General features: G+C 45.4%; 6 protein-coding genes, 1 long non-coding RNA gene and 6 other non-coding genes across 16 annotated transcripts; 9 read left to right on the top strand and 4 right to left on the bottom strand.

Moving 5' to 3' along the window:
* Positions 1–14,687: 14,687 nt before the first annotated feature.
* LOC139834949 (uncharacterized) lies at positions 14,688–23,961 on the bottom strand. Its single transcript, XM_071824876.1, has 3 exons — positions 23,907–23,961; positions 15,212–15,475; positions 14,688–15,133 (listed from the first exon to the last, which is right to left on the bottom strand). The coding sequence occupies exons 1-3, from the start codon at positions 23,959–23,961 to the stop codon at positions 14,688–14,690; spliced, it is 765 nt and encodes a 254-aa protein (XP_071680977.1).
* A 2,122-nt stretch (positions 23,962–26,083) lies between these two features.
* On the top strand, positions 26,084–29,444 carry LOC127324401 (uncharacterized). 2 transcript variants are annotated; one of them, XM_051352237.2, is made up of 10 exons: positions 26,084–26,501; positions 26,590–26,824; positions 27,194–27,276; positions 27,408–27,508; positions 27,614–27,709; positions 27,811–27,864; positions 28,021–28,169; positions 28,256–28,373; positions 29,065–29,152; positions 29,360–29,444. In XM_051352237.2, the coding sequence occupies exons 1-10, from the start codon at positions 26,393–26,395 to the stop codon at positions 29,440–29,442; spliced, it is 1,116 nt and encodes a 371-aa protein (XP_051208197.1). In that variant the 5' UTR covers positions 26,084–26,392; the 3' UTR covers positions 29,443–29,444. The 2 variants fall into 2 exon arrangements, with proteins under 2 accessions (XP_051208197.1, XP_051208196.1); XM_051352236.2 differs by having other exon boundaries at positions 26,088–26,501; positions 29,234–29,444.
* LOC127324454 (uncharacterized) lies at positions 28,744–30,087 on the bottom strand. Its single transcript, XR_007866364.2, has 2 exons — positions 30,057–30,087; positions 28,744–29,982 (listed from the first exon to the last, which is right to left on the bottom strand). It is a non-coding gene; the product is annotated as an uncharacterized lncRNA (long non-coding RNA).
* Positions 30,088–32,891: 2,804 nt separating this feature from the next.
* On the top strand, positions 32,892–38,946 carry LOC127337158 (large ribosomal subunit protein eL28z). The gene is made up of 7 exons (XM_051364082.2): positions 32,892–33,058; positions 34,911–34,993; positions 35,449–35,477; positions 36,230–36,331; positions 36,823–36,980; positions 37,076–37,242; positions 38,615–38,946. Exons 1-7 carry the CDS (start codon positions 32,980–32,982, stop codon positions 38,741–38,743), a joined length of 747 nt encoding a protein of 248 aa, XP_051220042.1. The 5' UTR covers positions 32,892–32,979; the 3' UTR covers positions 38,744–38,946.
* On the top strand, positions 37,551–37,638 carry LOC127328044 (small nucleolar RNA R24). The gene has a single exon (XR_007868951.1). It is a non-coding gene; the product is annotated as a small nucleolar RNA R24 (small nucleolar RNA).
* LOC127328043 (small nucleolar RNA R24) lies at positions 37,694–37,781 on the top strand. Its single transcript, XR_007868949.1, has one exon. It is a non-coding gene; the product is annotated as a small nucleolar RNA R24 (small nucleolar RNA).
* LOC127328041 (small nucleolar RNA R24) lies at positions 37,837–37,925 on the top strand. The gene has a single exon (XR_007868947.1). It is a non-coding gene; the product is annotated as a small nucleolar RNA R24 (small nucleolar RNA).
* On the top strand, positions 37,983–38,071 carry LOC127328042 (small nucleolar RNA R24). The gene has a single exon (XR_007868948.1). It is a non-coding gene; the product is annotated as a small nucleolar RNA R24 (small nucleolar RNA).
* Positions 38,147–38,236, top strand: LOC127328040 (small nucleolar RNA R24). The gene has a single exon (XR_007868946.1). It is a non-coding gene; the product is annotated as a small nucleolar RNA R24 (small nucleolar RNA).
* LOC127328045 (small nucleolar RNA R24) lies at positions 38,300–38,389 on the top strand. Its single transcript, XR_007868952.1, has one exon. It is a non-coding gene; the product is annotated as a small nucleolar RNA R24 (small nucleolar RNA).
* A 3,113-nt stretch (positions 38,947–42,059) lies between the features above and the next one.
* On the bottom strand, positions 42,060–43,578 carry LOC127324428 (jacalin-related lectin 19). 3 transcript variants are annotated; one of them, XM_071824963.1, is made up of 3 exons: positions 43,212–43,578; positions 42,731–42,974; positions 42,060–42,651 (listed from the first exon to the last, which is right to left on the bottom strand). In XM_071824963.1, the coding sequence occupies exons 1-3, from the start codon at positions 43,212–43,214 to the stop codon at positions 42,200–42,202; spliced, it is 699 nt and encodes a 232-aa protein (XP_071681064.1). In that variant the 5' UTR covers positions 43,215–43,578; the 3' UTR covers positions 42,060–42,199. The 3 variants fall into 3 exon arrangements, with proteins under 3 accessions (XP_071681064.1, XP_071681063.1, XP_051208198.1); XM_071824962.1 differs by having other exon boundaries at positions 42,731–42,977; positions 43,212–43,577; XM_051352238.2 differs by having other exon boundaries at positions 42,735–42,977; positions 43,212–43,567.
* A 6,362-nt stretch (positions 43,579–49,940) lies between these two features.
* Positions 49,941–55,283, bottom strand: LOC127324465 (uncharacterized). Its single transcript, XM_051352241.1, has 5 exons — positions 55,049–55,283; positions 53,621–53,914; positions 51,598–51,898; positions 50,572–50,649; positions 49,941–50,467 (listed from the first exon to the last, which is right to left on the bottom strand). Exons 2-5 carry the CDS (start codon positions 53,893–53,895, stop codon positions 50,417–50,419), a joined length of 705 nt encoding a protein of 234 aa, XP_051208201.1. The 5' UTR covers positions 53,896–53,914; positions 55,049–55,283; the 3' UTR covers positions 49,941–50,416.
* A 7,327-nt stretch (positions 55,284–62,610) lies between these two features.
* On the top strand, positions 62,611–66,146 carry LOC127324481 (vesicle transport v-SNARE 13). Its single transcript, XM_051352242.2, has 5 exons — positions 62,611–62,914; positions 63,030–63,091; positions 63,245–63,433; positions 64,870–65,040; positions 65,830–66,146. The coding sequence occupies exons 1-5, from the start codon at positions 62,821–62,823 to the stop codon at positions 65,980–65,982; spliced, it is 669 nt and encodes a 222-aa protein (XP_051208202.1). The 5' UTR covers positions 62,611–62,820; the 3' UTR covers positions 65,983–66,146.
* Positions 66,147–68,913: the final 2,767 nt, after the last annotated feature.

The raw sequence follows: 68,913 nt of genomic DNA, 5'->3' as shown, positions 1-68,913 counted from the left end.
TGCCACTAGGGATAAAACATTAGTGCTATGTTCAAGGATGTAGTTACTGATTACATTACGCGCAATACTTAATGCAATTGTCTGTTGTTAGCAACTTAATACTGGAGGGGGTTCGGATGATAACCTGAAGGTGGACTTTTTAGGCATAGATGCATGCTGGATGGCGGTCTATGTACTTTGTCGTAATGCCCAATTAAATCTCACTATACTCATCATAATATGTATGTGCATGGTCATGCCCTCTTTATTTGTCAATTGCCCAACTGTAATTTGTTCACCCAACATGTTGTTTATCTTATGGGAGAGACACCTCTAGTGAACTGTGGACCCCGGTCCAATTCTCTATACTGAAATACAATCTACTGCAATACTGTTCTCTTGTTTTTACGCAAACAATCATCTTCCACACAATACGGTTAATCCTTTGTTACAGCAAGCCGGTGAGATTGACAACCTCACTGTTTCGTTGGGGCAAAGTACTTTGGTTGTGTTGTGCAGGTTCCACGTTGGCGCCGGAATCCCTGGTGTTGCGCCGCACTACATCCCGCCGCCATCAACCTTCAACGTGCTTCTTGGCTCCTCCTGGTTCGATAAACCTTGGTTTCTTTCTGAGGGAAAACTTGCTGCTGTGCGCATCATACCTTCCTCTTGGGGTTCCCAACGAACGTGTGAGTTACACGCCATCAAGCTCTTTTTCTGGCGCCGTTGCCGGGGAGATCAAGACACACTGCGAGGGGAGTCTCCACTTCTCAATCTCTTTACTTTGTTTTTGTATTGCTTAGTTTTATTTACTACTTTGTTTGCTACACTAAATCAAAATACAAAAAAATTAGTTGCTAGTTTTACTTTATTTGCTATCTTGTTTGCTATATCAAAAACACAAAAAAATTAGTTACTTGCATTTACTTTATCTAGTTTGCTTTATTTACTGTTGCTAAAATGGTTACCCCTGAAAATACTAAGTTGTGTGACTTCACAACCACAAATAATAATGATTTCTTATGCACACCTATTGCTCCACCTGCTACTACAGCAGAATTCTTTGAAATTAAACCTGCTTTACTAAATCTTGTTATGCGAGAGCAATTTTCTGGTGTTAGTTCTGATGATGCTACTGCCCATCTTAATAATTTTGTTGAACTATGTGAAATGCAAAAATATAAAGATGTAGATGGTGACATTATTAAACTAAAATTGTTCCCTTTCTCATTAAGAGGAAGAGCTAAAGATTGGTTGCTATCTCTGCCTAAGAATAGTATTGATTCATGGACTAAATGCAAGGATGCTTTTATTGGTAGATATTATCCCCCTGCTAAAATTATATCTTTGAGGAGTAGCATAATGAATTTTAAATAATTAGATACTGAACATGTTGCTCAAGCTTGGGAAAGAATGAAATCTCTGGTTAAAAATTGCCCAACCCATGGACTGACTACTTGGATGATCATCCAAACCTTTTATGCAGGACTGAATTTTTCTTCGCGGAACCTATTGGATGCAGCTGCTGGAGGTACCTTTATGTCCATCACTCTTGGTGAAGCAACAAAGCTTCTTGATAATATGATGATCAATTACTCTGAATGGCACACGGAAAGAGCTCCACAAGGTAAGAAGGTAAATTCTGTCGAAGAAACCTCTTCCTTGAGTGATAAGATTGATGTTATTATGTCTATGCTTGTGAATGATAGGACAAATGTTGATCCTAATAATGTTCCGTTAGCTTCATTGGTTGCACAAGAAGAACATGTTGATGTGAACTTCATTAAAAATAATAATTTCAACAACAATGCTTACCGGAACAATTCTAGTAACAACTATAGGCCATATCCTTATAATAATGGTAACGGTTATGCTAATTCTTATGGGAATTCTTACAACAATAATAGGAGTTCACCCCCTGGACTTGAAGCCATGCTTAAAGAATTTATTAGTACACAAACTGCCTTTAATAAATCTGTTGAAGAAAAGCTTGGGAAAATTGATATACTTGCTTCTAAAGTCGATAGTCTTGCTGCTGATGTTGATCTTTTGAAATCGAAAGTTATGCCTAATGAAAATCATCATAATAAAATTGTTACTACAGCAAATGCCATCGAAGTTAGAATTAATGAGAATATAAGATTGATGGCTGAACTGCGTGCTAGGTGGGATAGAGAAGAAAATGAAAAACTAGCTAAAGAGAAGAATGTAGCTAAAGTTTGGACTATTACCACCACTAGTAAAGCTAATGCTACACATGTTGCTGCACCTCCTACTATTAATAATAAAAGAATTGGTGTTAGCAATGTTTCCACTTCTAATGCAAAGCGCGAGAAACTGCCTAAATCGCTAAAATCATTAAACTGCCTGTGATAAAACTGCTGAAATTTTTTCCAACATTGGGGATGATGATCCCATTACTTTAGATTATAATGGTTTGAATTTTGATGATTGCCACATCTCTGAAGTTATAAAGTTCTTGCAAAAACTTGCTAAAAGTCCTAATGCTAGTGCTATAAATTTGGCTTTCACAAAACATATTACAAATGCTCTCATAAAAGCTAGAGAAGAGAAACTAGAACGTGAAGCCTCTATTCCTAAAAAGCTAGAGGATGGTTGGGAGCCCATCATTAAGATGAAGGTTAAAGATTTTGATTGTAATGCTTTATGTGATCTTGGTGCAAGTATTTCTGTTATGCCTAAGAAAATTTATAATATGCTTGACTTGCCACCGCTGAAAAATTGTTATTTGGATGTTAATCTTGCTGATCATTCTACAAAGAAACCTTTGGGGAAAGTTGATAATGTTCGCATTACCGTTAACAATAACCTTGTCCCCGTTGATTTTGTTGTCTTGGATATTGAATGCAATGCATCTTGTCCCATCATATTGGGAAGACCTTTTCTTCGAACTGTTGGTGCTATCATTGATATGAAGGAAGGTAATATAAAATATCAATTTCCTCTCAAGAAAGGTATGGAACACTTCCCTAGAAAGAGAATGAAGTTACCTTTTGATTCTATTATTAGAACAAATTATGATGTTGACACTTCGTCTCTTGATAATACTTGATACACACTTTCTGCGCCTAGCTGAAAGGCGTTAAAGAAAAGCGCTTATGGGAGACAACCCATGGTTTTTATCTACAGTACTTTGTTTTTATTTTGTGTCTTGGAAGTTGTTTACTACTGTAGCAACCTCTCCTTATCTTAGTTTAGTTTTTTGTTGTGCCAAGTAAAGTCGTTGATAGTAAAGTTCATACTAGATTTGGATTACTGCGCAGAAACAGATTTCTTTGCTGTCACGAATCTGGGCTGTTTTCTCTGTAGGTAACTCAGAAAATTATGCCAATTTACGTGAGTGATCCTCAGATATGTACGCAACTTTCATTCAATTTGAGCATTTTCATTTGAGCAAGTCTGGTGCCTCGATAAAATTCGTCAATACGAACGGTTCTGTTTTGACAGATTCTGCCTTTTATTTCGCATTGCCTCTTTTGCTATGTTGGATGAATTTCTTTGATCCATTAATGTCCAGTAGCTTTATGCAATGTCCAGAAGTGTTAAGAAAATGATTGTGTCACCTCTGAACATGTTAATTTTTATTGTCGCTAACCCTCTAATGAGTTGTTCTAAGTTTGGTGTGGAGGAAGTTTTCAAGGATCAAGAGAGGAGTATGATGCAACATGATCAAGGAGAGTGAAAGCTCTAAGCTTGGGGATGCCCCGGTGGTTCACCCCTGCATATTCTAAGAAGACTCAAGCGTCTAAGCTTGGGGATGCCCAAGGCATCCCCTTCTTCATCGACAACATTATCAGGTTCCTCCCCTGAAACTATATTTTTATTCCATCACATCTTATGTGCTTTGCTTGGAGCGTCGGTTTGTTTTTGTTTTTTTTGTTTTGTTTGAATAAAATGGATCCTAGCATTCACTTTATGGGAGAGAGACACGCTCCGCTGTAGCATATGGACAAGTATGTCCTTAGTTTCTACTCATAGTATTCATGGCGAAGTTTCTTCTTCGTTAAATTGTTATATGGTTGGAATTGGAAAATGATACATGTAGTAATTTGCTATAATGTCTTGGGTAATGTGATACTTGGCAATTGTTGTGCTCATGTTTAAGCTCTTGCATCATATGCTTTGCACCCATTAATGAAGAAATACATAGAGCATGCTAAATTTGGTTTGCATATTTGGTTTCTCTAAGGTCTAGATAATTTCTAGTATTGAGTTTGAACAACAAGGAAGACGGTGTAGAGTCTTATAATGTTTACAATATGTCTTTTATGTGAGTTTTGCTGCACCGGTTCATCCTTGTGTTTGTTTCAAATAACCTTGCTAGCCTAAACCTTGTATCGAGAGGGAATACTTCTCATGCATCCAAAATACTTGAGCCAACCACTATGCCATTTGTGTCCACCATACCTACCTACTACATGGTATTTTCCGCCATTCCAAAGTAAATTGCTTGAGTGCTACCTTTAAAATTCCATCATTCACCTTTGCAATATATAGCTCATGGGACAAATAGCTTAAAAACTATTGTGGTATTGAATATGTACTTATGCACTTTATCTCTTATTAAGTTGCTTGTTGTGCGATAACCATGTTCACTGGGGACGCCATCAACTACTCTTTGTTGAATTTCATGTGAGTTGCTATGCATGTTCGTCTTGTCTGAAGTAAGAGCGATCTACCACCTTATGATTAAGCATGCATATTGTTAGAGAAGAACATTGGGCCGCTAACTAAAGCCATGATCCATGGTGGAAGTTTCAGTTTTGGACATACATCCTCAATCTCATATGAGAAAATTATTAATTATTGTTACATGCTTATGCATAAAAGAGGAGTCCATTATCTGTTGTCTATGTTGTCCCGGTATGGATGTCTAAGTTGAGAATAATCAATAGCGAGAAATCCAATGCGAGCTTTCTCCTTAGACCTTTGTACAGGCGGCATAGAGGTACCCCTTTGTGACACTTGGTTAAAACATGTGCATTGTGATGATCCGGTAGTCCAAGCTAATTAGGACAAGGTGCGGGCACTATTAGTATACTATGCATGAGGCTTGCAACTTGTAAGATATAATTTACATGATACATATGCTTTATTACTACCGTTGACAAAATTGTTTCATGTTTTCAAAATCAAAGCTCTAGCACAAATATAGCAATCGATGTTTTTCCTCTATGGAGGACCATTCTTTTACTTTCATTGTTGAGTCAGTTCACCTATTTCTCTCCACCTCAAGAAGCAAACACTTGTGTGAACTGTGCATTGATTCCTACATACTTGCATATTGCACTTATTATATTACTCTATGTTGACAATATCCATGAGATATACATGTTATAAGTTTAAAGCAACCGCTGAAACTTAATCTTCCTTTGTGTTGCTTCAATGCCTTTACTTTGAATTATTGCTTTATGAGTTAACTCTTATGCAAGACTTATTGATGCTTGTCTTGAAGTGCTATTCATGAAAAGTCTTTGCTTTATGATTCACTTGTTTACTCATGTCATATACATTGTTTTGATCGCTGCATTCACTACATATGCTTTACAAATAGTATGATCAAGGTTATGATGGCATGTCACTCCATAAATTATCTTTGTTATCGTTTTACCTGCTCGGGACGAGCAGAACTAAGCTTGGGGATGCTGATACGTCTCCAACGTATCGATAATTTCTTATGTTCCATGCCACATTATTGATGTTATCTACATGTTTTATGCACACTTTATGTCATATTCGTGCATTTTCTGGAACTAACCTATTAACAAGATGCCGAAGTGCCAGTTGCTGTTTTCTGCTGTTTTGGTTTCAGAAATCCTAGTAACGAAATATTATTGGAATTGGACGAAATCAACGCCCAGGGTCCTATTTTGCCACGAAGCTTCCAGAAGACCGAAGAGGAGACGAAGTGGGGCCACGAGGTGGCCACACCCTAGGGCGGCGCGGCCCACCCCTTGGCCGCGCGGCCCTGTGGTGTGGGCCCTCGTGCCGCCTCCCCGACCTGCCCTTCCGCCTACTTAAAGCCTCCGTTGCGAAACCCCCGCACCGAGAGCCACGATACGGAAAACCTTCCAGAGACGCCGCCGCCGCCGATCCCATCTCGGGGGATCCAGGAGATCGCCTCCGGCACCCTGCCGGAGAGGGGAATCATCTCCCGGAGGACTCTACGCCGCCATGGTCGCCTCCGGAGTGATGAGTGAGTAGTCTACCCCTGGACTATGGGTCCATAGCAGTAGCTAGATGGTTGTCTTCTCCCCATTGTGCTATCATTGTCGGATCTTGTGAGCTGCCTAACATGATCAAGATCATCTATCTGTAATTCTATATGTTGCGTTTGTTGGGATCCGATGAATAGAGAATACTTGTTATGTTGATTATCAAAGTTATGTCTATGTGTTGTTTATGATCTTGCATACTCTCCGTTACTAGTAGATGCTCTGGCCAAGTAGATGCTTGTAACTCCAAGAGGGAGTATTTATGCTCGATAGTGGGTTCATGCCTCCATTGATATCTGGGACATGATGTAAAGTTCTAAGGTTGTGGATGTGCTGTTGCCACTAGGGATAAAACATTAGTGCTATGTTCAAGGATGTAGTTACTGATTACATTACGCGCAATACTTAATGCAATTGTCTGTTGTTAGCAACTTAATACTGGAGGGGGTTCGGATGATAACCTGAAGGTGGACTTTTTAGGCATAGATGCATGCTGGATGGCGGTCTATGTACTTTGTCGTAATGCCCAATTAAATCTCACTATACTCATCATAATATGTATGTGCATGGTCATGCCCTCTTTATTTGTCAATTGCCCAACTGTAATTTGTTCACCCAACATGCTGTTTATTTTATGGGAGAGACACCTCTAGTGAACTGTGGACCCCGGTCCAATTCTCTATACTGAAATACAATCTACTGCAATACTGTTCTACTGTTTTCTGCAAACAATCATCTTCCACACAATACGGTTAATCCTTTGTTACAGCAAGCCGGTGAGATTGACAACCTCACTGTTTCGTTGGGGCAAAGTACTTTGGTTGTGTTGTGCAGGTTCCACGTTGGCGCCGGAATCCCTGGTGTTGCGCCGCACTACATCCCGCCGCCATCAACCTTCAACGTGCTTCTTGGCTCCTCCTGGTTCGATAAACCTTGGTTTCTTTCTCAGGGAAAACTTGCTGCTGTGCGCATCATACCTTCCTCTTGGGGTTCCCAACGAACGTGTGAGTTACACGCCATCAGCCACCACAGCCACGCCAGAGGAATTGCAAGCATATCAATATAGGCTCGCACGAGCTGCAAGAGAATTGGAAAAACAGACAGTTGAGTTAAACAGAAGAAAGGAGGCAGCTTCTGCATCCAGCAGGAGAAGGGCAGAGCTGAGTCGACAATCTAGAACTTCGGGTGATAGCCACAGGGAGGCTTGGAACAGAGCAAGATCAAGGTTACAACACATACCCGAAGCAGAAAGAGAGCACTTGGTCCAAAACCTCGACATGTCCTTTATGTCGATAGATACAAGAGGAAACATCATCCCTAAGACACCAGAGGCTGGGTATATGGCGACACATGCTTTTATCCTCGCATCTAAACCACCTCCAGGAGATCCAAGGGAAACACTATACAATATGGTGATAGCAGGAGTTGGAGCTATGGGGACAGCGTTTGTATCAACGCCTCCCGAAGGAGCGGCAAGGCAAAATAGTCCACGACCTGCAGCAGTAGCAGCGGCAGCCCCTGAAGGACCAAGTGGAGCAAGAGACACGGCAGCACAAGCAAGGGTCGACAGAGCGCGGCAAAGCAGAAGGGAACATCGGCAATCCCCAGAGCTTAACGACGAGGATATGTGTGGTTTGCCGTGCTTCACGAGGAGAGTCCGAAAAACTCGAGTCCCTTCAGGATTCAAGTTACCTGACAACTTCAAGAAATTCGACGGCCTTCAAGATCCAGAGGACTGGCTAGTTGATTATCTCGAGACGGTGAAGCTCACAGGAGGAACCAGGGCAACAGCTATGCAAAGCATCCAGGTGCATTTGAGTGGAGCCGCACGATCTTGGATAAAGAAACTTCCTCCAGGATCTATCGATAGCTGGGAAAGCTTCGAGGACGTGTTCGTCAAGAACTTCCGGTCCACATGCAAAAAACCTGCGTCGTTGGAGGAGTTGAGAGCATGTCGACAAAAGCCGGATGAGCCAATGAGAAAATATATCCAAAGGTGGAACATCATCAAAAACTCGGCAGAAAATATATCTGACGAGAGAGCGATAGATGCGTTTGTCGCAGGAATCAGGCGTGGAGATTTTGTCGAAGACTTGGGAAGGACCAACCCAAAGACAGTATCCGCGTTAATGGAAATAGCAAACAGATGGGCAGATGGAGAAGATGCTGTCCACAACAAACGGCACAGGTCGCCAGAGGAGGACCGTGGTCGAAATTATCAACCGAGGCGACGATTTCCTCGGCAGTACCCGAACTATGACGCTCCAGGACAAATTTCGGCAGGTTTTCGGGCAAACACAGGAGGAAACAACAGAGATGATTATCAGAGAAGCAATGAGCAGCGAAGCGATAATAGAGACGATTCTCGAAACAACAGGCAAAATAGCGGGCCTAGGTTCCCGAGGCCTTTCGTGTCTCCTGAAGAGATGATGAACGGGCCGTGTCAGATGCACTTTTTCCTCGACAGCAACGGAAAAAGACAGTCAGGACATCTGCAGAAAGATTGTCGCAATTTCCAGGCAATGTTAAGGTGGGCAGAGCACGCTAACGCTCGAGCAAAGACAGAGAAATCCTCGAGAACCCAGGAGCGAGATTCACTTGCCACCTCCTCCCGCGATTACAGAAGACAATCGACATCAGCTCAGAATAGCGGCAGCACCTCCACCACCACCTTACGTTGATCCTAACTCCAACGGAGCGGTGTCGATGATTCAGAAGGGAAGGCCATCCAATAGAGCTCATAAAGTAATCTCACGACAGGTGTTCATGGCGTAAAAATGCCTCCACCAACAATGAGTATCTTAATTGGTCAGGGCAAGATATTGGCTTCACTATAGCAGATCATCCGCAGCAAGTTCCTCGACCAGGGCAGTTAGCACTTATCTTACCAGCAGTTATTGCAGGATTTGATGTCTCTCGAGTGTTCATAGATGGCGGCAGCAGCTTAAACCTTATGTATGCAGATACATTGAGGAAGATGAACATATCCCTAGCAAACTTGAAGCCAACAGACACGAGGTTCCATGGTATCACACCGGAGAAACCAAGTTATCCATTGGGGAAGATTAATCTCGACGTTCAGTTTGGAACCCGAGAGAATTATAGAATCGAAAAGCTGGAATTTGAAGTTGTGGATTTTCCGTCGCAGTACCACGCTCTGTTGGGACGACCAGCATATGCTAGATTTATGGCGGTACCACATTATACATACCTGTTGTGGAGGATGCCTGGACCTAAGGGACCAATCACAGTCAAAGGAAGCTTCGCCTTAGCCGATAAGTGCGATAAGGATTTTCATCGGATATCAGAAACTTTCGGGATGCAAGCTGAGTATCTGGCGTCAAGGAGTATGACTGACTACGACGTGCTGCCAGACGTTGGAAGGCCAAATAAAGAATCAACTTCCAACACCGAGAAAAATTCTAAGGAGGTGCAGATTCACCCGACAGACCCGAAAAAGACGACGTCCATCGCAAACGACATGGACCTCGCATAGGAAAGCGCGCTCGTCGAGTTCCTCCGTGAGAACTGGAAAATCTTCGCATGGTGCCCAGCTGACATGCCAGGAGTACCAAGGGAACTTGCCGAGCACCACCTAAACTTGGATCCACTAGCGAGACCAATCAAACAACCCTTGCGGCGTTTTTCGGAACCAAACCGCAAGGCCATGCTGTCAGAAATCGATCGACTACGAGAAGCTGGTTTTATCAAAGAGATATCTACAGAAGCCACATGGGTAGCTAACCCAGTGATGGTGCCGAAGAAACACACGAAAGTCCTTCGCATGTGCGTCGACTTTACGTGTCTCAATAAACATTGTCCTAAGGATCACTTTCCCCTCCCAAGGATCGATCAAATCATCGACTCCACGGCAGGATGTGAACGTCTTTCCTTCTTGGATGCATACTCTGGTTATAACCAGATCAGACTAAAAGAAGATGATGAGGCCAAAACAGCGTTCATAACACCTTACGGCGTGTTTTGCTACAAAACAATGCCCTTTGGTTTGAAAAACGCGGGAGCAACATATCAGCGGATGATGTAGAAGTGCCTTGCAACACAGATTGTGAAAAATGTACAAGTCTACATCGACGATGTCGTAATAACATCAAAGAAGGGGTCAACACTGATCGAAGATTTGAAGGAAACCTTCGACAACCTTGACAAGTTTTGCCTCAAGTTGAACCCGACAAAGTGCTCCTTTGGCGTCCCTGCGGGAGAACTTCTTGGATTCTTAGTATCAGCAAGAGGGATCGAAGCTAATCCCGAAAAAATACAGGCCATCGTAACTATGAGGAAGCCAACAAAGTTAAAAGAAATACAACAGCTAACTGGGTGAGTCGCAGCTTTGAGCAGATTCGTCGCCAGGTTGGGAGAAAAAGCGTTACCATTTTACGCTCTGATAAAGCAAGGAGAAAAATTCCAATGGAACGAAGAGGCCGACAGAGCTTTCGAGGATTTGAAGCGCACAATCTCGACACCACCAATCTTGGTGGCGCCGAAGGAAAAGGAACCTCTCCTGCTGTATATTGCAGCCACGCCCCAAGTGGTTAGCACGGTGCTAGTTGTTGAAAGAGAAGAAGAAGGAAAACTCCATGGAGTGCAAAGGCTAGTATATTTCATTAGTGAAGTTTTATCGCCTTCCAAACAGTGGTACCCGCAGTACCAGAAACTAGCATATGGAGTAATCGCAACGGCAAGGAAGTTGCGCCACTATTTTTCGGCACACCCGATAATAGTAGTCAACGAAGCACCTCTTTCAAATATACTGAACAATCCAGAAGCTACAGGGCGTGTCTCCCTTTGGGGAATAGAACTTTCCCCTCGGGACATCACGTATGAAAAAAGAAAGGCAATCAAGTCGCAAGTTCTGCCAGATTTCATTGCAGAGTGGATGGAGCTACAAAACACGGGACCCCCAGATTTGTCGAGAACTTGGACCATGAACTTCGATGGGTCCAAGAGAGTAGAAGGAGTTGGCGCAGGAGTAGTACTTATATCACCTGAAGGCGACAAATTGAAATACGTCCTTCGAATGACGTTCCCTAACGCATCCAACAATGAAGCAGAATATGAAGCCCTCATACACGGGATGAAGATGGCGAAAGCTTGTGGTGCAACTCGACTAAAAATCTTTGGCGACTCACAATTGGTGGCTCAGCAAGTTATGAACCAATGTGACGCAGTCAATGATAGCATGATGGCATACAAGGAGGTGTACAATGAGCTCGAGAAGCTGTTCGATGGATGCGAGGTAAATCACATCAGTAGATTGAGCAATGATGAAGCCGACGTTCTCGCAAACATCGGGTCGCAGTGCCTCCCAATCCCGCCAGGAGTATTTTGGGAAGAAATAGCGGAGAGATCCACGAAGCCGAAAAAGATGCAGAAAAAAGCAAAGGAAGAGAAAACTTCGGCGCCCCTCAAAGAAACCACGGAGGACGAAGAGGACCAAGAGCTTGTGATGATGGTAGAAATTCCTTGGATGCAAGCATATATATCATATATCCTCAGGAAAGAAATACCCGACGATCCAGTTGAGGCAAGGCGAGTTATTCGACGATCCAAAGCTTTCACAGTGATCAAAGGGGAATTATACAAGCGAAGTATTTCAGGCGTCCTGCAAAGGTGTGTCACACCCGAAGAAGGAAGAATAATTCTGAAGGATGTACATGAAGGAATATGTGGCCACCACGCAAGTAGTCGAGCTATTGCAGCCAAGGTTTTTCGGGCGGGATTCTATTGGTTGACAGCAATCGAGGATGCCAAGGAAATAGTACGAACCTGCGACGCGTGCCAAAGGTTTGCCGCAAAACCTCACTCTCCAGCGGCAGAACTAACACCAATACCATTGTCATGGCCCTTTGCCCAATGGGGACTCGATATGGTGGGCAAGTTGCACAAAGCTTCGCCTGGAGGATATGAGTACATGCTGGTCGCTGTCGATAAATTCACCAAGTGGGTAGAAGCGAAGCCAATAAATTCACCAGATGCAGCGTCGGCAATAAAGTTTGTGAAAGGCCTCGTTTTTCGGTTTGGCGTGCCTCATAGCATTGTTACAGATAACGGTTCAAACTTCACATCCAAGGAATTCAAAGAATACTGCGCAGAAGTAGGCATTAAATTGCACTTTGCGTCAGTTGGGCACCCGCAAACTAACGGGCAAGTCGAGAAAGCCAATGGTATCATCTGCAACGGCCTCAAGAAGCGCCTGCTAGGGCCACTTGAAAAAGCTCGACATACTTGGCCAGAGGAATTGCCAAGTGTTTTGTGGAGCATCCGAACAACACCAAATACGGCGACACAAGAAACTCCGTTTTTTCTCGTCCACGGAGCCGAAGCGGTATTACCAATTGAAATAGAGCATGATTCTCCAAGAGTAACAGAGTATGATGAAGAAACATCACAAAAAGCCCGGGAGGATGATATGGACGCACTCGACGAAGCTCGCGATGAAGTACTTTCACGAGTCACCAAATACCAGCAAGACCTCAAAAACTACCACAGTCGACGGTTAATACCAAGATCCTTTCAAGTCGGGGATTTGGTCTTGCGGTTAAATCAAAAAAGTACTGAGAAGCTCGAATCACCATGGTTGGGGCCTTACGTTGTCACGGAAGTCATCGACGGAGGAGCATACAGGATCAAGGACAAGAAGACGGGGGCTCCCGAGAAAAACCCCTGGAACGTAGCACAGCTCAGGCGGTTCTACGCCTAGAGCCGAAATATAGTCCTTCTCTGTAAAAATACAATGTACTGAAACGCCCGCGAGTTTTCAGACGCACTCTTTTCCTTTTCGGGGCACCGAGTGGGGCCGGAAAGGTTTTTAATGAGGCGGGCTCGCGGTGCTGCAATATAATAAAGATAGTGGAGATATATTTCTTATTCTTCGACACGCTCGGGGGCTCAACGCCTTCAAGTCTCAAAATGCGTACAATATAGACTTACCAAAATATTTCGCCTTGGTACACGAAATACCTCGCCAAATATAAAAATCGGAAGCTAACAATTATAAATATAGTGTACACGTCAAAAATCTTATTGCTTTGGTCCAAGAACCTCGCAACAAAAACATAGAACTTCGACATTAAGATACTTGAGGGCTTGCAATCCGATGTCTTATTACAACAGAAGGGAAAATCTTCGAAACAGTATAGACTCCAGCCAAAGGCTCGAGGGCTCGGTGGTTTAAAATAGGAAACATACAGAGTTAACAGCTTTACAATATAGATTGTGTTTACAAATACACAAGAATGTATCAATGATGGAAATACAGCAAGAAGAGGAAAAAGTATTCAAGGAAAACCTAGCACATGGTCTATGGTTATTCGCTCAGTAGAAGGACGAGTACTATGCTCAGCATAGCTTCCCTTCACGAAAAATTCAGAATCCATCCGAAGAAGTTCATCCATCATATCTTCGGCAACAGGAGTAACCAAATCATCAATCTTGCCCATATTTCTCTTTTTCTTTGCCATTTTTGCCAGACAAGTAGGAACAATTTGATCTATGGGCAATTTTGGATGACAAATCTTTATCATCATCATGGCAAATCTAGCGCCAGCAGAAAGTTGAGCCCGCACAAAACCATGGATTCGAGGAGCATCTCGAAATTTTTCCATTAAAGCTGGAAGGGTCTCTGGCATCTTATTCCGAGGGAACATGGTCCCATAAACTAAGAATAAAGTTTTCGTACAGAAGTCAAGGAAGTCACGGACCTGAGCCGCGCGATCTTGAAATCTAACGATTTGGCGAGTACGCTCAGGAGTAACCCAAAAGTTAGACCCATGTTGCGCAATGGCCTCAAAGAAACAGCGGTTCGAGCTTCAACACGTTGATCTTCGGCAGCAGTATCCAGAAAAGAGCCTGGCACAGCAAACAAAATATCAAGGAACGAATAAAAAAGAACAACATCCAACACGGTCATGAGCAGGAAACATACCTGTCATATCCAAACTAGCGTCAGTCATTAGCTGAAGCATATAATTCTCACGAGAAGAAGTTTCAGCAGCCTCAGCAATAGCAGCATCCTTCGCAGCGATGGCCTCCTTTGCCTGTTGAAGAGCAATTTTCTCTCCTTCAGATGCTTTTCGAGATTGTTCCATCATTGCCAGAGTCTGTTTCTTCATGGATTGAAGTTGTTGTCGAAGTTCTTGCAAATCTTCCGACAAATGTTTGCTTGAAGAACCTTCGAGGGGATTATCATCGACTAGTATTTTCTTCGAGAAGGAAGAAGCAGGTGAAGCATCGGCAGAGCAAGGACTGGTCGAATAGTTATCAAATATTAACTGGAAAAGAAAGCGACAGGATCAATGATAGTGCCAGAAGGAATTTCATTGATTTCTAGAAAAATTTACATAGACATTACAAATGAAGTTCTCCAAAAGGACTACCAGGATAATTGTCGCCACAGCTAAATTGGCGACAAGGACAAAAGAGAGAGAGAAAGCAAAGAAAAAAAGAGGCATGCAACTAGACCTCCGGCCTCGATGAGCTAGGAGTTGAAGATGGCTTGATCCCGAGATAGGCCAGAATTCTCTTCGTATTGGGCTTGGCTGCCTTGATCAAAGACCGCCATTTTGTTTGCTCTATCTGCTCGGTGTCGCCAACCTTCATCCAGTCAACAGTTTGTTGGCTGTCAGCGACCAAGGCAACAGTGCTCTCGACAGCAATCTTCATGTTCTCCTGGCGCATTTTCAGCCCAAGGTCCTCTGATGGATTGAAGCTCTGGGCAAGTGCAAGGAAAGTCTTGGGCTCCTCTTTCTTCGGGAAGAAGTAGGGGAATAGCTTTGACAATCCTGCGTCAGCATTCACCACGCCTTCACGAATTTCGGATCCATGAAACTCCAGATAAGAAAGTGCGTCAAGGAGAGGATCATTGTCGGGATTCTCCAGATCAAACTCTTGGTTTGTTTGGCCTGCCACAGGAAATAAACGTTGGTCAAAAGCAAGAAAAAGCAGGTCCTATAAAAAATAGAAGGGATCGATATCATTACCTTTGAAGCGCCGATTTTGCGAATTCAGGCGCTTGAGGATTCCCTTTTCACGAGCAGCCTGTGCGGTTTTGTGCTCATTTAATGCAGCTTCAGCATCCTCAAGTCTCTTCTGCAGCTCCTCGACACTAGCAGCTTTTGCCTTGGCTTCATCAGCCTCTGCTTTGGCTTCGCTAGCAACAAGTTCGGCTTTCTTGCGGGCCGCTTCACTTTGCTCCAGTTTTTGAGCAAGAGTGTCGGCAAACTTGTTGGCCTCTGCAAGTTTCTCTGTCAAAATAGAAAAGAAAGGTCAAAATTGCGACAAAAAACAGGAGCAAGAAGTCAGAAACAACGACAGCAAAAAAAGTTATTACCTTCGATTCTTTGGCATACTCACGGTACCCAATGAATTGGGATCCGATGCGAATAAGATCTTTGATCATGGGCTGTCAAAGAAGAACAAAGAAAGAGAAACATCGGTATGAAAAAAGAATGAAGGCATAAAAAAAAGCAAATAGAGGAAATATAGATATTGGCAAGAAAATAAAATAAAAAAAACTTACATCATCCAAGAGCGGAGTAGAAGAGCTACCCAATTGAGGGGCAGGCTCAATGATCGTTTCAATCCTTGTCCTTTTTGGTGAAGGAGCAAGGGGGCTTGATGGCGGAGTAGTGGTGACGACGTTTTGTTGAGGAGGCGAGGTTTCTTCTCCTTCAACTGGCGTATCCGAGGCAAGTAAAGTATGTGACGTGCTCGTCCGAGGAGCCACGTCAAAAGTTGGTACTTCTTCCTCATCATCGCTGTGATTAAAAATCGACAGCATAAAAAGCAAGATAAGACAAAAATTTCGAGTACAGAAATAAGGAGAAATAAAAATGACTTATGAGCTGACGAGGGATTCAAGATAAGGATCATAAGTTGCCTTCTGACGTGAAGGATCAACTTCTTCGGCTTTGGAAGTGCCGGAATCTTCGACGTCATTCCTCTTCCTTTTGCCTTTTGGAGAAACAGCGGGAGGAGGAGATAGTGCCGACGCAGTGCCTTCGGAAGATCCCGCAGATTTTCGAGAATCCACGGGTTCATTCACAAAAGATGGAGCTTCTTGATTGTCATCAGTGACAATGGCCCTTTCTTCGACTTCTCCACCTTCAGGAAGAGGAGGAAGCGAGACAAGGTCTGGATGATTCTGTGCAAAATAAAACAGGGAGAGACGTCAGAAAAGAAGTTACAAAAAAGTTAGCAAAGCAACAACAAGACAATAGACAAAGATTACCTTGGGGAGTGGATTGGCGGCGATGAATGGTGTCACACGGCAAGAAGAAGGGACAGCATCTTTTTTGCTGAGAGACGAGATTTTTCGGATAAGTTTTTCTAAATCCTTGACCTCCAAATTCACCGACAGCCGATCTACATCCTCGTCGCCAGCATATTTCCATAGAGGATATTTGCGAGCCTGAAGCGGCTGCACTCTAGTCCTAAGAAAGTATGCAGTGATTTGGACACCCGATAACTCTTTGCCGCGAGTATTTTGCAACTCGTGGATACGAGCCATCAAGGTTTCTGTCGACGCCCTTTCTTCTTCGGTGGCCTCCGCGTCCCAGGAGCGGCGGCGAAAGATTTTCTCGGCGCCATCAAAAGGAGGGATGTTGTCCTCCGCACATCCATGGTTCTCCTCCTGAATGTACAACCACTTCTTGCGCCATCCTTGAACTGAGTCAGGAAGCTTGACGTCGAAGTAGTTGACAGTGGGCCGAACAGAAATCACAACGCCGCCTATATTATAGGCGACATTGGGCGAGCCATTACGGCGGCAGAAGAAAATGCGCTTCCATAGCGCCCAGTTAGGCTGGACGCCAAGGAAGGCCTCGCACAGAGTGATGAAAATGGAGATATGGAGGATTGAATTTGGCGTGAGGTGGTGGAGTTGCAGACCGTAGATAAAAAGAAGTCCACAGAGAAAAGGATGAATGGGGGCGGAAAGACCGCGGATGAGGTGGTCGACAAAACTTACCCGGTACCCCATTGGAGGGGTTGGGTAGCTTTCCTCCCTGGGGAAGCACAGTGCCTTGGGTTTCTTGCTGATCCCCAGCTTCTTGAGCATGTTGATGTCTTGAGTGGAAATCTTCGATCTTTCCCACTCCGCCGCCCCAAGATCCACGGCGGCCATGGAGGACTCCGGCGTGCTGTGCCTTGTCAATCGACGAGGTGGCATCAACAATGGCGCAGGGTTTGCAGCTTGGAGGCGAGGAGTTTAGGAGGCTGTGGATCGCATGAGGAATTTGCAGATGAGAGAAGGAGGACGGCGCGAGCGGAAGTGCTCAAGGAGGAAGAAGACGAACTTATATAGGGGTGCGGTGAAACGACGAACCGTTGGATAAGGAAAATGTGTGACAGATGATAGCCACGTGGCAACAAGGGTAAAAAGAGTAATTCAACGTTGGGGAAGTTACGGTGCGTGCGCCAGAAAAAGCGGAGGACGTGTGTCCCCCACTTGCATGACGTGTCAAGATAGTGGATTAATTGGGCCCGCATGGCAGCGAGAAAAGACTTGTCGCAAATTTTTGACTAGCAATCGTGGCTATCGTCAGCAACAACGTCATCTTGGCAGAAGAAAAAATTCGACTCAACAGCTTCATAAAAGGCGACACGGAAAAATAATGCTGAGCCTTTGATAAAATACAAGTTTTTGATCAAATGCCCGGGGGCTACTTTGGAAAAAAGGAAAAGATCCAGAAGGACAAGATGGAAATGGTGTGAGCCTATGACCAAATACAAATATTTGTTCATAGCCTCGGGGGCTACTCCCATCGGGAGCGCTGTTCGCGCACCCGAGAAATTATAAAACTTCGGGAGATAAAAGAAAATATAGCGGCATAAGGTGTGGAGCCTACACCCAAGTACAAGTCCTTGGCTGTAGCCTCGGGGGCTACTCCCATCGGGAACGCTGCTCGCGTGCCCGATGAAATTATAAAAAAGAATGAAAGAAAGAGAAAAAGAAAGATAGAAGAGCAAAAGAGTATATTTCGAGTTATAATTAACTCTACATATACTCCCATCGGGAGGGCAATATAAGTCATCTTTGACTCAATAAAATGTGCCATTCCAACAGCCGGAAAAGCACTCGACAATATATTCTCAGAACGCAAAAGTTGCGATCAATTTCTGAATGCCGCAAATTTGCGAAGGTAAGACCCCAGATCCGTTCTGCTGGGCGTGGCATCGCCGAAGACTGCGCTCTGCTACTTTTATCCGTATCAACAGATACGAAGAAAAATCCTAACGGACGCGTTAGGTACCCGATGAATTTTACTGGGACTCAACAGAATGGTAAGACCTTAAGCGGCACCTGTCGAAGTTTACACCGGTATCCCGAGGTCATGTCCAGGGACGTGATCTTGAAGTAGGTTTTTGCGGATTGCCACTAGAGCAGTTAACTAGTACCTGATCCGTCAGATGAACTAGCCCCAACTACCATTATCCCTGTACAATATAGATGTTTATGAGAAGAAATATAGAAAAGTCGAAGTTGTCGAATAAAAATAAACAGTGGAGATTTTCCTTGACCCTACGATTCAAGCAAAATCTCGGGGGCTACTGACATAGGCATCCCAAATGGGCCTGCCGGAGATAGTACCCGGGGTTTACTGAAGGCCCACTACCCGAAGAATAAAAAGATTCGGAAGCCCAAGATAGTATTAAGGAAAGTTAGAGTTGTAATAGAAAGTCTTATTTGTAATCTTGCGGGATGAGTTAGAAACCTTCCCGGACTTTGTAACTTGTACAACACGAATCCCTCGGCTCCGCCTCCTATATAAGGTGGAGTCGAGGGACGCACAGATCATCGAATCATTGTTTACAAACCCTAGTTTTCATAATGGTCGAGTACTTTTCGGCTGAAACCTTCGAGATCTACTTGCCCTCTACTTCCAACTAAACCCTAGCCTACAATCCATAGGCATTGACAAGTTAATACCTTGTCAGTCTGTGTGCTTTTATTTTTGTTTGTGTTTGAATAAATTTGGATCCTAGCAATCCTTGTTTGGGAGAGAGACACGCTCCGCTTTTTCATATGAACACTTGTTCTTCGTTTTACTTTTAATGTTCAATGATAAAAGTTGGAAGCTACAATACTTATCTTATTTGGTTGGAAACAGAAAATGCCTCATATGTCTTGGATAATTTGATACTTGGCAATTGTTTTGAGCTCTCAAGTAGATCATAAGTTTTTGCATGTAGTTTAAACCTATTAGTGGAGAACTACTGTAAAGCTTGTTGAAATTGGTTTGCATAATTGATCTCTCTTAAGGTCTAGATATTTTCTGGTAAAGTGTTTGAGCAACAAGGAAGACAGTGTAGAGTATTATAATGCTTGCGATATGTTCTTATGTAAGTTTTGCTGTACCGGTTCATACTTGTGATTGCTTCAAACAACCTTGCTAGCCTAAGCCTTGTATCGAGAGGGAATACTTCTCATGCATCCAAAATCCTTGAGCCAACCACTATGCCAATTGTGTCCACCATACCTACCTACTATGTGGTATTTCCTGCCATTCCAAAGTAAATTGCTTGAGTGCTACCTTTAAACAATTCAAAATTTATCACCTCTGATTTGTGTCAATGTTTTATAGCTCATGAGGAAGTATGTGGTGTTTATCTTTCAATCTTGTTGGGCAACTTTCACCAATGGACTAGTGGCTTCATCCGCTTATCCAATAATTTTGCAAAAAGAGCTGGCAATGGGATTCCCAGTCCCAAATTAATTAAACTAAATAGACACTCCTCCATGGTATGTGATTGTTGGACGGCACCCGAAGGATTCGGTTAGCCATGGCTTGTGTAAGCAAAGGTTGGGGGGAGTGTCATCATAATAAAACTAAAATAAAAAGGCACTCCTTCATGGTATGAGATTGTTGGCAGGCACCCGAGGATTCGGTTAGCCATGGTTTGTGAAAGAAAGGTTGGAAGGAGTGCCACACAAAAATAAAAATAAAATGGGAGCCGCTCTTTGAAGGTTTGTCTGGCAAGGGGGTTAGAGTGCCCACTACCATTCGTTGACAACAACAAACACCTCTCAAAAATTTACTTTTATGCTCTCTATATGTTTTTAAAATCAAAGCTCTAGCACAAATATAGCAATCGATGCTTTCCTCTTTGAAGGGCCATTCTTTTACTTTATGTTGAGTCAGTTTACCTACTTCCTTCCACCTTAGAAGCAAACACTTGTGTTAACTGTGCATTGATTCTTACATACTTGCATATTTGCATTCATCATATTACTCTATGTTGACAATATCCATGAGATATACATATTAAAAGTTGAAAGCAACCGCTGAAACTTATATCTTCCTTTGTGTTGCTTCGATGCCTTTACTTTGAATTTATTGCTTTATGAGTTAACTCTTGTGCAAGACTTTTGATGCTTGTCTTGAAAGTATTATTCATGAAAAGTTTTGCTATATGTTATCTATTTGTTAGCAACTATAGATCATTGCCTTGAGTCACTTCATTCATTTCATATGCTTTGTAATAGTATGATCAAGGTTATGTAAGTAGCATGTCACTACAGAAATTATTCTTTTTATCGTTTACCTGCTCGGGACGAGCAGGAACTAAGCTTGGGGATGCTGATACGTCCCCGACGTATCCATAATTTCTGTCGTTCCATGCTTGTTTTATGACAATACTTACATGTTTTGCTTGCACTTTATGATGATTTCATGCATTTTCCGGAACTAACCTATTAACAAGATGCCACAAAGTGCGCTTCCTCGTTTCTGCTGCTTTTGGTTCCGTAAAGGCTGTTCGGGCAATATTCTTAATTGGACGAAATCAACGCCAAACCTCCTATTTTTCCCCGGAAGGCTCCAGAACACCGAAGGAGAGTCGGAGGGGAGCTGTGGGGCCCACACCATAGGGCCGCACGGCCGCACCGGCCGCGCCGGCCTAGGGTGAGGCCACCCTGTCAGCCCTCCTGCGCCGCCTCTTCGCCTATAAAACCCCTTTCGACCTAAAAACGCAGTACCAATTGACGAAACTCTAGAAAGACTCCAGGGGCGCCGCCACCATCGCGAAACTCCAATTCGGGGGACAGAACTCTGTTCCGGCACCCTGCCGGAACGGGGAAGTGCCCCCGGAAGCCATCTCCATCGACGCCACCGCCTCCGCCATGCTCCGTGAGTAGTTCCCCATGGACTACGGGTTCTAGCAGTAGCTATGTCGGTATACTCTCCCCCATGTACTTCAATACAATGGTCTCATGAGCTGCCTTACATGATTGAGATTCATCTGATGTAATCGGTGTTGTGTTTGTTGGGATCCGATGGATGATACATTATGATTAGTCTATCTATAAAGTTTGTGAAGTTATTGTTGCTGCAATCTTGCTATGCTTAATGCTTGTCACTAGGGCCCGAGTGGCATGATCTTAGATTTGAGCTCTATACTTATTGCTTAGATTGTATCTACAAGTTGTATGCACATGTCACTGTCCGGAACCAAAGGCCACGAAGTGACAGAAATCGGGACAACCGGAGGGGATGGCGGTGATATGAGGATCACATGTTTTCACGGAGTGTTAATGCTTTGCTCCGGTACTCTATTAAAAGGAGTACCTTAATATCCAGTAGTTTCGCTTGAGGCCCGGCTGCCACCGGCTGGTAGGACAAAAGATGTTGTGCAAGTTTCTCATTGCGAGCACGTACGACTATATACGGAAAACATGCCTACATGATTAATGAATTGATGTTCTTTCTTAATGCTTTATCAATCCTGTCAATTGCCCAACTGTAATTTGTTCACCCAACACTTGTCACTTATTGGAGAGTTACCACTAGTGTAGATCGCTGGGAACCCCGGTCCATATCTCATCATCATATACTTGTTCTATATGTCATTGGAAGTAGTATCAACTATTTTCCGGTGCCATTGCTCTCATATTGCTATTACTGCTGCTGTGTTACTTTTACTACTGCTCTCATATTACTGCTACTTTCACATCACCCCTGTTGCTAGTGCTTTTCCAGTGTGCAAATTGAATTGACAACTCAGTTGTTAAGGCTTATAAGTATTCTTTACCTCCCCTTGTGTCGAATCAATAAATTTGGGTTTTACTTCCCTCGAAGACTATCGCGATCCCCTATACTTGTGGGTTATCAATAATCGTAGGGCACTGGCTGAAGGATGTGACATACGATGGAGCAAGTTTTCTCAAAGATACCATAAAGAGTAAAGTAGTATTTTGTTGACTAAAAGAGGCAGCGAATGGTGTTGTTTTTGGAATTACCGCTGAATTATGCATTGCTAAATAGTTACTAACAGGTTATTACTGTCCAGAACAACGGTGAGGCTGAAGATTCGTGTAAAAATTATCACGCTTTTGCATCGTTGGAAATTTACCATTGCAGAAATATGCGCCATGAAAGAGTTACTGTTGACGCAAGATTTTTGACCGAGATATTGCTTTTGTGAAAATAGTTAGTTACCGCCTCGGGGAAAATTACTAAGAAATAGTTGATGCAAAAAATTAGACTTACCGCTAAAAAAATTATGCTTAAGAATCACTGAGGCTATCGGCGGTGGCGTGATGCGGACAAAGGCCGAGATGTGTGGCTCGACACATTGATTGACTACGACGAGGACAGAGGTTGCGATGCGGGGTGTGAATTGAGAGAAGGCGGCTTGGGGGAGACGACGCAGGGTGGTAGGGTGCGGATGAAGAGAAGGTGGCTTGGGGGAGACGGGGTGCGGAGAAGTACGACACTCGACAGCGGTGCAACGATGACGAAGGAAGTGGGTGAAGCGTGGCGGAGAGAGCGAGGGGAACATGGGATGGGGGGAGAGACGCGACACTGAGGTAGGATGGGCTACGCCAATGGTTTCTCGCGTACCGGTGGCGTAGCCAAGTGGGCCATGCCAGCACCCTTTTGGGGGTGGGCCGAGGTGTTAGGGCCCATCGGCCCAAATGATTTAGGGTTTAGGTGCCTTTATAGGTGCGCCACTAGTATATTCTTGTCCATAGGCTATGATGATTATATTATATTGGTTTCGGGTTGGTGTTGGTACATTGTGGATCACGAGCTTGGTCGTGAGGTTGGAAGGTGTGCACTCGTTTTAAGTCACCGGCGCACGGCTATGATGATTATTATGTTAGGACTATTTGGGTATTTTTTTTTCTTTCATAGATTGTCTTATCTCATATTCTTTCGAACTAACTACACACTAGACGTATATGCAGGTGTGGACATGGATAATCTGAACAAAGTGAAGCTAATTATTAATGTAAAACAGTGGAGGTATTTGTTTAACAGTACCAAAAAAGCAACCTGTTTTGAATATTCTGTTGCGGACAAGCGATCTCTTTTAGTTAAGAAGAAGATAGTGCATGCTGCGGCTAAGTTGCTCATGAAAAGCAGTCGCACTCGTGGTGGTGACCGGTGAGCCAACCCTCTATAGGTACAACAAATAAATCGATAAATCAAGGGTAGCTGTAGTACTCTCAGTTGGATTCCTTGCTCGGCCGGTCGGTGATGCCCTGGGGCGAGGAGAAGCCGACGTGCGGCCATGCTCGCAGCGCAGCCACGGAGAAGAAACGGCGACGGTGGCATGGCTCGCACGCCAAACCCGGCGGCGAGCGCGTCTTAACAAGACGAGACAGGGATCGCTCGCACCGGCCGGACGGGTGATCGCGAGCGAAGCAGCAGCCCACCACCGAACACGCACCGGCCGGCGCGGCCGCGGCGGCACCGCCCGGCCGGCCCCATGTGATGCTCGGCATCGGAGCGGTGACAGGGATAGGGGACGGTGAGTGGACGGCCACGCACGCACCATCGCCTCCCGCTCGTTACGATCGCGCACGCGGTTCACGTGACTGTTGCCGTGCGCCGCGATGACAGCGATTACCGCGTCCGTCCATGACCGTCGGCTCGAGCTGGACTGGGTCCGTCTGCACGACTGAATCACCTCTCTCCGGTCTCCGCCGGTGATTGGTACTCCTACTAGCAAATCGTAGTGTCCCGTTTCGGCGGCTCAATGCGTACTACATTTAGCTCTTTCATCAGAGAAACTGTTTCCTCAATTTACTTTCGGACACGAGGGAAGCCGTTTCCTCGTTCAACTCAGCTTGAGCTTCGGCGCGGGCATGTACAATGGACGGACCAGATGCAAAGTGAACATCCCACTTATGTAGGACCACTTATACTTCATTTTGTGCTTCCAAATTTTACACTACAAAAATGCAAAAAAATGAACTTTGGGTGAGATCCCACCTGACACCTTAACAATGGTGACATCCTACAACTGCCACGTAGGATAAGCGCTAAGTTGGTGACACATCGAAAGTTGAAACAAAAAATTGCCTCCTCTTAGTTACGAGATGAGCTCTTAGCGCCACTCCATCGGCGCAAATTTAGGATGAGATTAAGACAAAAAAGAAATAACGGAGCATATATTATGTTGTGTCGTTACATCTAGATTATGTGGCATTAAGACTAAGATGGTCTTAATAAACATTGTAGACGGGTTGATAATCGGGTGCAACGCTTTACAAAAAAAAAGACCACTTGGGGTTTGGAAATTACTTGACGGATCGCTGTAACCTTGTCCAATTCAGAATTACCATATGATATTTTGTAATAACCTTGTTTATGACGCCCTACGGAAAAATTACTCACCCGATTTGAAAACCCTATATTTGTTGTTCAAACTAACAAAAGTAACTTATGGGCAAGCGACTACTCCTTCCATTAAAATGGTTTTGCCGCCATTGATCCTCAAAATTTTGAAATTCATTCCATCTTCCAGTTCTTTATTCGGTTACCACAAATCCTAACCCCCAACCATGGGGTAATTTTTAACGGTTTTGCTATGTCTTAGTTAACTGAGAATTTCTTAAGCCTAAGTCACTTATAAAAAAGTGCTTTGAGTTGCACTTTTTCTGTTAAAAAAATACAATTGCAATTTTCTAGCAGAAATGTGCAACATGACCGAGTTGCACTTTTTTCTTTAAACTGCAGTTGCACTTTCTAAGGTGACTGAGACTTAAGAAAATCTTAGTCAACTGAGACATAGACACACCCAATTTTTAACATGCTAGCCAAAACATTACTCTGAACTGTTATATGGTGAATGTGCGCCTTTCTTTCTTGTACACTGCAGTAACCGATGCTGTAGTGTCTCATCTCTTAATTCTCAACAAAAAGATGATGACACCCGCCTCATCTTCGGTGTTACAACCCTCCCTACTTCTTTTCTTCACCTAGCTCCTACGGGCAATGTTGGCCCTCAAGATCTCATCAAGGTGAGGCGTCGATACTCGGTTAAGACACCCCCTACCCATATAGAGCGTACACCATTCACCAAATGAAGTCACCTTCTTTCTTATCCTCAGTTGTCAATCTCCCCTAGCCGGGCATGCTTCCTCTCCTCCTCCACCCAAACCAAAGTTGGGCAAGCGTGTTCTCCCTAAGTCCATGTAGCAACCGACCACCCCGATACATTTCATTATCTTTTTTTGCGAAATACATTTCATTATCTTACTTTTCCTTTGGGCCACACAACATAACATGACAAGATGCACCGCCATTTAATCATCACCACACTACTATATCCACACAACCTAATCTACTCCACTTTACAAGAACAAATCCTGCACTCCTCTCCAATCCCTATCTACGAGCTACACGACCAGAAATTCAGCAAAAATAAATAAATTATGGACAATAAAAACTGATATCGCAGCACGATCACAAAACAAAAAGCGGCCAAAAATCATGGACCTCAATCTCGTCTCGTTCCCATCCGCCCGGCGCGCGAGCGCATCCGCTTTGACTCAGCAGACGTCGACCTGTCCGTCCGGCGGACGTGTCCCCGCCGGCTCGCGGCGGTCGTATCCATCCATCCACGTGTTCCCGGGCTTCCATCTTCCATCTTCCTCCTACCCTCCTTCCCGCCCGCCCCTACGACTCCGACTCCGGCTCGCTCGCTCTCTGCCTCGGCCGGCTATATATTACCTCCGAAGCTCCGCTCCACAACCCGATTTTTTGCCCCCCCGTGTTCAATTCGTGCGCAGCCCCGATTCGGCAGCTCCTCCAATCCAGCTCAGAATCGGTAACGAGAACCCAAATCCGGCGACGTAAAAGCCGATCGCGGCGGAGGCCAGGAGAGGCGAGGAGAGACCGAGACCGACCGGCCGGCCGGCGCGCGTAGCAATGCCTTACTGCGAGGTGGACCGGTACCAGAGCGGCGACGAGTGGGAGGGCGTCCGCCTCTTCTACCGCCGCTACGGCCGCGGCGCCACCAAGGTGCTCCTCGTCGTCGGTACGCACCAACTCCGCTCCTTCGTTCCCGCCCGGCGACGAGTTCTTCTCTCAGAAATGGTTCCCTTTTTCTTTCTTTGGTCTATCAGGATTGGCGGGGACGCACGACTCGTGGGGCCTGCAGATAAAGGGGCTGACCGGGTCCGTCGAGCCCACCGACGAGGACTCCTCCGCCGCCGCCGCCGCCCCGCGGACGGACGAGGAGGCCGGCACCGGCGCCGCCGCCGCGGACGACGACGGAGAGGGCCCGGGCATCGAGGTCTGCGCCTTCGACAACCGCGGCGTCGGCCGCAGCTCCATCCTCCCGCACAAGTCCTCCTACTCGTAAGCTCCTCCCTCCCCCTCCAACCAAACCCCTCCCGTCGCCGGCCGTGTAACACCGTAGATCCGAATTTCCCTCGGTTTCGATGATCGGAGGGGGCGAGTTAGGTAGACGACATTGGATGCACAGCTCAATCGCGGGGCCGTCGACGGAGATCTGGAAGGAAGATTGTAGCTTTCGGCGCGAGTGACGCACGTTTTACCCGATTCCCTCCTCCTCCCGCCGCGATTGCTTTCATGAGAAATACTAATTATTTGACGCCGCGGAAGAAAGAGGGGAAACGTCTTTGCCGACGCGTTGAATTGAAAAGTCAAACGGCCGGTGGTTCTGGCCGCGTACTGACCGAGTGAACGCCCTTCTCTGGCTTGCAGGACGGCGATCATGGCGAGGGACGCGCTGGCCGTGATGGACCATCTGGGGTGGAAGAAAGCCCATGTCTTTGGCCACTCCATGGGTGAGTTACTTCGATGCTATTAACAGATAACATTCTGGAAGAATAGTATGCGATTCGTTTTCATTGCCACAAGTGTGCGGCCTATACTATTCCATATACAAGCATTTGACCCTGTCGCTCTCTGCAATCAGGTGCCATGATTTCCTGCAAGCTGGCCGCGATTGCGCCTCACAGGATCTGCTCCCTGGGATTGCTCAATGTCACCGGGGGCGGGCTCGAGTGTTTACCAAAGGTACCACTGGGATGCTGAAACAGAATTTATTCGCAGTACTTTTGGAAAATGGTGAATCATGCTTCCAATCTTCTTCTGTAGTAGTAACTTTGTCCATTTCTTCAGGTCGACGGGCAGATGCTCTCTCTTGCATTCCGTTTCTTAAGGGCAAAAACCCCAGAGGAAAGAGCTCATGTTGATCTGGAAACCCACTATACAAAGGTGAGAAACTATGGATGCATTTTCTGCCGTTTCCCCAGTATATTACTAAAAACTACTTCTTTCGCTATACATTTGTGCTCACATGTGTTGCTCAAATGCAGGAATACCTTGATGAGAAACTCGAGTCCTGCACAAGGAGGGCGATCCTCTACAAAGTGAGTGATATTCCTATGCTTTTGAATCCCCTAGAATCTCTGCATGGTCGGATGTTCTGATTGGCCGGAATAAAACTTTGTTTGTGAACATTTGAAGTATTGTCTTGGCTCTTTCTGTTGCGGGGATTTCATTTGTAACGCACATTGTACTTTCAGGAATATGTGAAGAACATATCAGCTTCAGGGATGCAGTCTAGTTGTGGGTTTGAAGGTCAAGTTAATGCATGTTGGACTCACAAACTGACAACTAAAGAACTAGATACGATACGTGGTGCCGGTTTTCTTGTTTCAGTTATTCACGGAAGGTCAGTTGTTGATATCCAGAACCTTTCTCATGGTTTGTGTGCATAATGTGCATCCCTTTTCATGCCTTGCTCTACAAAAAATGCAGGTCTGACATTATTGCGCAATTGTGCCATGCGAAACGGCTCGCAGATCGGCTTCTTCCTGCTGCTAGAATGGTAGACCTTCAGGGTGCACATCTAGTAAGCCATGAAAGACCGGAGGAGGTAAGCATGAGCTTTGGAAATAGTGCTTTTAATTACTGTATTTTATTTAATGCTCACTTAAACTATAAGTACTTCTCTACATCAGTAATAATATACCCAAACGTACATAGTGAGGCATCCCCTCAGACACCAGCACATTTGAGAAAAAATATTTAGACCTTAATTACCTAGATGTGTATCATTTTCTATTTGTACGAAACATCAAAATGACATCAAAGGCGCAGCCAAACCGCACACAAAACAATGAAATGCAGGAAATCATCAAACACAAAAAAAAGACAAACAAGAATAAAAATTCAGCCGCAGGATTACAGTTGTACAGTCCTGCTGCTCAAACAACTAGTATATGAATCTAAATTGACTTTGTGAGTTGACAGCAATAGAACTTGTTAAAAACATGATGTTTGGACATAATTGTAGTACATACAAGTCCTAGAGTTGAACATGTTAGCTTACAGACATGGACTGTCTATAAGTACATAACATACTGACCAGTCTACTTCACCATGGAGATTCTTATCTTCTCAGGATTATTTCACCTCTAAGGTTGCCACTTTGCTGTTCCAGTGAAAACAAGAAACAAAAATGAGAAATTGAATGTTGATTTGGTTTCTCCTTGTTGTTCTACATATCATCCTTAAGTGTTACAGTAAAGAATAAGAAACTGATATAATATATTGATCTACTACAGGTCAACAACGCAATGATGGATCTGATAAAGGCCACCAAATCTGCGATGAAACCTCACGAGTGGTCGTCGCAACCAGAGAACACATCAGGTATGCGTAGACGGCTGCATGTCGCGAAATTTATTCGAAGGCTATGTTGGAAGGCACACTGCTTACTTTGACCTTTACCAGAAACCGGGGCACTTATTTCTGCGAGATCTGTAACCCTCACAATACGAAAAGATGAAGCTGGCAATGCTGCTGTAGCAGTGTATAACTTTCTTGCAAAGTTCCAACTGAGCTTTCTTTATCTGATAGGACTGATAGTGATGGGGTTTGAGCATATGAGGAACATTGTGAGAGTAATGAAGCCTGTGAGGGTTGCAGCCATTGAGTCATGAAGGTAAAATTAAAATCCTCAAGTACATTCTATATCTGCTACATTGATGGTGTTGTTTGTAATAATACTAACTTCAGTGTGTTTGGTTACTGCAGAAACAAAGACATGTACATTACTCCGAAAACCGTCGAGGAGATCATATTTCAACTGTCTCCTTCATATACTGTGGAGATGATTTTAGAGTAGCATCTCCAAAAAGGCTGAAGTTATTTTTCCCCTCGAGAAAGCCTCTGCCCTTAGCAGAAGACCAGTACCGAGATGAGGAGCTACATACAGTGTGCATTCACCTGGACATAAGTGTCACAGGGTGTAATTGAGATGTACTGCCTGTATTAGTAGCTCGGAGAGAGCAAATCGATGTACCTTGTATGAGTGTGATGTAAGCTGTAACCATGTATATCACGGCCACATGTTGCGCTGGCGACTGTCCCCAAAATTCTTGTGTACCATACTGTGATGATCCCTTGAAATAAATCGATTTGATATGTTGCTGTTGCATCAGCTTATACTTCTGTGTTGCGTCGGCTAAGCTTCTGGTTTCCTGTACAATTGCAGTTGCAAATGTGTAGTACCACTTAATATATTTGTATGCTAATTTAAACGAAAAAATAATACCTAGCTATGTAAAGCCATTGCAGATTTTTTTATTTTTTTAATCTGAAGCTCACCTTGGAGGGCGCCCACCAAATAGTTAGGGGTGTCGGCACTGCCGTATGGAGGTCGCCGGTAGAGCATCCTCTATTTAGGATGTTGCTCACACACTGGCGCCCTCATAGTGTAGCTCCATTAGAAATTTAAATTTAAACTGACATTTAAAAACCGAAATTCAAACAAAATTTATACAAAAATAACTCGAATTTAAACATAAATAAAACTTAAACTTAATCCTAGTCTATTGGCCACCGGTTGAGGCGCGCGACAGGCCTGCTTCATCGTCGTTCTTCGCCTTCGCCGCCTGCGTCCGTGCCCGCCTCTCGTTCCTTGCTTCGCGCATCTAGCGGTGGAGCATGGCGGGCAGCATGGCGGCCGGCATCGCAGGAGCTTGCCAGCGGCGCTATCCCTGCGCTTCCAGCCTTTGCCGAGAAGTCTCGTTCTCGGCGCACCTCGCTTGCTCGCCGGCGAACGCCTCGTAGTGGCGATGAGCGTTGAGCTTGTAGAGCTTTTGTGGCTCCGCCTCCTCCGTGGCCGCTCGCTGGCGCGAGATCTCGAGGGCGTGCTCGAGGTTAGCATCGCTGAAGAACTCCCGCTGCTCCTCCTTCAACCTCCGGAACCGTTGCGCGTTCAACGACGACAGGATCGCCGCCTGCTCCGGGTCGGCGGGGGCCTACGACTGCTCGCCCCACTGCGTCGCCTCCTCCGCCGCCCCAGCTTCCGCGTCTGCAACGTAGGCCTCGTGCCACGCCGCGAACTGTGGGTCCGCGGCGTCCTCGGAGCTGTAGTCCGCATCGAGCCGCGGCTCCGGCTGCGGTGGTGGTGGTGGCGCCGCGGGCAGCGGCCGTTGAGGACAATCATGCAGTACGTCGTCTTAACACGATGCAACATTTTTGAGGTGGAGAGGAGAGAATGGCGTGGCGGAGGTGGTGGAGATGAGAGGATAGCACCGCGGTGATGGACGGCGTATGTACTAAATAGTGGTGGCAACTACTCGCATTTACGGCGGCGCAGGGGACTGGACACCGCGTGGCCAATCGCTGCCCTCGTTGCCGCCTCGGTTTCCGCGCGGGAGACCATTAAACGCCGACGAACAACCTTCCCGCGTCGCGGCCTATGCGAACTGTCACATCCTCTCGCTGACAAGCCGCCAAAACCCACAAAAACCATCGTACCGCGAGGCGCCGGTGTGCCCGATTTGCCCTACGCGAAGGGGCCAACACGGGGATACGTGCGATTCTATTGAACTTAAAAACTAGCCAGGCCCGTTTAGAACGCACACGCCAGCCTCCAAAACGATATCAGGGCCGCCGGTGGAGATGCTCTTCCAGTGGCGGAAGTGGATTCCGTGGATAAAGCCCGTCACCGGTGCTCTTCCCGGCGAAGCAAATCCACTATCATTGAAGTGCAGAATTCAGAGTGCAGCAGGGGTCTGGCATCGATATTGCTCGTCCGCGCTTCTGCTCTCGATACTGTGGGGCTCTGAACCAGTGCACCGCCCTTTGCTTGCTCTGGCGAGCTTCGCCGTTGGCACTTCGGGTGTGTTTGGATTGCTACCAAATCATACCCCATCAATTTTTTGGTCATGATTAAAAGATTAGTTGTTGTTTGGATAGTTGCCAATTTTTTGGCTTGCCAATGCTCCACTACCAACTCTAGTTCAATTTTTTAGCCAATATTGGCCAACTTGTGGGCAAACAAAAGCTCAACCAAAATATTAGCTAGCCAAAATTTTGGTGGGGCAACCTTGGGCACAAACCAACCTCTGCCCCTTCCTCAGCTAACCTCGGCCAATGTAGGTGGTTGTATCCAGAAGTGAGACAGAAAGGAATCTGCTCTTCAGGTACTACCATTTTGCCAGGGCACGAAGTCTGCGTCATGGAAAGATCATTCATGTTTTAAGATCCGTCTTAACAACTGCCAAAAGGTCGTGAATCTGAACAATTACGCTCCAGACTCGGGAGTCGGGAAGTAGGGTAAGATGTTGAGGCATGCATGGCACACGAATGATCAAACAGGTAAAGTAATATGGTTCGATCGATCACCTGCCATGCCACATAGGTACAGCAGCCCGCCACCACGTATCCGCCGTGCCAAGCCACGCACGCATGGCGATTTTCGACGGAGTGGAGGAAGAACATGGATGAAGGAAAGAATTCAGTGCACAAATCGAAGCGAGAGAGTGGCTCATCAGGACGTGGGATGCACGTGTTAGGACATCACTCGCCACTCGTACTGTCTAGCTGCTTCACTCAGTCGCTCCTCTTTTCCAATCACAACCGTTTCTGCCAAGAACGCAATCTACCACGCGCGCTGGAGCTATACGCACTTGTTCGTCGAAACCAGACATAGAATCGGACGGGAAAGAACTGATGCAAGCTAGAGTAGTAGGAGGACAGACAGATGTGTTGGCTTACCTGATAATTGTAGCGGTGATCTCCGGCGGCCGGCTGGCCATTGACGAGCCGGTCTGGGACCGACGGCGGCTTTGGAAGAGATCGCCGACCGGATGAACGATGAACTCAGAGAGAGATGGAGGTAGGCGCACGCCAGGGGCGGAAGAGGGGAAGAGGATGGATGGGTGGCCGTGCGCAGGAAGAGAAGCTGGAAATGGGGCAAAGCGACGGTAGATTCGGTCTCCCCGCCAAAAATATTCCGAGTAGCCGGAGCATATTCGCCAGCGGCTATCCGAATATACAAACTACGTTTTCTTCCGGCCAAAGCGTAAACAGTGGTGTTGCTCCCATTGTAAATTTTTGGGCTTTGGGCCTCCCTTCAAACGGGCCTCCTCGCTCGCGTAGTCTCTTTGCTGCTAGTCCACTGTGTGCTCGCGTCGTGTCCAGCAACAACGACGGCGACGAAGGAAGAAGGAAGGGGAATCGCAGCCATGGGCGTGATGGACAAGCTCAAGATCTTCGTCGTCAAGGAGCCCGTCGTCGCCGCCTCCTGCCTCATCGCCGGATTCGGTAACAACCCCACCTCTCCGCCTCCCACCCCAAACCCTAGCACCCCGTGCCCCGCGCGCGCATCACTGAGCTCCGTTCCTCCTGGCGTGCCTTCGCTCGCCTGGGTACTCCGCTCAGCTCGGTTCCCCGGTTTACGGGAATCTGGGAATTCGCCCTCAGCCATGGTTACGGACGCTTGGACGTGATATTCCCCTGCTACAATTTGTTGGATCTGAGCTTCTCCCTATCCCTCAGATGCGTGCCTCGCTGCAATTTACAAACCTACCAGTAGCCCTGCTCCGTATCTCCGTCCACGTGTCACTGCAATTGCATTTATACGGCTGCTATCCACTCGTATGGACATCTGGACAACTAAACATCCCCTTTCCAATGTGTTATAACCATTTTTTTTAAAAGCTGCGTTATAAGCACTGTTGATTCAACATGAGTATGGTTCCTCCTGCCTTATAAGTGGTGGGAAGCTGACAACGGTTGCACTGGATCTCGCGCCGAAATGTAGCTGCGCCAAGTTTCAGTCCTTCCTACCATCCTATGGAATCGCGCTGTCAAAATGACCTGTATGAATTGGCTAACTCAGCATCGAATCAAGACTGAGATAGACTCTGTCTGCCTGCATTCATCTCCCAGGAAACTGAACGGGACTTTTTTATTGTTGTTAAATGCGCCTGTTTGCCTTTCCCATGTTGTTCATATTGCTTAAGGAAACCAGATAGTACCTACAACTGTTTGAGACGCATTTGGGCCAGTCTGCTACACAGGATTGGCTGAATGTCTTAGTATCAAAGTTACCTTCTAGACCATGTTACTGTCAGTTTGTTCTATGAATTGACTTGCCACAGCTCCTTTGCAGCTTATATAACTAATTATATATATGTTCATACTTCTCATTATCACTCTTGGTTGTCTGTAGTGCCGTTCATTTGTGAAGGTTAGATGGTAGTGGGAGTTATCTAAGTATTTTTTTAGCCATGTCCTGGCTTTGCATGTTTCTCAGTTGCTTTCACTAGAGCTTGTCCAGCAATCTGGGTGCTAAATTGTTTGATGAAGTATTCATTTCTTTAAAACGTATTTGATTCATTATCTGTATCTTCTCAACGTGTTTGATTAACTATCTGTGTCTTCCCAACGTAGTTGATTAATTGTTTGTAACTCATTGTCAGTATTTTTTGCTGGTACTGCTGTGCACTCATGAAAGCTTGGAAGTAGTCGGAGTTATCTCTGTATTTTTGCCATGTCATGACTTCCCTACCTATGCTTGTCAGTTGCTTTTAGGAGAGTTTGTCGAGCAATCTGGGTACTAAATTGAAACTGTACCAGGCGTTTTACGAGACCTTAGTTGCATTTACTGGTTTATATTGTATCACTTGCATGTTTCTTCCAAGGGTCTGATTTAGTTCTCCTTCATTGAAGCGTTAAGGATTTTTGAACTGCCATGACTACTCCGGGTGTGGAACAGTTTGTCATTTTGCATTGTGGCAACTGGATACTTTTTTTTTTTTTTTACAACTACTTCAAAGAAGAAAAGGAGAAAAACACTTAGTGTGTTATGCCCCATTTCAGTGTTTAGTAATTTCTTTTTACTGAAATACCGTAGGGTAGCGTTTAGTCAAATTGTAGGCTTTGTTGGTTTAGTACAGCCCTAAGATGGACATCCCATTTTTAGTGGTGACCAGTTGTAGTGATCATCATCCAACAGTCTGTACGTTTCTCTTGACAGTGCAAGTTTATTGTATGGATCATATGATCTTCTAATTTGAATGTTTGATGTATTTATTGACAGAAGGCCTAGGTCTCTCCAATCCCCATCAGTCTGCCAAATATCGTCATCTGACCTTACCTTGTGCAATTTCAGGTTTATTTCTTCCAGCAGTTGTTAGGCCAATCTTGGATTCTTGGGCAGTTGAGGAACAAGTCGCCCCAACCCCACTAAAGGATGTATGTGTTTCCCCCCAAAACATTATTTGTTATCTGTGCTGCGACTTTATTAATATTTTTTTTTATGAGTACCCCTCTCTAGTTTTCCAACCGCACTATTAATAATTTTCCAATCTTATCATGTTCTTGTGTGCCAGCTGAGATGTACACAAGTCAGTACCATCCTTGCAAATTAAACTTTGTATAATTGATTACTCCTTGTTATTGGCCACAAAATCCTAGTTGTACTAAGAGTTCTTTTGAAATAGAATTAAACTATTTTTTTGTGAAATTCCTGCATCCCAGCTTGGTCTTAAATAAGGGGATTATCTTTTGAAACTCATCATCATCATGCTTCTAAATAATCATGCCGAGGCTACAACCCACGGTTTCATCCATATTGCTCTTTTATGTACTGAGATTGTCCATATATATGGATATGGTGTTTAACCCATCTTCTTTCGGTACCTCTGCAGGTGATTGCAGGTGTCACCAACAAGACAAAGTAGTGACCTGCACGTCTTCAGTGGTTCATGTCGCTGGCACATTTTTCTTTTCACTTGTTTTTGGTGCCCAGACGAGGAGGCTCTCTCCGTCCGCACGGTAGCTGGCTGTAATGAAGTCTGAAATAATCATTGTACCTGAACTGGTTTTCACCGTAATGAAGTGAGATGACTTTGTTTAAAGAGTAATCGTTTGTTGACAGAAGTGGGTGGAAAAACATTTTTTGCCCTACAGAATTTGTTTCAGTATCACCTCTTGTTCTTGATTTGGCTGACCAGGCGATGACTCCCTGGTGCTGGACACTACCCTTGCCCTTGTTCCCTCGCAACGCACAGTTGAATTTGAGATCATTGATCTCCCTCTCCCACCCTGGCGAATCAATCATTAATGTGTTTCGATGTTGTTTCTTGCTGCATTATCATCATACGGTATCATCAACCTGCTGCTATAGCGAGTGGACATGGCGGAGCTGTTGTAGCGACATTCGCAATTGTCACCAGTAGACAGAGCTTATTTTTCCCATTGTCACCAGTAGACAGAGCTTATTTTTCCCCTTCTTTTGAGCGAAGCCTGTTACCGGAGAGGTACAAGGAAGACGAGCGTGGCAGACTGGGCCACTCGCAACGTGCGATGCGTATGAATGGCTGATCTAAAGTTCATATGGGCTGGCGGCCTACAGAATGAGGCCCGGCCCAACTCATTACCCAAAGCTAGCACCAAACCTAGGGTTTACGAGTGCCGACTTGTATAAAGCGCCGAGCTCCGGGTTGTTCCAACCTTCCGCAGCAGCCGCCATCACCACCACCCCAAAGAACCGGAGCAGTCCAAGGCGGCGCTGCGGCTTCCCCATCTCCGGTAAGCGCTGGATCCTTCCTCCTCTCAAGCGCTCTATGCGGATCTCCCAACTCGCATGATTAGGTCGCTTCAGCGTGTGCGCCCATCACGGATGTGATGGTTCCGCGTTCCTTTTCGCTGCTGTTCTCTTGATTTCGTTCCTGGTAATGATTAATGGCAGCTCCGTTCGAAAGCGTTTGTGTGGCTTGGTGAAGTTTGTTCGCGGTTTCGTTTCGTGTAAGCGATTTTTTCCTTAGCTAGGTCGCATGCTGAGCTAAAACTGCCCACTGCTGTCAGTAAGATCTATTCACTGCTGTAAAGTCAAAAGCTTCACCGAAGATTCTGATAGTGCTATATACTAGTGCTATTTTTGTTGTAATCAAGCATGCATTTGCTAAACCACCCATTTCCACTGCAAACTGTGAAATGTTGCCCTATCCATGTATGTTTCTCGTCTCCTTGCGCTACTCTACCCAGTTCCTAACCTTTTATTTCTGTCTTTGGTGATGTAGGCGAAAGGAAATGACTACCGTCCCGGGGTCTCTCGTCTGGGAGCTTGTCAAGAAGAACAACTGCTTCCTGATCAAGCAGTTCGGCAACAGCAACGCCAAGGTGCAGTTCAGCAAGGAGCCCAACAACCTCTACAATGTCCACTCCTACAAGTTCTCTGGTCCGTAGTTGCCTGTGCTGTTTAAACCCTTCTGCACCTACAAATCCTGTCGTCCTCACATCACTAACCAGCTGTGTGCTGATGTGGTTTGACAGGCTTGGCGAACAGCAAGACTGTGACGGTCCAGCCATCGGCTGGAGATGACAAGGCAGTTGTCCTGTCCACGACCAAGACCAAGAAGCAGAACGCCCCTGCCAAGCTCCAGCACAAGAATGTGATGCGCAAGGAGTTCCGCAAGATGGCCAAGGCTGTCAAGAACCAGGTATTGAAACATGAAAAATCCTTCAACTGGAATACCCTTGTTATGCTTGACTTCTAGGCTACAACTCATTTATTTGTTCATGTGCTCTTGCTCCTATATGGCGGATCTGCTTTTCTGCTATGATGCATAGGTCTAGAAAACATGTATTGGTACTGATCACCAATATTTTTTATTCTTGCTGTTGCATCAGTTTGTAGAGTTTTGTGTTTACTCAGTCTTTCTTAGATGTACTTTGAGTGAGTAAGAAGTATCAATCTCATTAGTCAATCTGTTTTGTTTCTTTCTGGGTCCACTGCTGACCTGGGGTAACTGCTGTGATGAGCCGTAACAATAAGAATACCAACCGATCAATTGGTTATTCAATGAAATAGTCTTAACGCTTGGCTTCTGAGCAGATCTTGCTAGTAGTTTGTTTTGTTTTTGTGTTTTAGTTTTATTAGTTGCCATAAGTATTGCTATGATGAGCCGTAACAATAAGAATGCCAACCGATCAATTGGTTATTCAATGAAATACTCTTAACGCTTGGCTTCTGAGCAAATCTTCCTAGGATACAATTTCGTTTTTCTATTTTGATTTTAATAATGGCCATAAGTATTGCTGTGATGAGCCGTAACAATAAGAAGGCCAACCGATCAATTGGTTCTTCAGTGAAATATTCCTTTACGCTTGGCTTCTGAGCTTTAGTATGATTGATTGTATTTCATTTTGCATGTATGAATTATGTTTGTGATCATAGGTTGTTGCTGTGATGAGCCGTAAACATAAGAAGGCCAACCGATCAATTGGTTCTTCAGTGAAATTTTCCTTTACGCTTGGCTTCTGAGCTGAACATAACTGATCTGATCTAAACCTAACTTTGATTCTGCCGTGTTTCATATTTTAGTCTCCTTGGTTTATCAACATTTTGCTGTGATGAGCCGTAACTCATAAGAAGCCCAACCGATCAATTGGTCCTTCAATGAAATATTATTTTACGCTTGGCTTCTGAGCTCAGTTTGTTCGAGAATTTGTTGTGTTTGTGTCTTTGTGCTTATTATGGTTGCTTACCAAGGTATTATTGCTGCGATGAGCTGTAACACATGTGTAGCCCAACCAATCGATTTGTCCTTCTGCATAATATTCTTTTACGCATGGTTTTTGAGCTGAACCTGCTATGTTTGCTATGTTTAACCACTGATATAAGATATTGTTATGGAAATGTTCCTTTTTATGCTTGGCTTCTGTACTCAACCTTCAGACAAATTGTCCTGCTAGTCAATAGCATTCTTGTGTGCAGTATGGAAACAATAGGCACTACCTTGTAACAACAATTTACTATGCTTATATCTGTTGATTGTTATGGTCTTAACTGTTCCTTCCTCTACCCTTCAGGTTTGCAACAACTATTACAGGCCAGATCTGACCAAGCCGGCTCTTGCAAGGCTGAGCTCTGTGTACCGCAGCCTCCAGGTGTCCAAGTCTGGCATCAAGAAGAAGAACAGGCAGCCAACTAAGCTGTAAAATGCATTAAGGTTGCTTCGACTGCTCAATCAGTTTTGAATCTTAAGTGGAGAAACCATGTTACAAACCCGCCCTAGTTTGTGCTCTGACAGTGTTAGAATGCTTTGTGTCGACCTATAATTATTGTTTATTTTGCACTGATGATGGCTCCTTGTGTCTTTAAACTTGTGCTCATGGTATTCTGCTATTCTATTTGGACCCAATGTGCATCTTCTCATACCTGAACTAGAGCTCTGTTTTAACTCGTGGTATTCCACCTCAAAATCTGTGTTGAATGGCCGTACTACTTGTGGTTATTTGTTCTGTCGGTGGTATAGCCCAGCTAGCGCCAGAAGCCTGTTATTATTTTGGATTGAAGCTTCGTGGTATGAGCACTTTTTTGTTAAGCTTTGCTTTAGCGGAGTAACATTCACCCTTGTCTGTTAATTTGTAATGTTCAAGTAAATTTAGCAAGTTCATTTAATCTTTATTTGAATGAAATATTGCACGCTATTCTGTTAGTGTCCACATAGAGATCAGAAGGATCCTTTCAAAGTTTCAATTACTGTCCCACAATAGATTTCTCGAAAATGTTGAATGAGATAGGAAAAAATCTTTGGACTCTTTGCAGGGGGTTGCTGGCTAACAATGGGTTGAAGGAGTGGCTAAGATCTCTAACAATACTAAACGCGAGAAACTGCTGCCGTAAAACAAAATATAGCTGAACAAAGAAATAGAACCCGTAAACCGCAGAACATTCTGTCTCCAACAGTTGTAGAATGCTTTATACCTAAAAATGACGCTGTAAACTTAATATAGCCCCGCAAATCAAACCCGTAAAACAAAATTTAGATGAACAAAGAAACAGAGCCTGTAAACCGCAGAACATTCTGCCTCCAACAGCTGTAGAATGCTCTATACCTAAAAATGACGCTGTAAACATATAATATAACGCTTCTTCGGAGATGCTGTTTTTTTTTTTTTTTTTTTTTGACTCAAACACTCAGTTCTATTCAGAGAATACACCGGTACAGCCAACCAAAAAAAAGAAAAAAACAACGAAGAATAGGGGGAAGACGGCCGCCGCCGCCGCCAGCACGCACTGAAGGCACGCCGCCGCCATCGTCGCTCCAGGAAGCTTCATAAAGGCAAGCAGCCGGAAGTCCTTCAAGAAAGGGGCCACGAAAGCCCTACGCGCCGAAGGAGAAGCCGTTGTCTTCAAAGCCGTCGCCGGCGAACCTCCACGAGAACTGAGCTCGGTAGCCTCCCTGGACGCCCGAAGACGCGCACCACCGAAGCAGCATCTCACAAGCCCCACCACAGCGCATGAGGAAACGCCGAGGCCGCGACACTGGGCCGGAGAACGGGATCCCCAAGATGCACAGACGGCGGCGCCGCCAAGCCGCCTGGCCGGGGAACAAAAAAGCCCGCCGGACCACCAGATCCGCGAGCACAAACAGCTGACAGCTCGCCGGCGCCGCCACGAGTGACGAAACCGAGGAGGAAGACGAGCTCCAGCACCTTTATTCCAAACGCATGCCGCCGGCTCCTCCCATCCAGCGCCACCGGGAAACCTAACCCTACTATCTACACGCCTAGAGCACAGATCAGGGGCCCCTCCACCCTCCCACCGCCGGAATGGCGGCCGGAGAGGGAAGAGACCGCCAATCCGGCCGTCGGCGGAGCGAGGGAATGGGGAAAGTTTCCTTTTCGCCTCTCCAGGCACTGTAGCACGGGGGAGGGGAAAGGAAAAACTACTCGGAGATGCTGTTAGTATGATGAAAATTGATCTAAGCGCATCTTCAACCGCCGAGCGATCCATCCCGCACCCGCGCGTCCGGATGGGTCGAGCCGGACAAAAAATCGGTCCGGCGCGCGGACCCATCTCTAAAACGGATGGCCGCGGCGTGCGGGACGACCCAAACCTGGCCCAAATCTGGGACGAGTTTGCGTGGTCGTGGACGCCAATGGCTGGCCGCTCGCGTCCGCCCCTTGTCCGCCCATGGCCTGCGTGTCATAGGCAGAAATAACTTTTCTTCATTAAAAAGGTAGCCATTACATTTTTTTAATCTACTACTCCTATCCTAGTACGTACGGGGCCGGCGGCCTCGCCGGCGACTCCTCGCCGATGCGCCGTCGGGGCCGTGGATTTCACTCGACGCGGGCGGCCTGTACGCGTGAGGATTCCACTCCAGCTTACAAGCTGGGTGGCGCGGCGGAGGCCTTCATCCTCCCCCTTTCCGCCCCCGCGCCTCGGACGCGCTCGCGCTCCGCCTCCTGCGGCGGCACCATCCGCCTCCCGCATAGCTCCAGCTCATGCAGGGCGGCGCGTTCCACAGCGGTCCACGCCTCCAGGCGGACGCGACCGGCGGCCTGGGCCTCGTGGTTCTCGTTCCGCCGATGCATGCGCTCTTGTCGGCCGCGCTCCGCCAACGCAGCAGCCTCCCGGTCGCGCCGCTCGGGCGAGGGCAGCTGGATGAGGTGGTGGGCTGCTCGCATAGAGAGGAGCTGGTTCTTCTGGCCGAGGAGGTCGACTAGTTGGCGGCGGCCGGCCCGGTAGGTGGCCTCGTGCTCCTTCGTCACGCGCGTGAGGTCGGCGAGCCACTCCTCGATGGCGGCGTTGATGTTCGCCAGCGCGAGGTCCTCCGCGGCGACGGGCTCCTCCTCCGCGGCGCCCCCCTCCTCCGCGGCCTCGTACCACCCGTCCGCGGTCTCGTGCCAGCCGTCCGCGGCCGCCTCCACCATATCCGCGTCCTCTTCCTTCTTCGTCGCCGCCTCGGCAACGACGCAGAGCGCCTCGTCGTCGGCGACCCACCGCGCGTCCGCGCGCTCCTCCTCCTCTGTCCGCGGGAACCTGGCCCGGGCGGTGAGGGAGAGCTTGGCCCACGTGGCCTGCAGAGTGCACGGCATGGTGACGGAGAGGGTGCCAGAGAAGGTGGAGGGGGAGAGGACGCCGGAGCGGGTGTGATGAGATCTGTGAGCCCGCCGCCGTCTTTTATAGCCGGCGGTCTTGGGCGGGAACATTGGGCGCGAGCGCGCGCCAATGGCATTTTCGCGCGCGCGGGAACCTTGGTGCGCGCGGGAACTTTCCCGCGCGTTCTACCGCCCGCCATTGATGTCTCGTCGAGGCCTGCCATGGCGCAGCGCCGCGCAAGGAAGACGAACCACGTGGCGTCTTTTTGGGTCGCCGCGTTGGGCGGAGCGTGCGACCCAACCGGACACGCGGACGCGGGCCACTGTCCAGGTGTCCGCTCGGCTACCCAAATGGCCCAAAACGGACGGCCAGCGTGTCCGTTTGGGTCGCTCGGTTGGAGATGCCCTAACTCAATCACACGAATCTTGTCGACGGCTAATACATTCACGGGCCTCTGGAGAATCACCGCGTCGAGCACATGTTACGCGTTTCGCTTTAGGTACACTAGCTTTGTATCAAGCTCAGTCGAAAGTCGAAACCCAGCCATGAATTTGCGATTCTGGCTAGCGACCACCGACCACCGACCACACTAGTAAGTCTTGCGATTTGTCTGAACCACACTGCCGTTCTGGTGCTGCACCCTCCCCTGCTCCTCCAGCTCGTCCTGCTGGTGCTGCGCCGCCGGCGCCGGCCCGAGCCGTTGCATGACCGAGCGGTAGGCCATGATACCCATCTTCTGCACCTTGTCGTACACCCTCTCCGGCCGCAGAGCCGCCACGTACATCCCGACGGCGTCCAGCTGCCACCCGCTCCTCCCGCAGAACCCCACCACCACGCCCCCCTCCACGGCGAACTCGAACGGCATGCCCTCCCCGGCGGCGGCGCCGAACGGCCCGTACGCCGCGCGCTCCGTCCTCAATGACAGCGACCGGATCACAGGCGAGCCGCCGGGCGCCACCGGGCCGTACCGGCCGCTCACGGCCGTCAGGTGCTCGTCCGGGAAGCTCAGCTTGATCTACGCATGACACGCACGCAGTCCAGTCAAGAAAAGCCGCACCATGCCGTTCACGGCGCGATCGCATTGGCGTACGTACCAACCTGGGTGGTGAGGCTGCCGGTGGTGCCGCCGTGCCGCTCGCCGGGGACGGCGATGCCGTTCCTGTCGTACTCCACGCTGATGGAGTCGATGCAGCGGCTGTCGTACGACAGGGTGATGCTGCGGATCCCCGTGTGCCCGCCGTCGTCCCACGGGTTCCCGCCGGCGCCGCCCCACGGCCCCACCTTCATGAGCTTCTTCGACGCCACCATCTTCCTCTGAGCCGGCGGCTGCTGCTGCTGCTGCTGAATCCAACGGTGCAGCAATGTGTTTTCATCAATCGAGTACATGATTTTGTTAAATAATTATATTACTTTTTTAAGACAAAGCAAAACCTTTTCGAAATCTTTAAGCAGTTTATATATGAACATAAAAGTACAGACAAACATGAAAAGGAGAACTGAGAATTCAGATGTGAGGAGAATCATATTTGCTTTGATTGAAAATGAAACTGAATACTAGTGAGATCACTTGTGTACCATGTTTGCCTTCAGATATCTGCAGGTCTACAACACCAGCTGGTATAAGAGATGAGAAGCTAATCTTTTAGAAAAACATGAACAAGTGTACTTAGAGTACTTATGGGTTAAAATAGCTGGTGAAACAAATGGCATGTCCCAACCAAAGAAAGTATCACTCAGCTAACTGGCAGCTGGCAAGATTGTACATGATGAGAAATGTAGTGGATGCCAGAACTGGATGCTCTATGGGGATCAGTATATATACCGCGGCATAATCTACAAAGCTAAGATGTGTAAAGAAACATGCTGTTCTTCACCTACAAGTTACATCTCTGAAATATTCTTGAACCATGATTTAAGGTTAGCATGTCCCAGAAGGATAAAACTACAAATATTTTTTGTAGTTCATTGAGAAATTTCTAAAAAAAAACTACTGTAACATTTATTCAAGGTCCATGTCTTGTAAAGGTGAGGATAAACAGAGATGGCATGGATTCCAGCTTTTATTCAAAGGCAGGCACAGAGATGGTATGGATTCCGTGGTAAGTAATTTCCACCAAACTGGAGAATATGGTGCCCATTGCCCATCGGTAGAGTCCATACACGTAAGCTAGAATAACAGAATAGGCACGCACAATGTTTATTTGGAATATGTTCGTTACCAAATTCATTTTTGTTCTCTGGATATATCTGGCAAATGAGTTTATCGCCACAAGCTCTGACAATGCACAACTGTTCCCATCAGGATTCAACTGTCCAGTAGCCAGTTCAATATCTTTTTCTTTTTTTGAAAGGGAGTTCTATATCATTTTGTTGATTGTAAAGGTAACCAGTTCTATATCGACAATTGTCCTTGGTATGCGCCAGATCCTTGTCTGAAGCTGAATGATTGAAGTGTGTGTGACAAGGCATCATCCAGTTCACAATCGATCAATTTCTGCTGTTAGTGCTAACTGGTAACAGCCCAAAATTGTCATTCTCTTGTGGCATTCTACAATCCAATAATTGCCACATTATTCTTTGGGTGGTTCAACTGTGCAATCCATTATATACTCCTCACCTGACTAAGTTCATTCCTGAAGCTGTAGAAGGCAACTAAAATTTCCCAAAAAAAAAAAAAAAAAAAAAAACACAGTAGTGCATGACACCATTGGCAGCAGATGCAAGCACTGGCCTAATCATCCACACACCTAAAGCCTTTGCTGTTCTGTGCTGTGATGGGGGCCTGGGGTGGCCAATCGAAAGTAGATTGAGATAGAGACCCCACAGGAACATTATAATCCTCTTTGACAGGTGTGTTTTATGGCTGGGCAATGATATGATGCCCCTTTCTTGCATTGGCTTGACAGCGCAATTATACTTTTCTTTAAGGTAGCAGAACTAAACTAATTTGTTTGCATTTTCTTCTGTCTACCACACACCAATTAGGAGCCTGCTATTTCTGGTTTTTCATGTGTATCATTCACAAAATAGCAGTTTGCTATCTTTAAGCTGTTGATTGAAGCAACCAATTATTAGCTATGAGCTGCCTGATGATGGAAATAGGCCAGTCTCTGAAACGTGAGGACCTCCTTTCAAGGTCTCACCTATATAAGAGGCGCCCGCGCCTCTCCCCTGAACCACACTCACACCATCTCTCCCGAATTCGTTCGTGCTTGTCTACCTCGCAAAAGCATTAGCAGTTCTTGACTTTCTCTCGCCTTCGTCATGGACTCCAAGATCTTGTACGCCGCCGCCGTCGCGGCCCTCGTCGCCGTCTCTTCGTTCGCTGGCGTCGCCTACGCCGCCGACGAGCCCGCCGCCGCGCCCGGCCCCGGCGCCGCCACCTCCGGCGCCGCCGCCCTGTCGTCGTCGCTCTTCGCCGCCTCCGTCCTCTGCCCGGCCGTGGCGCTCCTCTTCGCCAACCTGCGCCACTGAGCCAGCGGCGGACACCGAAGGCTGCTGCATGCTCGTAGATGGATGAAATGAAATGCTGTTATAGTATCTGTTAACGTGCATGCGTGCTTGTGCGCGGCGCGACATCTCATCATTGTATCTGCTTTGCTCATTTAATTTCTGATTTGCGCGCGCTGTACAACCAATGGAATTTTATTGATTCAGTTCAGACTTCATTCGCTGTCCTGTCATGCATGCTTTGCTACGACCATGGTGTTGCTTCCGTTCATTTCAAGCTAGACCGTATGTATTTGCATCTTATTCGTAGGTTGCTCATAAACAAGGGTTAGCAGCATACCTGATGAACAAACGGGGTGATTTAAAAGCGTCAAAGCAAAGCCAACAAAAAGCAGCTTGCTGCCATGCAGTATGCGTTGGCTGTAAAGCAGACGGACACATCCACACGCGCGCGCGTAAATAATGCTCCTCACCAGACCTGCCTTTCTCAGTGCGGTTCAACTGGATTTCCCTTTCAGGCTTTCATCCTGTTCTTTTTTCCCCTTGAAATTCCACTCACATGTTTAGTTGGGAAAAGGAATTATTTTGTAGCAATGCAAAGTTGCAAACACGACAACTAAAGATTGGAAAAGGTTCCTCTCAATTTTTATGTTTATTTGGATAAGTGCCACCTGGCAAGAGAATATCTAGTGCTACCATGCTCCCATGCTCCGAAGCAAAAGGACTACAAAAATGCGGGAAAATTTGCAATCCCTACCACGTAATTGTGCACCTACACGCCTTCATCGACGTTGTTTTTTTTACCAGAAGACCTAGAGCTAACTATCCAGACTTTGGGCTATCCGGACACATACTTCGAGAGATGGTTTATAAATGTTTGTTACCAGGTGCAACAAGATCTACTTGGTAAAGATAAAATATCCTTTCGTATTTGTATGGATTTCTGGAATTGATGATCCTAGCCCTAAAAATACACCAATCATTTTTCACACAAATACTGTAGGGAAGGCCCTACCGTGTCATTTTCATTTATAAAAAATGGGACATTTACAAATGGGTTTGTCAAAAATAGAATAAAGAAAATGTGCAAGGTATCAATCCACCCTAACATGCCCACCTTTAGGTATTTGCTCTATGCCTACCAAGAGCAATTATTTCCTTGAAGAAGCGAACCCCATCTTGGATACTTGCCTGCTGTCCATCAAAGATGACCTTGACCAACAACCCACAATAAGGATCTCCTTAAAACAAGAGAGATATAAGCTCTAAAGCCCTCTTAAAGGAACCATTTGTTTCCAACCTTTCAGGGCTCTCAAGAGAATCTCCTTAAGCAATCTAGTGATCCTGCGCCGCCGTTGCTTCCCTTGCCCTCCACTGGTCGTCGTGGTGGCTCGAGGGTGGGGGAACCTCTTATTGGATGACCAGTTTCCGTAGTGTGTTCGAGTTCTTCGTCTTCAATGTAGAGTGTCGATGGGTTGGAGTTTGGAGTCGACCATCGGCCATTAGGTCTGACGTGTTAAAGTTTTGCCTACAGTGGTGGCGTTCAGTGGAGGGGATGATGTCACAGCTTATTGGTGTCCTCAAGTTCCGTCTCCACCTGATGAAGCTTAACTAGATACATCTTCGTTGGAAAACTTGCGAGTTTCTTCTCCTCCATCTCTATCTGGTCGGAGCTGGGATTATCTCCTCCAGTCCTCCTTGGTACTAGCTTCTCCGGGATAGCAATCTGTCAAGATCATGGACGCTCAAATCTTCTGATCCACATCGACGACTTCCCGGTCTCTTCTTCTACAAGTGCATGGGTTTTTTCAAGATTTCTCCAATACGAGGTTGCTATGCTGAAGGCCTAGAGATGGCATTGAGCTTTGCTCATGGCGCACCGTCGAGGGATGCGGAAGGAAGATGGTGCTAAACTTTTTAAGTACTTGTGTTATATTTCTTATTGTAAGGGATGGTTTCAGATAATATATGGCTTTATGCATTTTCCGCAAAATAAATGAAGAGAGACAAGCTCTATTTCTTCTATCGTCTATTGAGCATCTCCTTCAAGGATTTACAGAAATCACATATTTTTTAGTAGATTCAACTAACTAACTTCTATAAAGCAATAAGTTGTTTGAATTAAATTCAACTCACGTGATGAGAAATAAGAAAAACATATTAAGTAGTAAATAATAACCAAAACTACTATTCACGATAGAAATATGAATTTGACACTGTTTAGAGTCTATATACGGTGACGGAAAAACCCACATCCATGTGTGTAAGTACAAAAAAAATTGATGTTCTTATTTTAGCCAATAACTTATTACAATTAAAAGTTTAAAACACAGAAACTCTACGTAAACGTAAAAGTAATTTGGAAACAATTAAATAAAAAATGTGAAGATAAGTTACCCTATTGGACAAGACTTTGCAAATTTGGAAAAGAAGAAAAACATTAGTCAAACTCAAATTAGAGAAAATTCAAAAAGTAACACCATATTTCCAGATTTTTTGTGAATCCTAAAATACCTCCTACTTGAATATTTATTTTTGTTTGTCCAATAATTTGTGTTCAAATATCAGTTTTCATCTTCTCGAGTTTGAAAAATAAATTTATTTTCACTATGTTTTCTTAAGGATCTAAAGATGCCAAGAATACAAAAAAAAAAGTATTTTGATGACTTCTTTTTAGAAAAATTTAGTACAAATATAGGCATACACACACGAAAACTCCAAATGGAGGCCGAGCTTCAAGGAGCACTTTATTTTCAAAATTCGAAAATCACAATTAAAATTTAAAAAAAATAAAAAAAATCCTAGATGTAGTCAACCACAAGCATGTAAAATCTCGATGTGAAATATTTCCTATTATGAGCTACACACAAAAATGAAAAAAAAAGTGTGGATCATATTATAGTGAATAGTAGACATTTCAAACTATAAAATTTATCTGATTTTTTTCATTTTTGTGTAGCCCAGCATACAAAAAAAAATACATTGTAATTATGCACCTTTATTGGATACATCATTGACAATTTCCACTGCCTTTTCATTTTTTTTAAGCTTGTAATTATGATTCTTATCTAAAAAGATAAAGTGCTCCCTCGAGTTCTGCCTCCATTTGTCCACGGTTAGTACCAAAGTCCGTAATGAGATGAACATAGTTACCACATTAAATAATCATATTTGTAAGAAAAACATTAGAAAATTAACTGAAATCATGCAAAATGCTGAAAATGAAGAAAAAAAATAGAAAATATGTGTAGATAACTCACTCCAAGTTTACAAGAACACTCACAAATTTCTTAAAAGGGATATGTTTTCATGAATGTTGCTAAATTTTCTCCTCCTTGTTATATTTATTTTGTATTGCCCTCTAATTGTGTTCAGATATCTTTTTTCCCTTGACTTTCAAATCAAGGTTTTGTCTTTATGATTTCCCCTTTTTCATATTCGTTTAACCATGTGCTAAATTACTGGTATGTCATCCATCTGTTAAGCTTCATGCACTAGCCACTTGAACCAAAAGTCCGAACTAATGGAAAGGGCTAGACAATCCACATATACACTTCACAACATCCCCACTCGCGTGTGACGGGAGAAGAGAAAGTCAACACGTGAAAGAAGAAGAGCACACCGAAACAGCGGTGGCTAAAGAGGGGGGGCAACAGCAATTTTTAGGCTTAATTGCGAAAACCATGTGAAAGCCAGGATTTGAACTTGAGACCTGAGGCTCTGATACCATGTTAAGCTTCATGCACTAGCCACTTGAACCAAAAGTCCGAACTAATGGAAAGGGCTAGACAATCCACATATACACTTCACAACACCATCAATACGCTCTGAACAAAACGCCCACACAACCTTATCCTCTCCCTTTGGTGCTACAGAGGAGAGAGGCGACTGAGAGGGCGACCGCGCGTTCCTCCCCGTTCTCTCCGGCGCCGCCGTGGGTTCCCCTCCCCTTCTCTGTCCGCAGCGGCGGCGGAGGAAGGGTGGGGGAACCCCGGGGTCCGTGCGTTCGGGTGTAAATAGGGTAGGGTTCGGTACCGGCGGCGGCGGCGTTTGCGGGGGGGCGGCGTCGGCGTGTCCGGTGTTTTGGTCTTCTCGGATCCGGCCCTCTCCCGTCGCCGTTCGTCGCGGCGGCGGCGGATCTGTGGAAGTTCTCCCGCGCGGCCGGCGTGGCGACGATGCTGGGCGTGCGTGGTGGAGTTCCCGTCCTCGAGCTCTTCGTTCGTCGCGGCGTCGTCTCCTCCAGCGACGGCGCGGAGCTTCTGAGGTAGGTGTGCGGAGGTTGGGAGGATCTCGCAGCTCGGCTGGTTCAGGGAAGAAGGTGGACGGTTGCGGCGGCGTGGCGGTTGCCACGGTTCTGGAGCTGATGGTTATTGGGAGCGAGTCTCCCGCCGATGAGCTTTCCATGTCAAGATCCAGCTTCCTGGAGCTGGTGGCGATTGCGGTTCTTCAAAGCCTCGGGGCTAGAGGCCTATTCAGTTCCTGGGTTGCTGTCTCTCCGTGTGCTGTTCTCTCTCCGGCGACGGTGGGCGGGCATATGCGGGGCGGCGACGGCGGATGCGGTGAAGATGGAGGCCTGGAGGTCTCTGGTTTCTTCTCTGTAGTTAGGTGGTGCCACCTGGTTGGCCTGTATCCTCTCCTTTTTACTTGTATTTGTTCTGCTTTCGCTTGTATTTCCTTACCGTATATATACAAGTAACGTATGCCTTCGGGCGTACGTAGTCAAAAAAAAAAAAAAAAACGCTCTGAACAAGCTCTGAAAGTTGAGGGTCGAATTTGCCAGGTTTTAGAAATTAGATACCAAAAAAAAATTTAACTAATAACAAAAAATATATATGTTTTCCAGTTGCACAAGTGTGATCACCCGCATCCACAAATTTGTATCCACTAGTGTCCCCTGATGCCCCAAATTGGAATTTCAGCAGAAGTTTACAGCAGCTGGTAGCCAGCAGGGGATAAACAAAATTATTGAAGTCCCTGTGAAATCCATGTTAAATTTAAGTATAACTGTCATTCGCCACCTGTACTTGACATCTGTTTGACACAGCGAGATGTTCTCAAAATGCTATAAACATCAGGGCCTTTGGAAACATGCACTGAAGAGAGAGCCAGATGACAGCCAACACTCTCTGTAAACGCAGGCAGGCATAAAAAGAACATGCAGCCGCCCTGCATTCTTCCGTGCAGTTTCCAACACTCCAGAGGCCATTCTCGATGCGCAGTCAGCTCACTGATCATTTCATCTGGGAAGGTTAGTTTCAATCTTCGTCTACTGGATCTGTGGCCGTGTATTTCCTTTCTAATGTTCAGCTGCTCTGGTTCAATTGATCATTTTATTCTGACTCGCTGTCCATGTCGTGCATCGCTTTCAGTCCCCTGGGGCGCTGCGAAATTGAGTGATGAATGTCAGACGACTGCGTTTTTGCTAGTGCACAATGCAGGATTTACAGGACTGGGAACAGATAATATGTTATGGTAGCCTGCTCACCTTCTTGGAAACCTTCTTCTCTCGTACTTCGTATCTTTCCAGAGTCAAGTCGCATAGCCATGTTCCAGGGCATACAAACTGCCAAGGATGAACAAAACTTAGGTGAGAACTGCAGAGTCGTAACCCAATTTCAACATAAATATGTGAATGAAACTGTAGACATCAGTAGTTATTTATATCCCAACTAATAGGCACCAGCTGTTTTCTTAAGCTTAAACCCAAGTAACTTTCCTTCTAAAAATAACTTCAAATATCTAAATAGAACTTCAACTCCAAGCATGGTTCAACCACACTGACCAAGTATTGCTCCACCATTTAGTAGAATTTAGAAATGGAGCTCAACAGAGATGGGAAGATGGCACAGCATCTTTGGGCATGGCCCCTACCAGGTTAGCTCACTGATAAAACAACTGCAACGCTGTCACGTGATAAGATAGAATGACAATTAGTTTGTCTGTTTCAAAGAAAGAAGGTAATTAATGTTCCACGGTAGGAGCAGTAAAACCACACACCAGACACTTTATTTGGTTTCAAACAGTGTTTTATTTGCTTCAGACAGAAGCATGCTATGGTAGTATCATGGACGCCCCTTGGCAACCAACTTGAGTATCAGCTGTAATAAATGAGGTATACGCGGAATCTTGCTATTTATTTGCACGTCTCCTTTGGTCAAGGGGCAAGGCAAGCATCGTGCAAAGAGATGCCCATATGGTCCATGTGATCACATTCCCGGTGTCTATTAAAACTGCATATCCAAATGTATTTACCCTGTGGTAAAATTATCGATTTCTGATTTCGCATTTAATTTTGGGGTCCATGGTTATTGTCTGTTAGTAGTGTTATGCAATATTTAACTTTGGAATCTCTGTGCAATAAAGTACTAATTTTTCTACTGTCTGTACCAAGATAAGAATCCTATGACTAGCAAAGAAAAAAAGAGAACAATCCTATGTGAAATGATGTGAACTGAGAGTAGAATAGCGAGAACAGTTTAGAAGTTCAGAAGCTAAGAAGAAAGGTTCATACATTGACAGTCCTCTGGATGGCTTTCACTCTCTTCTTGGGCCTTTGAGGCAGCTTGGATCCCTTGAACACCAAGAAGTCCTCTTCCTTCTCCTTGTTCGTCAGGGCAACTGCAAAATTGGGCCAAATTGACCCTTCGCTCCCTGATGACGAGCCCTTCTTGTCATCTACAGAGGTTGGCGGAACCCCGTTATTGTCATTGTGGCCCTTTCCAGAGCGCTCCCTTCCTGGGGAGGCAACTGCGCGGATTGTGCTGTTCTGCTGCTGCGACGGTGGCCTCATTGCCCCAGGCTCCTCAGAATTCCTGCAATTCAGTAGCACTAAAGGTTAAAATAATAAAGAAAATTGTAATTACAAACTTACAATGACAACAAAAAGAGGAAAAAAAATCTGTTGTGTCCAACACAGGTGTACTACTTAGATGTTCTTTTTGTAAATTTGGAACGTTTGTGACCACATCAATTTGAGTTCCAAATAATTCTTTTAATTGCACTATAAGCAGGCCTGGTGGACAGTAAAAAGAATGAACACATTGAACAAAATCATTTGGTTATTTCTCTTGATAGAAAAGTGGGTGGAACTTTTTTTTGAGGGCAAAAGTGGGTGGAACTTACAACAGGCACAATATGCAATTTATGAAATTTCAGTTATTCACGGAGTACATTAAGAGGCAATTTAATCATGTGTAAAATACCATGCGTATATTTATATGTCAGCAAGAAATGCAAAAAGGGGAAATCTAATGTAATTATCTACTGATATAAAGAAATCTGCATGGTGGTGTCTAATTTCACAATGAGAATTGGATACATAAACTTATATTGAACACTACAACATATCTAACAATCATGATTAAATGCTGAAATATGGGCATAGCAGGAACTGCAAAAAATTCATGATTCACACACATTTGGGGAAATGGATAGCAAACAAAGAATAACTTCGACTTCAATCCAGAAATTACAAGAAAAAATATGAAAAGAGAAGAACAATGAATGAATAAGCTATCACCATCACCATCCACTATACGTGTGGTGGTGACTGATTTGAGATAAATATGGTGTTTCCTTCTGAAGCTAAAAATAGTCAACAAGGAAAATAGCAGATACTGACAAGCTATTGCCGTCAATAACTTGACGAAAACCTCATCCCTCACAGCTTTCACGAGCAGTTTTAATAAATCAGTCACGGATCAGGTCCGGTTGTACAGACCTTGAATTGAGAAACTCCCAACCAAGTTCAGATAACTTGAAACTTGGAGCTGGATTCAGCAGATAAGTACTACCAATCTGCTGGTACTCCTAATTTTAGCCTAGCCAAAGTCTGATTCTCCTACAGTTTCAGCCTCTCAAGTCTCAAGGACCCAAGTTGAGCCACAGAAGAAAAGAGCACTTAGTCCCAGTGTAAATACACCAAATTAGTACTTGCCCAAGGGATATGAACGAAGGCCTAAAATAGCGAAAACCTCGAGAAATCCAGGTCTTCACATCCTCCTAGACAATCCAGCAGTACTGGACAAGGATCACTTCATTTTTGGAAGAACAGAAGGTTGGCCCAATGATGGAATTAGCCAACCAACATCAATCATGCTGCCCCATAACCAAAACCAAAAACCAATCATCGCATTCCCTACCGTGACTGCTTCCATTTTGAATCACCAAGTCATCTGTGAATAATCTATTACTCAGACAAGGAAAAACCCCACATTTTCTGAGGTATGTGTACCATAGATCATACTACATCCCTTTGTACAGAAACATTCTATCTATCTGATCGGATGGCACGTCGAATGCCAAACTTCAAAAGATCATACTACACCCACAAGAGAATTTGAAACTAAATCAGATCAAACACATCCAAAACTTTCTGACGCTCCATGTCACGTGCCGACACACAGATACCACGTGACGGCCAGCTGCCCTTTCAAGTTTCAACCCAACACGGTGATTCTGAATCTTATCACAAACCACAAGGCGCAGCAACAGAACAAACACACACAGAGAGAAGAGCGGCAGGAGGCACAGACCTGAGGCCGCGGTGGCCGTGGCCGGTGGGGTGGTGCTGCCCGGCCGCAGTAGCTGCAGCGACCGCGGCGACCGCCGCCGCGCGACGCTGTCCCGCAGCGGCCTTCTCGGCAGCCACGGTGGCCTCAACGTCGCGGCGCTGCACCTTGACGCAGCGCAGGCGCTTCCGGTTTCCCCACTGCAGCAGCAGGTCGCGCTCCGACGTCGTGCCACCGCCGCCGCTTCCGCCGCGCGCGGAGCCTCGCGTCTGGTAGTTCTTCCTCGATTCCCTCTCCATCGCCGGACTTGCCGCCGTGCTGCAGCAAAGAAACGGATAAATTTATCAAGAAAGGAACGAAGATTTCGTTGCCGGGGCAGCAGTTGAAAAACTCAGTCAAATTGAAATGAACAGGTGTTGGGGATTTTATCCAACTGGAAGACCAAAACATGGAAAGAAGATGTGATGAACACACTTGTGATTCAGCTAAATTCTCATCTGCAAGTGCCCGATCAAATCGGCAAAATAATGTTGCAACTTTTGCGTGGGAAAAAGGTGAACTGCTTGCTTGCAGATCGAACCAAACGTAAAATCAGGGTAAGGTAACAGATCAAATCCGAAAACAAGTGTGTCATCTCCCTGAAAATTAAGCTCGATTTAACCCACTTATCCAAACACAAATCAAATTACTGAAAGTAGAAAAAATCGAATGGGTGATTCTGGAGTGCAAAATTGTGGTCCTGCAAAATCCAGATAATAGAATGAATATGCAAAAGAAAGTCGAACGCACTAACTGAAAAAAGGGGGGGACTGAAGGAGATAATCGGAATCACCACCAGCACGCTACCTAAGAACAGCTCCCGAATTCAGCTCGCTCTTTCCGATCGAACTGCTGCGGGCGGGGAACACCCCCACGGAACAGATACAGATGCAGCCAAAATTTGCTAGCGAAAACGCTCGATCCTAATCAGTTTACCTCCAAATCGCGCGCAACCCAAGTCAAGGAGGCCAGATTGTGGCGCGACTCGATGCGGACCCTTGCCGTAATGCAGCTCCCGGAATTCGACCCAAATCACCCACTCCAGACTACCGATCACCCCATCCGGTATAAGATAAGAAACCAAGACCCGGCGAATTCGGTCTAAATCACCCACTCCAGAAGAACAGGGAACGCAGTGGAACCAGAAGAATCACAGCACAGGAAATCTAACCAAGTAGAATTTGGAAAATCACAGAAGAAAAGATGGAACTGGATCTTTTTCAGATCAAACAGCGAAACCGGAGAAACCAAGAATCAGGCCAAAGAAATCACAAGCTAGAACTCAAAGAAACCAACCGCACAAGAAATCCAGCAAGAAAAAGGTTCACCGGAGCGAAAACCTTCCAAGTCCCAGTTTCCCCACCAAAATTGGCCAAATGAGCAAGGAGAAGGGCAGATGAATCAGACCAGTACCTCAGACAGATTGCCGCTTTCTTGGCGCTCCAAATCCAATCCACAACCAAATCCTCTCCCTTCTCTTCTCCTCCTCTCCAGAGGTCGAACAAGAAGATCAGATTCGTCTCGGAGGCTGGTGCGAGCAGTTGTGCCGAATCGGGAGGAATTTGGAACAGCTTTCGTGTTCTTCTCTTCGTTTCTCCTCTTCTTCGTCCCCTCTACAAGGCAAGGCATAGACAGAGGAGGAGGAAGAAGAAGGCTCCCTCCATTTTATATGCCGTCTACCCCACCCACTTCTCGATCCCTCGGGCACACCAAAACCGGATCCGGGCCGCGCTCCGCCGCTGATGTGAAGATGGACCGCCAGGAATGGCCCAGCTCGTCGCCGTGGCCGCTCCCCCTCACCGGTGACTGGTGTCCAGAGTGTTTGCTCCGCTCCACACGCGGTTGATGCCGCGAGAGAACGCCAGGCCCCTCAAGGGGCGGCCCATCAACATTTTTTATTTATATATGATAAAAGTTTAGTCAATTAATTTAAATCAGAGCAAGTATATGATAAGAAAAAACCATTACAATACTAATCTGGGAAAAGGAAAAAAAAAAAAGTAAAACTTAAGCAAAAGGAATGAAAGGAGAACTAGAAACAATCAAAAGGGAAAGAGGAAAAACTACGTCATTAGAACAACACAAAAAAACTTAGTTGTCCAACTCAACATAGGGCTAGGGCAACGTGCATGTATCTCCTGCTACGGGCGACAAATAGAAATCCCTTGATGGACGCCATGGGCTTGCTAGCCGACATGGCTTATTAGGATGTGATATGGGTCAACTGATATAATTCTAATTCTAATTCTAATTCTTCTGAGGACAAATATATAAGTATGATTTGCAAAGAAAACAATATTGTCAGTTAAATGTTTGACTAAAAGTATGTGCAAAACACCACTAATCAAAGTATGTCCAAAATATTTGTGTGATCTAGATATAGTATTAGTGTGTGAATCACAACAATACTTTTACATTCCTGTGAACCTCCGGATCAACTTGATGCTTGCTCAGTTTCAAAAAAAAAAAACTTGATGCTTGCTATAGAATAGAGGATCCCGTGAATCATAAAAAGTGTTCATGCATTGAGCTAGATCATCTTGGTTTGAATTTAGTAAAATTAGGAGGATGCATGATTACTATATTTGATAGTTGTATGTGCTTCCAAAAGGGTTTGTATGTAGAGCTTGTTGTTGTGATTTAGTTGTGACCTAAACTCGCCAACATAGTCATTTCTCGTTTGGTAGGAAGAATCTGCATGGTAAGAAGATAAGTAACTCGCAATAAATACCATGGGTGATAAGTTAGATGTAGCTAGCGACATAGCCAGGAAAGTTACACAAGGGGGCAATTGCATGTCAAATATAGGTAAATTTGTAGGTCAAATCTACATACTAACTAGGTTTTTTTAAATCCACCATGAGAGGGGTTGTCATTGTGTGATCTACGCCATGGAGGGTACCTAGCTCACAGCGTGTCGAGAGAGAGGTGGGCAAAAGGCGGGAGCTACCGGAACTGTGAGACACAAGTTACCTAGCTTTGGATCTCACAACAGTGCCGAGAACCTACGTGCTACTATAATTCACTATAGGGCAACAAGTGCGGGATTATAGAGGGTACCTCACGCTGTGTAGAGATGTAGAGGTGGGCAAAAGGCGGGGAGATACTGGGACAATGAGACACATGTTACCCAACATCGGATCTCACAACGGTGGCGAGAACCTATGTGCTGCTATAATTCAGTATAGGGACACAACTGTGCGATTCCAATGAGGTTATTGACAGTTCGCCTAAAGGGCTCAACTTATAAAGACGTCAAAGATCTAGGGTTTACATGGTGGAATCCAGGTCGTGCACTACAAGTTCTATCCTAAAATGCACTGTTCAAAAAGTCGTCCGATTCAACGATTAATCGCCCGATTAATCCCTATTCAGTGGTCACCGATTAGCCGATAAATTTATTTATCGTCCGATTAACTCATTTATCACCCGATTAATCGTCCGATTTGCCTATTAATCGCTAATCGTCAGCCGACCGAGTTGAACCCGATAAGCGATTTTCTCAACATTGCTAAAATGAGATACATTTTGCCTTGCATGCAAGGATCCGGATAACCTATGTTGTTACGGATCCTTCGAGCTTCACCAAACCTGGACTCTCCACCTTGATCAATCAGTATTTGGACCGGTTGGACCATAGGCCTAACCACCATCAGTAGGCCACACGACCTCGCTGAAATAGAACTATGTTGTGGGTGTACCCATTTAGCATATCCCAATGCTAGCTCAGTCCCTGGATGTAACCCACGACTCTCAAGACGAAGGAAAAAAAACACATATTAATAAAAAAAATAACGTGGAAGGGACAAGAAATCTAAAATCCAATAAACATAGAATGGGCGAGCACTACAATATGAGAACACAATGAACCCAATCATAACATTTAGTTTTAATCGTATATACCATGGATAGAGTTTTCATATCAATATCAACATCTTGGATTATATATATAGTATATGAATCTAACCAAAAGAGCGAATAAGTAACATGAGAATCCACAAAAAAGGTAACAACAATTGAACACTTTTATTATTTTAAGGTTGTTAGTACAAATCAATTTCATCAGTTGACAAAAGATTCTATTTGCAATAGGCTAATTACTGCTATGCTGTGTTGAAGGTGGTTGCAGTGATGTGGACAACGGTTTTGTTAGCTTTTCATGATCTTCATTTAACTAATATTTTTTCCAATTCAATAAGATGTCCATTCACCTCTCCATAATTATTAGTTGCACGATAACCATAATTATGAATATGTTAAATATATGTGTCGAATCGTTAACGAATTAAATAATACTTTTATTATCTCTTTATTGTTCAAACTTATATTGCTACATGTATCACCTAGTTGGATAGGTACTTTTTGCCGAGTTTGGGAGGCATGTCAGTTATAAGTTATTATTTTATAATGCATGTACTATTCTACGAAAACATAAAAATTCATGCATGCTTGTATTATTTCCCTTTTATGAATACATTATAAATCACATGTATCTTAAATTATGTGTTTAATGTTCGTTTCTTTTTTTAAAATAAGAGCACATTTCACATCCTCTATCCACCAATAATTTTATCATCTAAATATTATGTAACTATTGTGCTTATTAATTATGGGAAAATAGCGGGGATGAGTAACACATTCTTATAATCTAAATATTTATGTAACTACTACGCTTATTATATATGGAAAAATAGCGGGATGAGGATCATTTTGTGACATGTAATACTCTCTACAATTAGCTTATCTCTTGAGTTTTTTTATCATCTATGGTACGATACTTGATTAAATATCTACTTGATTGTTATGTGGTAAAAAAACTAATGGCTTGGGAAAATATCTAGTGGATTCATTTTGACACTTCTAGAGTATTTTTCAAGTTCCGTCCCCATATGTCTCTACAATATTTACTCGATTGTTTTGTGGTAGAAAACTAGAGTCCTGTGAAAATATCTAGTGGCTTCATTTTTACACTTCTATAAAATTTTCATGTTCCATCGCCATATGTCTCAACAATTGTACTTGTCGGGATCCAAAAGCAGGATAGTGAATTCGAGTGCAAGTCTATTTGGTGCTATGTAAAGCCAGCGAATATTCCTTCCTATTTGATCGATAAAAGGAAGTGGGGTGACAAATAAAGGGAGAGAATGAGACAAGGACAAAGCGAGGTGCGAAGCAGGGTTGTTTAACATGCATCTTTCAGTAGCACCTTAGAGGCTTAGAAAATAGCTCCCAGGAGCTCTGTTGGAGCAAATATGATGAGACGGGTATTAACCTCATCAAGGTGTTGGTGGATGGACGGTGGGTGGTGCTGTTGAGGTGGCTCGAGGGCAACATTCTCATCGATGAGTCGGAGGAGGAAGGGATAATGGTGGAGCAAACGTATTACAAAGAAAAAGAAGATTAAAAGAGGAGGCTAGGAGGACTAAGGAGGATGAAGTTGAGGGAAGCATCCATCGGTAGTTGACCGTCACATGCCAAATGTGTCCTTAAATGCCATGTGGGGCATAACCAACTAGCCATAAAACATTAGAGCATCCCCACTCGTTTGGGCTCCCCACGCCCAAATCCGGACGAAACTACCTCCGGATTGGACGAAATTAAGGCGTGGGGAGTACCGTATTTCCAGTCGTCCACCCGGAGTTCGGCGGATAGAGTTTAAATTCAAACAAACCGCCGTCCCGCGCTACAAGTACGGCCAGTTGATCGGCAAAAGGAGCAAAAGGATCAGCCACAGATCGGCGATCGGAGGGAAATTACACGGAAACGAGCTCATCGCGATCCGGCCGGCACGGCTTCGTCCGACGGACCGATTTCCTCACACGTCGTGGCCGAAGCGGCTGCGGCGGCGGATGATGAACCAGCGGCGGTGGACGTCGAAGCGGCCGCGGTCGGCGAGGTAGATGGTGAGGCGAGACGAGGTAGGAGCCGGCGGAGACGACGAAGGACCGGCGGAGTGGCTCGGAGGATGTCGTTGCGGTGGCCCTGGTACCAATTCCTCGTCTCCTCGTCCATCGGTTCCATGTCGCCGCCGCCCATGAGGAACGCCAAGTACGTGTTCCCCTTCTTCGCCGCCGCCGTCGTCTTCGACGGGGGCGATCCGGACGCCTTGGTTGGCGAGCATCTCCCGCCACCTGCCGTCGAACTTGTCGTTCCTCCCGTCGGCGTGCGTCCTCAAGTCGGCCCAGCACTTGTCGATCGACGCCTTTTGCATCCTGTCGGCGGGATTGCCGTCTTTTGAGCTCTTTGAGCTTCTTCGGCCGAGTTCGGGCGCCCTTCCGCCGCGCTTGCCGCCGGAGCGTCGGGGTTGTACTTGCTCGGTCTTGCTCTTCGAGAGGGTCGTGCGGACTTCCTTCCACTTCTCGCAGTTCTCGAGGCGGGCGTAGACGTTGAGGAACTTAAACTGCAGGCCGGTGTCGTCCGTGTACATGTCCAAAGCTCGGCGCAGCTGGGGAAAAAAGAACACGGCGATACGGGTCAGCTAACGACGATGTACCTCGGTGATGCAGGGTCGACGGAGCATACCTTTTGCTCCAAGTCGTGGCCGGCGATCGGCCGTTTCTCGCACTCCTCCCGTATGCCGTGCCATTTCTTGCACGCCGTCTGCATGAGCCCCCAATGGATGGCCATTGCCTTGTCTCCCGGAACACGTTCATGTTCGTCTTCTTGAAGTAGGGATCGACGAGTTTGCGCTCCTCGTACGCTGCTTCACTCGAAGCCAATATGTGTCGAACGACCGATTGGCCCCGATTATGCCGTTCGTGGACACGGTCATCCAAGCTTCGGCGAGGCACTCCTCTTCCTTCGGCGTCCATTTGATACGCGGTTCGGCGGGCGGCGAGTCCTTCTTCCTCTTCTTCTTCCCCTTCGACGGGTTGGCGGCGGATTGAGTTGGCTCTTCTTCTTCCTCGCCTTCTTCTTCGACGGCTTGGCTTCCGTCGGCAACATCCTCCCGATGCTCGTTGCGCGCCGCCACGGCTGCCGTCGCCCTCGTCTCCTCTTGCGTGAAGAACCCCGGGCACGCGGCGGCGGCGGTCATGAAGAACCCCGGGCTCGCAGCGGCGGCGGTGGTGCGGAGGTGATCATCTCGTGGATCTCCTCTTCGTTCGGCGCCGCCATCGCACCGAACGTGAGCGGCCCTCGTCGCGAGGGCCGGCGAGGTGCCCTCGAACAGGCCGCCGCCGCCGACGTCAACCTCGGGCGGCGACGGTGTGGGCTTGGACGGTTGGACGTGGCGCCCTCTTGGAACACGGCGGTCGGCGACGGCGAGAGTACAGCGAAGGCGAGAAGGAAGACGGGGAACTTGTTGTACCTTGCGTCGGCCATTGGCCGGGGAACATGCCGCCGCTATAGGCCATGCTGATCAGCCTCGCTTGTTCCTCCTGGGCCGCCTCCGCCGACCTCTTGGCGGCGGCTCTTTTCACCCTCTCCGCCCTGGCGCTTGTTTCCACGTCGCGCCGTTGCTCGTCCGCCGCCCACTCGGCGTTCGACATGCCCGGCGGCTTCGTCTTCTTCGCCCGCATCTTCCTCGCCGGCGCCTTCGGCGGCATTGTGGTGGACGAGAAGACGAGGAGGAGAGTGGTGGTGGACGAGAAGACGCCGCCAGGAACTGGAGCTGGAAGACGAGGAGATTGGGGGATTTCGGCGGGAGCGAATGGGGATATGCAAGCAAATTGGAGGGAATGGGGATATGCAAGCAAATTGGAGGGAAAATCGACAGGATTTGGTTTTCCAGTCGCCGACTACGCGGGTCCACACGCCGTTTCGCGCCAAAATCTTTCGTCCGGAGTCCCCGAGCGCGCCCCGGGGGGCCGGGGGTGGCGTGGGCTCGCCGGATGGATTAAGGGCCAAATCCGGACGAAAACGAGGAACCGGGGGCGCGACTGGGCCGAATTTCGCCGTCCGGATGGAAAAAACGTCGCTCGGGGGCCTCGTCGGGGGGACGAGTGGAGATGCTCTTACTCCTTACGTCGAGGTCATTTCCGTGTTATTTTCTCTTACTAATTTTTTTAGTGATGTCTTGCTTGTCCATCTCATACCACTTCCGGTCCTCATATTCTTTCATTCATTTTCTTAATATTTTCCATAGCGTACAAAAACCCATACTATTAGAAGATGGTATTTTGTAGACAAATAAAAATAAGAAATAGCGTTGTCATGACATTGGTAGGAAGTCATATAACATTTTTCTCGCACTGCCACCATAGCCTTACAATTAGACGTAATGGTGGTAATTGATTGTGCATATAGTTTCGCAGAAAATACTTCATGTACAAAGAGAGAGATGCGTCGTAAAAAAAAATACATACACTATGTACAAAGGAAAAGGTGCAAAACATTGTACAATTTTGTAGAAAATAAGTGACGCGTCTCACAAAATACTAGATGTACAAAGGGAAGAGGCACACAAGACACATATTTGGTGGACATGGATGTAGGCGTAAAAAAATCATTTGAAAGTTTCGGAAAAAAATGAAATAAAATTTTACCTCTAAATATTATCTCGATACTTACTCATGCCATTTCTTTAGTGAAAATATGACTATATGTGGCCTACGAAAAAGAGAAAACCAAAATTTGTATTTCTTTGTACAGTACAAATCGAATCATTAGTCTCATTTGCACGTTTTATTTTTTTGTAGGTTACATACAATCGTATATTTTTCCTTGAGAATTGACATGAGTAAATATCAAGAAAATATGTACATACAAAAATTTATTTAAAATTTTAAAAAACTTTTAATTTTTTTTTTTCAAGTTTTAAATAAACAGGTGGACCTACACCCGTGTTTCACTAGCTATTTCCGGAGGCATACGTCAAAAGAGGAATACGTCTACACATTCAACTTACAGGAAAAGGAAGATGTGAGTACGTGACTGTGATTATTTTTATTTTTGTAATTGTCCGAGTTAAAAAAAAAAGGTGATGTTCTGAAGCGGCTGTACCTTTGTGATGAAGTTTGCCCCGCCAGCGTTCCCGTGTTGGGTTCAACCGGTCCCCAGCACGGCACCCGTCTCCCCCGTCCCCTTCCCAACAATCTCGCTCTCCCGACTCATCAACCACCGCAGCTCCAACTCTCCGCTCGATCCCCCCTGAAGCTTCGTCGCCGCCGCGGGCTCGATCCGATTCAGCTGCGTCGGCCGCTGATCCGCGGAGGAGCTGAATCTTTTACCAGCGGCAGGCGACCATGAGCGAGGTGTTCGAGGGCTACGAGCGGCAGTACTGCGAGATCTCCGCCTCCCTCTCCCGCAAGTGCGCCGCCGCCTCCGCTCTCGATGGCGGTACGTACGCACGCACGCCCGCCTCTCTCTCCGCCTCAACCTGTTGCCGCCCGCTGCTTCCATATCCCGGTCTGATTTAGCCCTCTCTTTTCCGTTGTTCCCCTTTTATTACCAGAGAAGAAGAAGAAGCAGAAGCTGTCCGAGATCCAGGCCGACGTGCAGGAGTCGGAATCGCTGGTAAAAACCGATGCAACCCAAATCCTCCATGCGCACAACTAGTCTTACTATCCGCCGTGCTGAGCAAACTTCCCACCTACTCTAGACAGAGACTATGTCATTTAGATGTCTGACTTACGCGTGGAATTTCTGTTTCGGTTGGCCGCACCGTAGATCAGGAAGATGGACTTGGAGGCGCGGAGCCTGCAGCCGAGCGTCAAGGCGGGGCTGCTGGCCAAGCTCAGGGAGTACAAGTCTGATCTCAGCAGCGTCAAGGGCGAGGTCAAGCGGGTCTCGGCGCCCAACGCCCACCAGGCCACCAGGGAGGAGCTCCTCGAGGCCGGCATGTCCGACACGCTCGCGGTGAGCTCCCTATCGCCTACGCCAACTCACATGAATATTGTGCCTGTAGCAACTTCAGCTATCTGATAGCATTTTTAGTAATCGCATGTTACAGACGTGGACTCCAGCTCATTCAAACATGGACTGCAAAATAGAATTTGCTGATGTAGCGTGTTTGCGTGCTCATTAAGTGTCGGTGCGTGTCTGTGTGACCCAGTATATGTCAGCTTAGGTTATGTGCTTCAAACCTGTTTGCTTGAGATTGTGATGGCCATCGTTCTGTGCTCGCCTTTATCCCTTTTGTACCTGTATTGTTTCAAGTGGCAGTGTTAGGTCTGCTGCAGTGAGTTGAGTCCATAGATGTTGATATCATTACTCGCTTTCCCCATTTGTTCAATGCACTTGAATATACTTGATTGTTGTTGACCCATTCGGCGGTGTTAGTTCTGTGTCACTGTTGGTGTTAGTTCCTGTGTTCCTCACAGTGTTTGTTCTGTTGTGGCATTGAATTATGTTATTGAGTTACCCCATTATGAGGGAAATCTGGGACAGATTATTTTTCTTGAGAAGCAAATTCCCAAACAGAGGGGTAATTATTGAGGGTTTTGTGTTCAGCATGCTTGAGAACTACGAATAGGATGGGTTGCAGTGCAAAGCAGATCTTTCCAACGTGTAAAACAATGCACAGTATTGTGGCTTGTGAAAAAGTGTTCCATACTGTTCATTTGGTTTCAAATGTTTTGCATAGATACTGATGAAGTGATCACTACTACTATTATATGCTTTAACGGTTTCAGTTGGTAAATATAACAAGAACAATGTTCAAGAACTTCAGGTAGGACTGTAATTTGAAATTTCCTCAGTTTTGAGTCTAGTACTCTAGTTATGGTTAGATACAGCCATGTTGTACACTTGTAATCAGTACGTAGCTATAATGATACAGAACCAGGGCGGGCTTGAACTCAGAACCATATTTGGACTTCATTGTCAATAGTTGTGTTGAGTTGTACTTTGTTGGACCTTGTGTCCACATCTGAACAGTCTTGGATGTAAAATGTGTTACCATGCAAAGTATGAGCAAGTTGGTAAAGCCACATTCATTTCATCTTATTATAACTTCAATATTTTGACGAATCCACTTCAATTATTATGCGATACCTTTACTCTTGAATACTTACTATTTTTGCTGCATCAAAGCTTCATGGCATATCTTTTCATTAAAAAACTATATATATGACATTGTCATTGATTCATTAGCTCGCAATTTGATTCATTTCTATTTAAGTGCACCTGTTAAGAGGAAATTTATTACTGGAAATCTCCAGAATGGCCTTATTTTATTTGTCTTTTATTCAGTATATTTCCATTTATTCATCCTACTTGCAATTATTCTATCGTGGCACTGTTTCCTTTCTGATGAACTTTTGCAATGGTTCCTGGTTTGTTACATGGCTCAGGCGTCGTCCGATCAGAGAGGAAGACTGATGATGACATCCGAAAGATTGAACCAGTCTTCAGAAAGAATTAGAGAGAGCCAAAGAACAGTATTCGAGACAGAAGAAATTGGCGTGTCAATTCTTCAGGACCTTCATAATCAAAGGCAGTCACTGCTGCATGCTCACACAACAGTATGTACTTTGTTCTTTCAGATTATTTATATCCAGGACTTTGTGTCATCGTTGGAGCTAACATGTTCTTTGCACCTTCTCTTGTCCTTATATTTATGAATTGATCATTTGTGGCCTTACATGTTGATCAGCAGCACAAATTTTAGCGAGCAAACTACATAGACAAGAAATTCCATCGGTTAGATTCTATTTTAATATTGATGCATTTACACCACATAGGTGTATTGGAAGTTAGCCCTTTATGGACTCCGAAGTATTTATACTCAAACAGTGAAAGGTGGCATCGCTGCCAAATTAGGTGTGTATTTGGTATGGCAGCTGAAAGAACATGGCTAACCAAACTTTTGTATAGGAGTTATACCGTTGTCTGGTGCTAGATGTGTCGCATCTAGATACATCACGTGCGTCCTGTTTCTTTGACATGATTTGTCCTTCAATAATACCAAATCGTCATTTTTTTTTGCCCCAGTGGTAATGCGATTGTGGATGAGATTTTCGTCAGGTTCACAGTTTTCAGTATAAGAAAGAGACCTGTCTCACTTGGACTTGGTAATTTCTGCCAAGAAACATATATATTGTATGCCTCCTGTCTACAAAATGAAACAAATATTGACCTTTTATCCATGAGGCAAATTCCCCCGAACTAGTGGAAGTTTAGATTTGCACATCAGGTATAGCAGTTCTATGAACCCTGTCTAGAGGATGGTTGTCATGTCAGCTACAGGTTACTTTTTTCCATTACCTGCACTGGTGTATGTGCTAATGAATTGCTCCTGCTCTTGCTCACAGTTACATGGCGTGGATGACTACATCGGCAAAAGCAAGAAGATCCTGGCGTCCATGTCCAAGAGGATGGACAGGAACAAGTGGATCGTCGGCGGCATCATTGCAGCGCTTGTCTTTGCCATCCTCTTCATACTGTACTTCAAGTTTGCTCGTTAGAGCTGAGCTTCTCCAATTGTCATCTGGCTGGAGCTGGTTATTTGTTGCCCAGAGACAACTAACTCTGCATCCGAGGTGTGTGTGGAATGTGATGTACAGTGACACTTGCGACCGTGCAAAACATGAAATATTACAAAGATGTGTGGGGTTTTTCTTGTGTCCAACAGGTTGGTATCATGCTCCCAATGTTTGGAAAGCTCATGAAAGATCTATCACCACATAATATTTTGAGTTTCAAATTGGACATGTAAGAACAGAACATGATACAGTAAAATAGAAGTACTCATCCGATAAAGCTATTATTGGAAACAAATTTTAGCACGTAATTATTGAAGTCGAAACAAGATAGTGACCATATTAGTACAATAAACAAGTAATGGATGCAAATACTTGCCTTCAGAAAAGGCCCAAGCCTATCAAAGCAGGCCTCTTAATTTCCTCTTTTGTGTTCTATATAGCTTTGGTTGCTCCTGGGCCCTGGCCTCCTACTGCTGCAAGTGCCGACACATCCGTTGCTGGAACAATTGGGCACGCCGACGCCGGAATATTCGACAAAAGAAAACGTATCAAAATGAAAAAGTCGTATTCAACCAGCAGCTGAAACGTGGACACTTTGACATACAGGAACCATGAAGAGAAACGTTATGCCTACTACTAGTATTTAATACGGAGTAACTAGTTAGCGATGCATGTTTGACAAGTACACAGTGCGCAGGGCAGTTGTCGTTACTACAGAGGTTGAAACATTGATAAACTGAAGGAGCAAATGTAGCATTACCATATGATCAACTGTCTCGGAGAGTTAGCAATACATCAAAACACATGATCACCTTGTCACTGGGCCGGGCTTAAACTCGTGCCACGGGCGCACGCACCGAAGTTAAGCTCAGCTAAAGCTTGAAGAAACACTTGGCTGCGCGTCTGAAACAGCTAGCATACTAGAAGCAGAGAGACTCTCTCAAAAAAAAAAAAAAAACTAGAAGAAAAGAGGGAAAATCTAGTGGATTATATTGGGTGATGAAAACTCTAGATTCTTCGACTGCTTGGCTTCTAGTCAAAAAGGAAAAAATCATATTGCTGCACTTACAAGGCAACGTTTTTACTCCAGGCTTACAAAGATAGATGCGGGGACAAACTGAGCACACTACTCCTCTCCCTAATCTTACTCAAATGTTGCATGTGAATCATGACTTATTCTTTGGAAGCTCCAACAAACCTCATGGGTCAGATGGTTTTAATGTAGAATTTTTGAAGAAATGTTGGCCTATAAGTAAACATGATTTTTTTTAATGATCTTTGTGCTTAATTTCACAATGGCACTCTCTATCTTCAAACCATAAATAGTTGTTTTGTCACATTGGTGCCCCAAAAAGTGATGCATCTACAGTCAATGATTTTAGGCCAATTTCTCTACTCAATTGGACTTTAAATCTTTTAACCAAGTTGTTAGCAAATAGATTGTAAACAATTATTCAGAGACTCATTCATGCAAATCAATATGGCTTTATCAAATCAAGAACAAATTTGGACTGCTTGGCATGGGCTTATGAATATTTGCATCACTGTAACAAGTCAAAAAGGAAGGTGGCTGCCCTCAAGCTTAATTTTGAAATGACTTTTGTTAAAGTGGATCATTCTTTCATAATGGCAGTGTTGCAAGCTAAATAATTTGGCAATCAGTGATGCCTTTGGATTCAACAACTTCTTAATGTGCTACCTCTGTTGTTCTCTTGAATGAGATTGCTGGATGCACTTTTAAATGCAAAATAGGGGGCATACGGGGTGATCCTCTTTCCCCTCTCCTTTTTTCTGGCAGCATATGTGTTACAGTTTTGGTAAATGTTTCAATGCAGAATGAGTTGTTGCAGAGGCCTTTAAACCTACAATGTTCATCCACTTTTCCTATAATCCAATATGCAGATGATACTCTCATAATCATCCAAGATGATGTCCAATAACTTAATCATCTCACTGAAGTGATGCAACCATTTGGAGCTGCATCTGGCTTAAAGGTGAATTACTCTAAGTCCAATCGGATCCCCATTAATATTGTTCAGGACATAATCCAGTTGTTCATTACTTCTCTCCAGTGTCAATTGGGAGTCATGCCATTCACCTACCCAGGTTTGCCCTTAAAAACTACAAAGCCTAAAAAGGAATATTCCTGCCTTTAATTCAACATGTACAAAAGAAGATTGCCTGTACCATGTACCTCAACTATGGTAGCAAGCTTCAAACGCTGAATTCAGTTCTTTCCTCTTTGCCCATGTTCTATCTTTGATCTCTTAAACTTTATCAATGGGTGCTTGATGAGATTGATAAGTATAGGTGGCGTTGTTTATGGAAAGATAAGGAGTTGTAGAAAAAACTCTCCATTGGCAACATAGGACCTTGTTTGCAAGCCTAAAGACCATAGAGACCTTGGGGAGCTTAATCTTTCAGTCCAAAATGAATGTCTTTTGATGAAACATTTGCACAGGTTGTACAATCATTTGACATTCCTTGGGTTCAGTCGACTAGAGAGATCTCCTTTTGGTGGAGAGACTGTTTAAAACCGATGTCCATCTTTAAGAAAATTGCAATATGTGATTTTGTCCAAGGAAATTCAATCCTTCTTTGGAAAGATAAATGGGCAGATGGTACATTGCAAGAGAATGGCCTCATCTTTTCTCTTTTGCAAAGAATGACTCCATCTGTTTGAAAGAAGCGCTTGGTACTTCTTATCTCACCTTATTATTTCATTTGCCTATCGCTGAAGAAGCCATGGTTCAGCCGAATCTTTTCCAAGCTATGTTGCAAAGTTTAGTGCCCGACAATGGATATGACTCATGGTCTATTTACTCGCACTAGTAGATCTACTACAGTTTCTAGGTTTACAAAACCATCATGGGAACTGCTAGCACTATTCCTGCATTGAAGTGGATGTGGGAT

Source organism: Lolium perenne, chromosome 1, assembly GCF_019359855.2.
Source record: "Lolium perenne isolate Kyuss_39 chromosome 1, Kyuss_2.0, whole genome shotgun sequence".
NCBI classification, from domain to species: Eukaryota; Viridiplantae; Streptophyta; class Magnoliopsida; order Poales; family Poaceae; genus Lolium; species Lolium perenne.
This window is presented reverse-complemented; position numbering and strand designations above follow the sequence as displayed.

Coding starts and splice junctions, on each gene's coding strand:
- LOC139834949 (XM_071824876.1), bottom strand. CDS start 23,961: ATGCCGAGCATCACATGGGGCCGGCCGGGCGGTGCCGCCGCGGCCGCG. Junction 15,476..23,906: donor CGCCGCGGCCGCGCCGGCCG/GTGCGTGTTCGG, acceptor CTATTTTGACAG/AGAAACTTGCAGAGGCCAAC. Junction 15,134..15,211: donor GCAAAATCGGCGCTTCAAAG/GTAATGATATCG, acceptor TTCCTGTGGCAG/GCCAAACAAACCAAGAGTTT.
- LOC127324401 (XM_051352236.2), top strand. CDS start 26,393: ATGCCTTACTGCGAGGTGGACCGGTACCAGAGCGGCGACGAGTGGGAG. Junction 27,509..27,613: donor GGCTCGAGTGTTTACCAAAG/GTACCACTGGGA, acceptor CCATTTCTTCAG/GTCGACGGGCAGATGCTCTC. Junction 28,374..29,064: donor GCCATGAAAGACCGGAGGAG/GTAAGCATGAGC, acceptor GATCTACTACAG/GTCAACAACGCAATGATGGA.
- LOC127337158 (XM_051364082.2), top strand. CDS start 32,980: ATGGGCGTGATGGACAAGCTCAAGATCTTCGTCGTCAAGGAGCCCGTC. Junction 34,994..35,448: donor CCCCAACCCCACTAAAGGAT/GTATGTGTTTCC, acceptor GTACCTCTGCAG/GTGATTGCAGGTGTCACCAA. Junction 36,981..37,075: donor CCACTCCTACAAGTTCTCTG/GTCCGTAGTTGC, acceptor GTGGTTTGACAG/GCTTGGCGAACAGCAAGACT.
- LOC127324428 (XM_071824962.1), bottom strand. Junction 42,652..42,730: donor CAGCCTCACCACCCAGGTTG/GTACGTACGCCA, acceptor TGTCATGCGTAG/ATCAAGCTGAGCTTCCCGGA.
- LOC127324465 (XM_051352241.1), bottom strand. CDS start 53,895: ATGGAGAGGGAATCGAGGAAGAACTACCAGACGCGAGGCTCCGCGCGC. Junction 51,899..53,620: donor CACGGCCACCGCGGCCTCAG/GTCTGTGCCTCC, acceptor ACTGAATTGCAG/GAATTCTGAGGAGCCTGGGG. Junction 50,650..51,597: donor CCATCCAGAGGACTGTCAAT/GTATGAACCTTT, acceptor CATCCTTGGCAG/TTTGTATGCCCTGGAACATG.
- LOC127324481 (XM_051352242.2), top strand. CDS start 62,821: ATGAGCGAGGTGTTCGAGGGCTACGAGCGGCAGTACTGCGAGATCTCC. Junction 62,915..63,029: donor CGCCTCCGCTCTCGATGGCG/GTACGTACGCAC, acceptor TTTTATTACCAG/AGAAGAAGAAGAAGCAGAAG. Junction 63,434..64,869: donor GCATGTCCGACACGCTCGCG/GTGAGCTCCCTA, acceptor TACATGGCTCAG/GCGTCGTCCGATCAGAGAGG.